The sequence below is a fragment of the Nicotiana tabacum genome, chromosome 6 (genome assembly GCF_000715075.1).
Source record: "Nicotiana tabacum cultivar K326 chromosome 6, ASM71507v2, whole genome shotgun sequence".
NCBI lineage: Eukaryota > Viridiplantae > Streptophyta > Magnoliopsida > Solanales > Solanaceae > Nicotiana > Nicotiana tabacum.
The window spans coordinates 77,898,109-77,951,279 of record NC_134085.1 but is presented as its reverse complement, the minus strand read 5'-3'; the positions used below and the strand labels follow the sequence as shown (position 1 = coordinate 77,951,279).

The following is a 53,171-nucleotide window of genomic DNA, read 5'->3' as shown; positions in this document are numbered from 1 at the left end:
CAAACGTTGTTGTTGTTGTACTCCAGCATATTATACTGAAGTTTCAACATAAGTATATTGGAACTCTAGCATATTATACTGGAGTTCCAGCATAAGTATACTGGAACACCAGCATATTATAATGGAGTTCCAGCATAAGTATACTAGAACTCCAGCATAATATACTAAAGTTCCAGTATAATACACCGGTCCAGTATAATATGCTGAAATTTTATACACAAGTGCTCCAATCTCCAGTATATTATGCTGGAACTTTCCGCGTGTTGGAGTTCCAACATAATATGCTGGAAGTTCATACACAGGTGCATCGATCTCTAGTATATTGTGTTGGGCAGGTCCCTGTTGCGGTAAAATAGTGGCTATTTTTTAATGACTTTGCAAACGCTAGTTATTTTTGAATGACCAATCTGAAAATTGGCTAGCCCGTGCTATTTTAACAAAAATTAAGGAATTTGGTACCAGGTGACAACTTCCCTAACAATTAGCAAAAAAGAGCCTCACTTAAAGATATTGGCACCCTTCAGCCAAACACACATTAAGAAATATAACTATTTGTAATCAAAATTACTTTTATCCAAAAATATAGCACAAATCAACGTACAAAACTATCCCCCCCCCCCCTCTCTTTATTCTAAATGTTTTCTCTCTTTCTTCTTAAACTTTTCTCCCCAAAACTCCCCCACTCTCTCTCACACACACACTCATTTTACTTCTCAAATACATAAACAGTCCCTTTAAGTTGTTCTCAACGATCAAATCAATTAAGTTTTTTTTTATTTTGACACTTCAAGTGGTTATTAAGTAGATCAAGTAAACACCCGATTACAGCAAAGCATATACGTGAGTTACACTTGCCAATGACATGTCAAATGAACCAATTAAAAAATGACATATGTAATTTTGCCATAAAAACTTGAAACATGTAACCAACCAAAAAAATACACTTAAAGAAGAAAAAATACGTTTTTCTTAAACCATCCCCCCCTCATCTTCTTCCGCTCGTCCCCGTTTCCCAAATCTACTCGACTGTCCCAAAATAATACATTCATCCAAAAGATGATAGACTAGACAATAACTAATAAATTGATAATTAACAATCAATTTTCACCAATAATTTGTCAAATTGGGATGATGCAAATATCTCAAAATCGATTTAAGAATCAACCAGCTAGTGGATTTCTTCCAAATTGAAAGAAAAAAAAAACTGAAGTTCTTGAGGATTTGAAGGAAGCTGGCCATAAGTTCTTTGAGTTACTAGCCGAAGAAAAAATCAAATATTTCTAAAGAGAATGATGGACCTGATGAATTATGCTCTTGTTTTGGAACGAGTTTTTTTGCCTAATAAGCTAAAGCTCACAATTTTTTTCCAATTAAAAGAAAAGGTCACCAACAATGGAGGAGGGAAAGGTGCGACTAGCAAAAATGATGAAGTAAAAATTAGGGTTTGGGTATTGGGCTTAAATTAGAGACTTCATTAAGGGTATATTCAGAATTACACATACGATTACCATTTATTACTATTTGGGATGGGTAGACAATGTGCGTCACCGAAAGTGTATTACACGCGAGGTGAGCTAACTGGATCGAGTGTTTACTTGATCTACTTAATAACCACTTGAAGTATCAAAATGAAAAAGGGCTTAGTTGAGGTGTTTATTTGATCGTTGAGGACAACTTAAAAGGGCGACTTATGTATTTCGCATAAATAATATGTTAGGTTTCAACTTCATCTTTTTCTTTTTGGCTAGTACTCTATATTAGGCCTATTTTCTTTTAGTTTACAAAGACTTTTTCTAACTATGTAGAAGATGAGAAAGAAATATGGGAAGAAGAAATTGGCATGTATATCATAAATTCACTTGTATCCCTTGCATATAACAGATATATATTGTAAAGGTTTGTCCTGATTTCTTACCATATTTGATTTTCATATCTCTTGAAGAAAATAACAACATGTTTACCATAATTAATTTTTCCTTTTACCAAAAGCAAAATATAATTCTTCAATATTTGGCTAGTCTTTTTTCTTGGAGGAAAAAGTGTTGTACTTCTATAAATTAAGGATCCTTCCTTCCCATTTAGTAGCATCCACAATGTAGCCATATGGGGTTTGATAGTCTTGTTTAGGGGGAGAATTTCGGGGCAAGTGTTAGCCTACCACTTATGTTTGCCTCTTTGTGAGGTTGTTCTCTCGATATTTTGTATTCTCTTTTATATAATGGATTGCTTATCTCCGCCTTTGGACGTAGGCCAATTTACTGAACCACGCTAAATGCTTGTGTCTCTTTTGGTATATTTCTCTTTTGTTGTCTGATTTATCGTCGTTCAAGTTTTGCTTTACTAGCTTCTGCATGAAACCTGATTATTTTTATCCTAACAAGTGGTACTAGAGTGAGGTTCAAGACAAGTTCATCTAGGTGGGTTTAGTTCTTACCGCAACCTATTTGATGATAATCATAACTTTTGTTTGAGAAATTTGACCGGAGTACTACGCAAGTTGAGGCGAACTTTGTAGTGGAGATTTGGAGATACGACCTATTGAAGGTTATTTGAAGAAGGTGGATCAAGTTTATTTTGTCAGAAAATTCAGGCCAAAAAGGAGAATTGTTAGGTGTTTGTCCTTATTTTCTTACCATATTTGATTTTCCTATTTCTTGAAGGAAAAGACAACATGTTTACCATAATTAATTTTTTCTTTTATCAAAAGAAAAATATAATTCTTCCATATTTGGCTACTCCTTTTTTTGGAGGAAAATATTTTGTACTTCTATAAATTGAGGATCCTTCCTTCTCATTTAGCAGCATCCACAATGTAGCCATATGTGGTTTGAGAGTCTTGTTTAGGAGGAGAATTTCGAGACAAATGTTAGTCTGCCACTTGTGTATGCCTCTTTATGAGGTTGTCCTCTCGATATTTTGTATTATCTTTTATATAATGGATTGCTCATCTCAGTATATGGACGTAGGTTAATTGACCGAACCACGTTAAATGTTTGTGTCTCTTTTGATATATTTCTCTTTTATTGTCTGATTTATCGTCGTTCAAGATTTGCTTTACTAGCTTCCGCATGGCGCCTGATAATTTTGATCCTAACATGTATAACTTCATGTATATCATGAACTTAACTAGATATCATGAACTTAATTGTATAACTGATATATATAACTCCATGTATATTATGAATTTAACTGTAGAACTAATATTTAAATCTTGTATCATCGCACATATAACACCATGTATATGATGAGCTTAAATGAATAATTGATCTCTATATCGTCATGTATATCAAAGACTAAACTGTATATAATGTATATACAACAAATTTTATGGATACACATATATACATGCTAGAGATACATCTATGGTGTATAACACCATTTAAATTGTCAACTCATCCAGAAAAGTTGGAAGCTGATATACTTCGAGGATAGGTCTCCAAAATTTCCATACGGGATAAAGACAGTGGGTTTTAAGGTTGACTTAGCAGTGACGACAACTTCATATTCATCTAATATCTAATTGCAAACATCAATACTTGCACCACCTAGCCCACCCAAAATTACGTCAAATGGTACCCTCCAAATCCGGGATATTTTAAGCTAAATACTAATGGAGCATGTAAAATCATCCAATCAAAAAATGGTCTTGGCGGAGTATTCAGAGACTCAATAGGTCACTGGATACTAGGGTATATAGGTGAGAGAAAAACGGGGAACCATACATATATGGAACTCAATGCACTCCTTGAAGGATTATAATTTGCCTTACGTCACCAACTAAAACCATTGGAAGTCAATGTTGACTCAAATGGGGTAATTTCTCTACTTCAATCTCCCAGTCTGCAATACTCATCAATACTATATGAATGCGAGTATCTGTAATCCAAATTGGTTAGGTCTCGAGTGATACACACATACAATGAGCAAAATCGGTAGCAGATAAACTGACAAAACATGGAGCAACTACGGATAATGGTTCTCCAACTACTATCATATGGTAGCCGCCACCTTTGGTTTTATAAGATTTGCTAGCAGATCAACCGGGAACGCCACACTTGCGTAGATCAGCTATACCAGCACAACTGGAGCCAACCTCTTTTTGTTTAGATATGCTGGCAAATGATTGTAATATTAACCATGGATCTTTTTGTAATACAGTACCAATGGGCTACAGTACTCATCACACTTTTTGTAACTCAATGCCAACGGGGGACATTTCTCCCTGTAATATTACGTAATTTATAATATAAGTTCCTTTGGTTGACCAAAAAAAAAAATTCGAAGTTTGTTGTTGGAAGCATCAATACAATCCGACTAAGGTCAATGTCAATATTGGAAGGTGTTGAGAAAGTGAAAGATACGGGAGAGAGAGGTGGGGAGGAATAACTATTATATTGGTCTTTGAGGGGGTTACAAAATTGTATGTTGTGGGATATGGTTATTTGACGCCAAACATTTTGGGCTTCTATTGCCGAACCTAATGTAAGGCCAACAAATTGACAATTTTCTTTATGCGTTGTCATACCTTTTCAATTTTACAAAAATTTAGGGGACTTTTTCGTATATATACAAAATTTAAAATTTATTTACTCAGTTTATCTAAGTTTTCCTACTTACAGAAAGTAATTTTTTTTTATATAAAATATATACAAATTCTGCCCAAATCTACAATTTGAATACAATGTTTTTGTATAGAATTCGATCAAAAAAATGACAATTTACATATAATTTATATGCAATGTGTATACAAGTATGTTAGTTGTATATATTTTGTATGGCATTTCTACATCCGACATACAAAATATATACAATTTGTTAATATCTTCTTCTTCGAGTTTCAATCTGAAATTGTAACCAAAACCACCTCGAATCTTCACCAAGTTCTATCAAAATTGAGATATAAACTTCAAAAGATATTCCCAATCCAAACAAATAATAATTTCACAAAATTTGATTTTTGAATTCTGTCACGACCCTAAACCCGGACGCGGTCGTGATGGCGCCTCTTGTGAAGACAAGGCCAGCCGACACTTCCCATATCCAATTATTAACAGTTAAACCATAAGAAATAAATCTAAAGCATGATAAGATAATCCAAAGTTAACAAATAATAGCATAATTCGCGAAAAATAACCCAACACAGCCCGATACCGGGGTGTCACTAGTCATGAGCATTTAAACAATCCGGAATACTCCAAACCAAACTATAGAGTTTAATACAGAAACTAAGAACATGAAGAAGTAAGATGGGAAGAGCTCCAGGCTACGAACGCTAACAGCTACCTAAAGACTCCTCGGATCCGCCTGAGCCGGAAATGATCAACACTCGGGAGCGGGACCAGATACACCTGAATCTATACACAGGGTGCAGGGAGTAAAGTGAGTACTCCAACTCAGCGAGTAATAATCATAAATAAAGGCTGAAAGCAGGAAATCACGTAAGGCACAAAAGCATACTATAATGAAGCAGTAAAATCATTAAAACAGTAAACCAGTGAAAGATAAGTAAAATCCTTTAACTCAAATTTAACTTCATGAAAAGCCTTTATCAATAATTAAGCATGGTAATTGACAGGAAATTAAGAAAAGATAACACATAAAGAACCGCCCCTCGGGCACAATACCAACAGAATCAGCCCCTCGGGCAATCACAGAGAACAATACTAGCCCCTCGGGCAATCACATAGAACAATACCAGCCCCTCGGGCTCAATCTCAGAATAGTACCAGCCCCTCGGGCTCAATCTCAAAATAGTACCAGCCCCTCGGGCTCAATCTCAGATCACAATGGGTACCCGCGCTCACTGGGGGTGTACAGACTCCTGGAGAGGCCCCTTACGGCCCAAGCGCAATATCAAGCCACCTCGTGGCATCATCACTAGGCCCTCGACCTCATATCAATCCAGCCACCTCGTGGCGTACATATCTTAGGCCCTCGGCCTCATAATCAATATCAAATGTTTCCCTCACAACATAGGCCCTCGGCCTTACTTAGTCAAAATCCTCACAAGCCACTCGGGCAATAGTAAAACATGATTCTTAGCCCAAAAATATCATTTAAAAGATCATGTAAGTGTTAAAATAGAGTAAACATGGCTGAGTATGAAAAACAATGAAATATAACATGACTGAGTTCAAGTATAAAGTCAAAACAGTGAGGAAATACCAGTAAAAATCCCCGAAGGGTTCAAATAGTTGGCACAAGGCCCAAATATGGCATTCAACCCAAATCATGATGATAACAAATAGATTTCAGTCGAATACGCGGCAAAATAGTCATTCGGGACGGACTAAGTCACAATCCCCAACAGTGCACAACCCCACGCTCGTCATCAAGCGTGTGCGTAACCTCAATACAGCACAACGATGTGCAAGTCCGGGGTTTCATACCCTCAGAACATCATTTACAGTCATTACTCACTTCGAACCGGTCAAATCTCTAGCTCGCGACGCCTTTACCCCTCGAATAGGCCTCCACTCACGTCGAATCTATCCAAAATCAGAACGAGGACGTCAAAATATGCTAAGGGAACGAAGCCCAAGCGACAATAATCAATTTACAACATAAATCTCGAAATTACCAAAACCCGACTCCTGGTCCCACGTCTCGAAATTCGATAATTTTTACATCAATAGATTCCTTATCTCGCTATGAGTTCACACATATCAAAAGTTCTGAAATCCGACCTCAAATGGTCCTTCAAATCCTCAATCAAAGGTCTAAATTTCCAAGCCCTAATTCTTAAATTTTTGGCTTAATTTCCATGATTATTTAGGTGGAATTCACATTAGAATCGAGTTTTAAGTCCAAGAATCTTACCTCCAAGTGATTCCCCTTAAATCCCTCTTCAATCCCCTTCAAAAAGCTCCAAAAATGACCAACAATGGAAGAAATAAACCCCAAAATCGCGGACAAGACGAGTATTTAAACATTCTGCCCAGGCCTTAATTCCTTCTTCGCGAACGCGGTCAACGCCTCGCGTTCGTGAAGCACAAAAATGACTTTGACCGAAAAATTCTCTACGCGAACGCGACATGCCCATCACGAACACAATAGCTCCTCAGATTGACCCTTCGCGAACGCTCTCCCTCACCCGCGAACGCGATGAACAAAACACCTCAACACCCAGCTGGCCAATTTCCTCTATGCGAACACGAAGCTTACCTCGCGAACGCGATGAATCGCTTCCCAGCCCTTCGCAAACGCGGAGACTCCCTCGCAAATGCGAAGGCCAAAGTCTTAGCCTTCTCCAGCTAACCCTTCGTGATTGCGGCTCCTCTCTCGCGAACGCATAGGTCAATTGTCTGCAACACTGAACAGCAGATTTTTGCAATTCCAAACTTCATAAAATGGTCCGATTGACCACCTGAAACTCACCCGAGGCCCCCGGGACCTCAACCAAACATACCAACATATCCCATAACCTCATTCAAACTTTTTCCAACCTTCGGAATGCTCAAAACAACATCGAAACACCAAATTCACATCGGATTCAAGCCTAAGAATTCCAAAATCTTCTAAATTACGCTTTTGATAAAAAACCCAATCAAACCACGTCCGAATGACCTGAAATTTTGCACACACATCCCAAATGACACAACAGAACTACTAAAATATATCGGACTCTCACATTTATACTAAAATATAGCTAAGATAATTTTTGTATATTTTTACAAATTTATTTAGTATTTTTAAGGCTAAATTGCATATAATTGCAATACTAGCCTCTCTTAGATTTAATTATGTTTATGTCTATAAAAAATTAACTCCAGTATTTTAATTTGATACTTATGTATTATTAATTATTTTAGTACCTTTAATTTATTTTCAAAAATTATTTTACTATTTTTATAAAATGAACAAGGGAAAAATGGCTATTTAAATGCTAACCCCGTTTATTTCAATTTAGCCTTATTTGAACCTCCAATTTGAACCCAATCTAAGACCCAATTACCCTGACCCAAACCCCGTTCAAACCGACCTAGACCCGTTTCCCACCTACGCTCTCTAATCTCAACCGTTGATCTCCCAGATCAACGGTCCATATTTCCCTTACCATTTTTAAACCCCGAACTGCCCCAAACCCTAATCATTTTTCATCTGTAGCCGCCTTTGAATTCCCCCATCCTCCCAATTATCTCTCAAGCTCCTCTCAAACCCTAGCCTCCTCCCTCAGCTTCCACCCTAAAACTACCTAAATCAATGGCTTCCAAGGCCATTGAAGGCCTGTATCTACCTCCTTTGGCTTCCACATGCCCGATTATCATGTTTTCAAGGCTAGTTCCTGGAAAGATTTGGTCCAGACCTTGGTCGATCCCAGTTCTTATGGCTGTCTCCGGTCATCTTTAACCTTGCTCCGGCCAGCCATGGCTATTCGAGCCTGACTCTCGACTTCTCCGGCTTAGATCGATGGTTTCCAAGCCTTTCTCACCATCTGAGTTTCTTCTGAAACCCTAACCTTCGAGGTTCCTCCGATTTCTTTTAGATCCATTTTTTATCTATGTTTACTCTAAACTCTTAAACGTTTTCTCAAAGTTTCTTTCCAAAACTTTACCTTCGAAACCCCTTTTATCTTTTCCGATTAGGGTTTTGTTAAGTCATTTCAAAATTTTCTCTGATTTTAAACATGTTCTACTGTGTTTCTTTATGTTGCTCTTCTACTGGAGGGTGCATGTTAAAAGTCTTAGTTTCTTTTGAGGTTTTTGAATCTATTTCGTTAAGTATTTGATCGATTTATTTGCTTTTCATCTCTAGACTCGATTGTGTTGAAAACCCTAAAACTTTGGGGTTCATTCGAGTTCGGAGACTATTTGCTATGTGATTTAGTTGTTAGTCATGCTCTAAACTCGACTGGTTTCAAAACCCTAATTTCTTTGGACCTATTCGAGTTTCTGAAGTTGCTTCATCTGTTGCTTAACTGAATTTCGAAATCTTTTGTTTCAGCCTTTGTTTCTTTATGTGATTTTGACTTCTTGCTACCATTGAATCTCTACTATAAGTTCTTTTCATTTGACCCCTTTACATGCTATTTGATACTCTCTCTTTTCTCTATTACTGAGTTACTAAGATTGACCTATGTGACTACCATGTTTCGATAGTCCACTACTTATTGACTTTGTGATTGCATGACGCTTCTTGTCCTAAATTCAGCCTTGCATGCCTAATACTTATGCAGTCTTTTATATGCTGAATTTCCCTCTGAAATGACCTTCAATTTTGGACTGATTTCAAACTTTCTTGTGTAATTTTGATTACATTCATGTGTTAAGTGATTGACTCTTTCCTTGTTTCGCTTTACTGATTTCCCTGTTTCTTGGGTTAATTTGAAAACTTTCCTTAGACTTTCAATTCTCCTATTTCTGACTTGGTTTATTCGTTTATTCATGGGAACCCCTGTTATTCTCCCCAAATCAGTAATTTCAAATCCCTGACTCCTTGATTTACTATGTGATGATTGTCTCCATATTTTGCAACTTTACTTTGTTTTCTTACCTTATTTGGTTAACCGAGTATTTCAAAGATTCTTTCCTTAATTAAACCCCTATGTATTTACCCCTAATTGTCTACTCTGCATAAGATGCCTACTTGATTTCCTTCCTTAAATGTTTTCTGTCCATTATCGTTTAAGTTTACCTCCTTAATTAAAGGAAATCCTTGATACTGATTTGATTTTTAATTGACACATAGTTCCATAATTACTGCTAAACTATGATTCTTGCCTTATTTTCTACCTATTTTCAAACTATAAATACCTTGTTCTTTCATTAACATGGAGACACACGGACACTTTTAGCTTCTGAACTCACACTCATACTCAAAATATTCTCTCTTGCTACTTGTACTATGACCTGTTCTCAAGTCCTGCTACCTGCTTTTACTATATTCTGCTTCTCCGAACTGGTATGTTCTGATTAAGATTCCAGCATCACAACACTTAATACTTTTACCTTCTTGTCTGTCTATTGCTGATGTTCAGTTTTGTACTTATTTTAGTATACTATAATTTCCTTCTACCTGTTCTGAATTTATTATGAATCCTAAACCCCCACCCCAATATGTTCGATGCTATGGTTTGTTTGAGGCATGACAGTACTGAATATTATTGCCCATGACTCAAGCTTGATCCCTGGTATCCTAACCTCTATGTTTCTCTGCTATTGTGTGTTCTGGTAGGCTTATAGGCATGCTAACATCTTCTATTGCTGTGCATTCCCAAAGCTCACCCTTGCCTAAGCATAGACTCTTTGCAACTTCCCAACCCCCCTAAACCCCTTTTGTATGAATTATCAACTTGTTTGTGGCTGTTTCCCTCTCCTTTATTCCCTCAGAACTCTGTTTCTTCACTTGCACTCTCTCTTATACTTAAGTTCTGCCTCCCTCTTGTGAGCCTTGCCTTGGGACCCATTGAGCTTCCTCTGAACTTGGACACTTGAGGGCTGGCCCTTCCACACTATACTCGTCCCCATTTTGATGATACAATTTGGGTGTGAGCACTGCCCGGAGTCCCATTAAGGCTCTTAGGGAACTCTGACACACTCAAATTGGAGAAAGGCTATGGATCAATGGTCTTTGAGTTGGTCTATCTCATAACTCAGAGAGGAAGTCAAGAATCAGGCCTTTTCTGGTTGTACTTTTCTTTGTACTTTTTTTGATGTAATTTTATTCATTCTGATTTATAATAAGTTATAATAAACACTTGGGGCTGAATAGTGAAAAGAGTGAGATATTTATGCATGTCAAGGGTAGAAATCATGCCTATAGGACTGTTCTAATTCTGTATATTCAACTACATGTAGAAATCATGCCTATAGGGCTGTTCTAAATTCTGCATATTCGACTACATATAGAAATTATGCTATAAGGTTTAAAACAAAGTTTCTGCATTTAGATACCATGTCTCTAAAACTTCCGCATATAGATACCCTATCTACAAGGTTTTCTGCATTTCGACACCACGTCTATAAGAGTTTAAAATCAGCAATGCATAGAAAGCATGCCTATAGGAGCTTCTAAATAAATCTGATTCGCTTCACTCAATGTTAGCTGTAAAATCAGTAATATTAGGTGCTATCACCTACAGAACCTATGACCCATTTATTTAACTTTGTACGCTCTACATTTTTTAATAATTTGAGTCCCTCGCTGAATAAGTATGCATATAGAATAATTCATTTCGAGTTTTACTGTCTTATCACCTTCTGAATTCAGTAGATACCATGCCTATAGGATCCTCGTCTAAACACTTAGGCAAGCCTTAGAGTAATAATTGAGAGTTGAATCAACTTCTATTAATTATTACAACCAACAGGCAGGCCTGATTCGGACTTCTTATCTGAGTTATGAAATAAACTAAAACTGTCCCAACAATCTCCTCCCCCTCGTCTTTAATACTTTAAAATCACACCTAAACAGTATGTGCAAGTCATGCTAATTATATGCTTTCTTTGTTTAAGGAGGTATATCTGAGCCTTTGTTTGTTTAATGCTTTTCCCCAAAATGTGCAATATGTGTTTTTGTATGTCGCCTTAGAGTTTTACCTTTGAAACTCCAAATAAGCCCAACATCCATTTCTTTAGGATTAGTAGTCCTAAATGCCTCTGAGACTGATAGGAACGGGACAGGTAATAACATGCAATAAGTAATCGAGACCAATTCGCGCTTTAAACACCTTAACGGGGTGGGAAGGGTAGATATGTATATGATGACCACGCGATAATATCACGTGTAGCCCCTCATTGAGGAGTGATTACCGGACATTGTGTGGGGTGATCCATTTTTTTTATAAACCTAGGACCCCCTCCTTTTATTCTATATTTCTTTTCTTTTAGCATTTCAACTCCTTCTTTTAAAATCAGCTTTTCTAATCGTTTTTTCAAACTTTGTTTACTTTCAAACCATTATGTGAAATCCCCTCTTATTTGAGCCTTATTTGCCTATATGTTAGTTGCACCTCAATTCACAATAATTGTCTGGCCGGGAACCACACTAGTGGATTCTGAGGGGTGCTTAACACCTTCCCCATGGAATAATTTCAAGCCCTTACCCTATCTCTGGTTGTTCAAATCAAACCCTTTGGTGTCCTAATCACCCTAATCATTAGGTGGCGACTCTTCAAATTCAAACCTAATTCCCAAAAGAAATGAGTTGTCCTTCCAAATGCCATAAACCCGGACTCCGCGAGGAAAAGGGGGCGCGACTCTCGGTCTCCCAGGTAGCCTCTTCCACGGGCCGACCTCTCTACTGCACTTTCACTGAAGCTATATCCTTTGACCTCAACTTTCGAACCTGACGACCCAAAATAGCTACTGGCTCCACATCATAAGTCAAATCATCATCCAACTGAACCGTGCTGAAATCCAAAACATGAGACAGATCCCCAATATACTTTCGGAGCATAGAAACATGAAATACCGGAGGCACACTCGACAAGCTGGGTGGCAAAGCAAGCTCATAAGCCACCTCCCCAATCCTCCGAAGCATCTCAAAAGGCCCAATGAACCGAGGACTCAATTTACCTTTCTTCCCAAATCTTATAACACCCTTCATGGGTGAAACCTTCAACAAAACCTTCTCACCAACCATATAGGACACATCTCGAACCTTTCTGTCAGCATAACTCTTCTGTCTCGACTACGCTGTACGGAGCCTCTCCTGAATCATCTTCACCTTTTCCAAAGCATCCTGCACCAAGTCTGTCCCCAATAGCCTAGCCTCACCGTGCTCGAACCAACCAATTGGAGGTCTACACCGCCTCCCATATAAAGCCTCATATGGAGTCATCTGAATACTCGACTGGTAGCTGTTGTTATAAGCAAACTCTGCAAGCGGTAGAAATTGATCCCATAACTCTCCGAAATCAATGACACAAGCACACAACATGTCCTCTAATACCTGAATAGTGCGCTCGGACTGCCCGTTGTAGACATGTGATTTTTGACCCTCCCCAAGATTTTTTATATTTTAGCATGTAAATATTTAATTTAGGCCTAATATAGCTATTTTAATTAATTTGACTCTTTTACTTTATTTTATTACAAGAAAATAAAAATTTCAAAAAAATAGTTTCATTAATATTTTTGTAGTCATTTTTAATCTTGAAAAAATACAAAAAATAGTTTTTGCTTTAACGGTCAGTATTTTTTCTTTAATAATTATTTTTACTTAAGTAAGGCTAATTAATATTTTTGATAGTATTTTTAGTTAATTAAGCTAATTTGAAGCATAGCTAGTCATAAATGCCCAAGTTTCTAGCCCATTCCTTAAGCCCAATACCCAATATCCATTAAGCTAATCCAAGGGACCCTTCTAGACTCTTCTTGGGAACAAAAGATAAATAAAAAAACCTAGGGACCTAATACACAAAAGACCTAGGGACTAATTGACAAAATACACAAAAAAATAACATAAATCTAGACTCTACATATAGAGTAATGCCTAAGAGTTGAAAGGGAGAGGAATCAGAAACGAAGAGGGGAGTAAAAACTCCTAAGAAAATTAGTCGTACTCCTCTTCTTCCTCATCAAGTCACCATCATCTTCACAACACCAAAAATAGATAAAATTTATCTTCTTCCCTACTCATTCTCACCATAAAAATGTAGCAGATCCATCACCAAAATTTCAGCCCGAAATCCCCCCAAAACACCCCAAATTCCAGCTCAAAAACTACCTCAACAAAGCCCCATAGCTGCTGCAAAATCAGCCATGAAACAACCTTGAAACCAACTACTTTTCCTCCACGAAATCTAACCTATTCTAACCAAAATGGAATAGATCGAGTGAAGCTTTCTGTTGAGCCCGGTTTTTGATTTTCGAGAGCTTCGTTTGAGTTTGTCGGCGAGGATGTCCGGTCTGGTGTTGAAGAAAGATCCATGGCCATTATTTTCGCTGTATTACACATCCATCAATAAAGGTCCGATTTCTCCGTATTTATCCCTTTGTTACGAGTTCCTTTAAGTTGTTCTACTTTTGATCTTGAACAAATAATACTTTTACTTTGAGTGTTTATTTCGATTTGTATTTGCACCGTCTTTGATTGATGAGTCATTTATTTGTGAATTTTTAGTTATATAGATGAACTTTTTTGTCTTATATGAATACTTTCTGTCAATTTTAAAATTCATGTAGTATACAAAGTTTTTTCTTGGTTTTGAGTCTTAACTTCTTGAAGTAAATAATATTTTCCTTATTGTGGCAAGAATCTGAAACTGTTAACTTGGGCCACGGGATTTGCAATTAACTTGGTCTAGTCTGCTTTTCAGCAAGCTGCCTTCTACAATAATAACTTGTCACTCTTCATTTGTGTTTAATGAACAAATTATATATGGTTTGATCTTGTTGGTGATAAATTTATATGATATTCGGATGCTTGAAGTAGCCTCTGGTTACCATTTTGGATTCCAGGAATAATTGGATCTATTATGTGGATCGGTATGGATGTTCTTTGCCATTTCTTGCCATGAAATGTTTTAGTATCTCTCGTTATATGGTTGCTATTTGAAAGATTGAGTCTAATTCAAGATAAACCCTCCAGTGGTAACTATAAGTACATATATATTAAATAATTTGTCTTCTCTGTAAAAAGTACACATAATTTGGGTTGTTAGATAAGAATTAATATGCCATCAGAACTAATGTTGTTGTAAGCCTTCCCATATTCCTTCCATAAATAATCTTTAGATAATTCTAATGCGCTAGTTGCTTTAGGTGCGTTAATTAAATAAATTATCATGGCTACGAGTACGATTCCCGTGACGTAGTTGTGATTTGTAATTGCTAACATTTGGGTGTGCATTTATGTGACCCAAAATCCAAATCTCAACAACGTTAGATAAAATGTGTCGTGGACCGCGGGTGCATTTATGTGACGTGGTTCAAGACGTGTTTTAGATGATGTTGAATCTTTCTTCTAAAAAATAATTAATTAAAGCGGTTATAAAGTTAAAATTGTACCATAGGTTAGAACATGTATTAAAATCAGATAATAGGCCTCATACCCCTTCTCAGGGTGTAGTGAAAAAGGAGGTGTGACAGCTCTGGCGACTCTGCTGGGGATCAGAACCCAGAATCCCTAGTTCAGGGTTCAAGAATTCGAGCTTAGAATAATTGTTATATTTAGCTATATTTATTATATGATTTTATTACATGTTTGGGCCTAATGTGCTAAATATTACTTTTTACCGCTTTGATATTATTTGAACTGTATATAAACTGCTACAAAACCCCTCTCTTCCCTCTTCTGAGGGGTGCACGCTGGCGTGACTTCTTTATGTTAGTGTCATATCCCAAATAGAACGAGGTTCGGACAAGTTGCAAAGCCGGATGATCTTTTAGTTACCGGTACGCAGCCCCCCCCCCCCCCCCCCCGGCTCGAGTTGTCCGCTCGGGTAAGCCAGGTCTAGAACAATACACCCAGGTTTTAAACCTAGAATAACTCAGCCTCATACTGGATCCCTAGTAGGAACGTTTGTTTGCATCACGTGCATTTGACTTTGGAGACTCAACACAAGGGTTGAGTCTGTCTAGGACAGGTGTACCCAAAAATCAAAAGACCATCTTGATGCATCTTACGTGCTACTTGCGTATCTGTCTATTTTGGCTTGCATGTTGACTGGCTTCTGAATAGGGAAAGAAAATGAAAAAAAAGAAAAAAAAATCAAAAAAGAGGAGAAAGAAGAAAAAAGAAACAAAAAAGTGAGATGTAGATATTTAGAAAATTCTGAAAATCTGCCAAAATTCTGGGAAAAAAAGTCATTTCAAAATGAGCCAAAATTTTCAAGTGTCATGTTTTCCTGTTCTGTCAAAACTGGGCAAACTACGCGGGTCTGATTCTCACCGGATGTGAGATACGTAGGCAAACCTCATCGGTTCCGGCCTATAATTTTTAAAAAATCCAAAAATATTTTCCTTTACTTCCTCTCTAGAAAAGTCTTTTTTGAGACCCCAATTTTCAAAAAATCCAAAAATATTTTCCATTGCTTGCTTCTTTACAAAACCTTTCTTTTAGACCCTAATTGTTTTTTTTTAAAAAAATATATACAAAAATATTTTCTTTTAATTCCTTCCAAAAATCCAAAAATATTTTCATTCTTCTTTCAAAATTGAAAAGAAAATTCAAAATTCAAAAATATTTTCTTTTTTTTTAGAAGCATTTCTTTCATAAATTCAAAATAAAATTCTAAAAATATTTTCTTTCTTCTTTAGAAGTTTTTCTTCCAAAATTCCAGAAAAAAAATTCAAAAAAAAAAATCTTTCTTCTTTAGAAGTCTTTCTTTGCAAAAATGCTGAAGAAAAATCAAAATACAAAAATATTCCCTTTCTTCTTTATAAGTCTTTCTTTCGAAAAAATAAAATAAAAAATTCAAAAAAAAAATTAGTTTATTTACTTTATTCATGATCTTCCCGAACTACGTAAGATTCGATTCTTGTTCCCACATGATTCGTAGGCAACCCACATCAGGTTCGATCACCATTAAAAAGAAATGAAAAAAAAATGAAGAAATGAGAAATATTGATAATAATAAGGACCGACTGAGTCCATTCTAACATGTTTTGTTTTGAATTGTGAAAAAGGTTGACGTAGTCGGTTTGTGGTAAGCTGGAAACACAAGATACAAAGAAAAATGATAACTGACATCGAAGCTGTTACAAGTGCTCAAGAGACTCAGGGTCAGAGGGTTCAACAAGAGTCTACTGTGTTTGAGAAAAATAGAATACTGAAACAGCAAATGACCGAAATGTGTCAAGCATGGGCCAGTGGTCAAGGACAGCATCGTCATGAGTCACAATTTGCTACACAACAAGAGAAATACCACTCTTCTGAGTTTCACTCGTACTCGTTTGATCTTCCTGCAAACATTGAGAAGCCTGCCCGAAAGATGGTACAGGAAGAAATTACCCAAAGAGTGAAAAACTTAGAACAACGGTTGAAAAACATGCAAGGGTTGGCAGGTCAAAAGAGTGTTGCCTTCAAAGATCTATGTATGTTCCCCGATGTCCACTTGCCGCCTGGTTTCAAGACTCCCAAATTTGAAAAGTATGATGGACATGGAGATCCCATAGCCCACCTAAAAAGGTATTGCAATCAACTGAGAGGTGCAGGAAGAAATGAAGAATTGTTGATGGCTTATATTGGGTAAAGCCTTACGGGAGTAGCCTCTGAATGGTTTATGGATCAAGACACGTCTTGCTGGTATGTTTGGGATGACATGGCACAGGCCTTTGTCAAATAGTTCCAATACAATATTGACATTGCCCCAGACCGCAATTCCCTTCCAAACTTGAAGAAGAAACCAACTGAAAGTTTCAGGAATATGCCATTAAATGGATAGAGCAAGCGGCCAGAGTTAAGCCACCCATGGATGAGCACAAGTTAATCACTGTCATCCTTCAGGCTCAAGAGCCAGATTATTTTCAAAACATGATGTCCGCAGTGGGTAAATCCTTCTCGGAAGCAATCAAAATGGGGGAAATGATTGAGAATGGTCTTAAGACAGGCAAAATTATAAGTCAAGCAATTCTCAAAGCCGCAACTCAGGTTGTCCCGATTGAATCCGATAATTTTAGTGACACGAATGAGAAGCACGAAGAAATCATGATGACATCAGGGTCGAGAAGAGCTCCTAGGAGAGCATCTCGAAGGTATGAGCAACCTCATCAGGTTTCTCATGATTCCCCTGAATACTATTATCCACTTCAGAACCCTTAATACTCTATTGCTTCACCTCAATGTGTTGCCCGGCCACCAAGACACCCCAGAAGGCGAGCACCAACACCGCAAAATCTCCACCAGCCTCCACAAAATTTTCAAATGCCCTATAACCCACATCCAAGCCAGGGGTATAGAAGGGAACAAAGGTTGCAAGATAATTTTACACAAATAGAAGAGTCCTATGCAAGCTTGTTTGAGAAATTAAAGCAGTATGACATGATTGCACCTATTTCTCCAAATCATGTGGACCCCCGTGCAAGAAGCTTTGACCCTTCTAAAAGGTGTGAATACCATTCCAATGCCTAGGGGCACAATGTTGAAAGCTGTCGGGATTTGAAAAGAGAAATAGAAAGGATGATCCAGGAGAACCTGATTGTGATCCAAGACAGTGACACCCAGAATATTGTGCAGAATCCTTTACCTGCACATCATGATGCACACTTTGTGGGGATGATGCCGGGTGACATGGAGTATGAGAATCCTCTCAGGAACTTGCTAACTGAAGTTAATGATGTTGAAATTGGAGAAGGCTCTGCTGATTCTGATGAACAAATTTGTGGCTAAATGTCAAGCCTAGCAATTGAAAAGTCATTCCCTCCCTACTAGGAAGGAATCTTGGTAGCTTGTTTTGATGTTTTTTCTATTATCTGGGTTATTTCAGGGTTGTGATCTAGATTTTATTTGTTTTATTGAGTTAAACCCTTCTATCCCTCCATTCTGTTTGCGTGAGTTTTGTCTTTCTGTTCTGTTGCTATTTTCATTATTCGGGTTATTTTAAGGTTGTAACTTGTATTTTGTGTTGCTTGTTTAGTTGTAAAACCCGTTCATCCTTTACTCAATTAAATACAGTCGGTCCTTTTGAGTCATTCTGTTCCTAGTTCTTTTATCGCTAGTTCTAATGACATGACATGCATGCAGAAATTTTGGCCAGATCTTAGGAACTGATTTAATCTGGAATTGGATAACTAAAAATAATACATTTGAGGATGAAGAAAGAGTTGGAATACTTTGGAACTAAGGTCGAGTAAAATTCACTTTCAAATCATTGTGAAGATCGGGCTTGAGGATGTTTAATCAATTGAAGTTTGTTGGAAAGTTTGTCACTAAGGGATGAAAAAATGTATTGTGACCACGGCACACCAAGAAGACAGACATGTTTGTCAATGTTGTAATCGCGAAAAGATACCATGTTTGACGTTCTCGAGGTTGGGAGGCCCTTTTTGTGCTACCCAAACACTTTATATCATTCACTACCCCTTTTGAGCCTGTGTTATTTTCTTTGACTACCCTCTTTTGGAATTAAGTTTAGAGTCAAAAAAAGAAAAAGAAAAAAAATCCATGTCCCAAGAGTAAAAACTAGGGCAATTCTTAGAAAGTTCAAAAAAAAAAAAAAGAAGAAAAGATTTGTCAACGGTCCATGCCCTAAAAAATAGGAATTGGGGCAACTTGTTTTGAAAACAAAAGGAAAATAAAGAAAAAAAAACAACAGAAAGAAAAATAAAAAAAATTAGTTAGGTCAGATATTTGAACTACGTTCGACCTGATTCCTTAAAAAAAAGGATACGTAGGCAGCCTCATGGTTCGGTCCAACCAAATAAGAATTCAAAAGAAAAAAAAAATCCCCAATAGCTGAAACTGGGGAAAAAGTTTTATTTCACTTTTGAAAGAGTCAATTCCAAGAGTTGTAAGTCCATAACCCCTCATTTTTGAGTCTACTTTGAGCCTTCATGTCGACCTTTCTTTCCAACCCTATCCAAAATCCTTCCCAATAAGACCTCCCAATAAGCCTTCAAGAATGCCAAGAGAAGCATGCAAAGAGCAACGGTTATCACACCACATAGAACACTGTCAAGTTACTCACACAAGAAGCAAAAAGAAAAAGAAAATAAAAGAAAAAATGAGAAAGTCTTACTAGTGAAAACCCTCACGGGCACTGTAAGTCGACGGTAAGCAGAGATGAATAAATGAGAGAGACTTGTTGGTGAAAACCTCTCGGGCACTACTTGTCGAAAGTGAGTCGTGAAGCTGATGCGAAAAATTGGCATAAACAAGCTCGACTTCAAAGGTCATAAGAATAGTAACAGGGAAGATTGGATTAGTTTGGTAGATCGACCGTTAAGTCCAAAATGCATGTCATGATCATTACGGCTAGTTATTGAAAAAAAAGAAACAAAAAGAAAAAAAAAAGAATTCTTCCTTCTGTCCTTCCGACAGGGGCATTTCTTGTTAATACTTATTTTTTTGCATCATTGTGTCCTTCATTCCGAGTCAGTCCTGTCGAAACAAGCAAGAAAATATTTCAAAATCTGCTACCAGCTTTTCAGTTGCACAAAGTAAATTTGGCCAACACGCTCAGTTGTTATACTATTAACATGCCTTGAGGATTCATGCAAAGGCTTCCCCAAAAGACTTTTGTCAGCCTACTTGGCGCAAGCAAAGATAACTGGTGATTCTCTCTAATACACAAATTGCTCAAAAAGCAGGAAGTCATTCAAAATATTGGAAAAGGTCACCTAAGCAAAGATCTCCAGTTGGGATAAGGCTGATTGAGCCGCAAATACAAATGATACTGGGTATAAAACAATCAGAGTTGGTGCAGAACAGAAGTCTCTTAAGACCGACTCAAGCTGATCGAACAAAAGCCAAGTTGCTCAAGACTTAAGGTCACAAACTGACCACCATTTTTAAAACTGAAAATTTTTTCTTTGTGTGAAACAGGAACAAAGGAGTGCAAGGAAAATGATTCAAAAAAAAAGAAAAGAAGAGAAGAGCCGACAAAGGGAAGTTTCTCAAAATTTTTGCCTTTATTTATCTTGCTATTGTGCATAAAATCTTGCCGTTGATCTTCATAATTTTTCTCCTAGGATAAAAGGTCCTAGTCTGATGGATCTTCCTCCCGATCAAAATCTTAGTCTGATGAATCTTTCTCCTGAGATAGAAGATCTAGTCTGATGAACTTTCTCCTAGGATCAAAATCTTAGTCTGATGAATCTTTCTCCTAAGATAGAAAACCTAGTCTGACGAATTTTCTCCTAGGATAGAAATCTTAGTCTGATGAATCTTTCTCCTAAGATACCGAAAAAGAGACCTAGTCTGATGAACTTTTCTCTTAGGATCGAAATCTTAGTCTGATGAATCTTTCTCTTAAGATAGAAAACCTAGTCTGATGAATTTTCTCCTAGGATAAACATCTTAGTCTGATGAATCTTTCTCCTAAGATAGGAAATCTTAGTCTGATGAATTTTCTCCTAGGATAGAAATCTTAGTCTGATGAACTTTCTCCTAAGATAAGCAAACCTAGGCTGATGAATCTTTCTCCCAGGATAAATGTCTTAGTCTGATGAATCTTTCTCCTAAGATAGAAAACCTAGTCTGATGAACTTTCTCCTAGGATAAAAATCTTAGTCTGATGAATCTTTCTCCTAAGATAACAAAAAAAAAGACCTAGTCTGATGAATTTTCTCCTAGGATCAAAATCTTAGTCTGATGAATCTTTCTCCTAAGATAGAAGACCTAGTATGATGAACTTTCTCCTAGGATAGAAATCTTAGTCCGATGAACCTTTCTCCTAAGATACCAAAAAAGAAGTAGAAAAGAGACCTAGTTTGATGATGACTGAGTAAGGCCGAGGGCCTATGTTGTGAGGAAACATTTGATACTGATTATGAGGTCGAGGGCCTGAGATATGTATGCCACGAGGTGGCTTGATTGATATGAGGCCGAGGGCCTAGTGATGATGCCACGAGGTGGCTTGATATTGCGCTTGGGCCGTAAGGGGCCCCTCCAGGAGTCTGTACACCCCTAGTGAGCGCGGGTACCCATTGTGATATGAGATTGAGCTCGAGGGTCTGGTACTGTTTTGAGATTGAGCCCGAGGGGCTTGTACCGTTCTGAGATTGAGCCCAAGGGGCTGGTATTATTCTATGTAATTGCCCGAGGAAGGGATATAGGTACACGTTCAAGAATCTATCAGCAGTGTCTGTAATGCTCTCACCCAGGGAAAGCGCCTGCAGCACTATCTCTTAGCTCCATCCATAATATCTCCTCACCATCTCCAGATGTTCCTCTCTTATCAAAGACACAATCTTCAGAGGGAACTCCCGCAGATCCTGAATGCTAGGCATGGAACTCTCTCTGCCCTACCAGGCCGGCCCCGAAGTAGTTGCCATCGCTATGGTAGAGTCGACAAACTAAGGAAAATACATGCTCCAATGCTTTTCGCGCCTGAAGAAATGAAGAAACCTATGCCAAGACGGAAGAGTAGCTATATAAAATAGTGAGGCCTTTTGAAGAAGCCAAAGTCGCCCCACATATATGCAGGAAACAACGACGATTCACCTATCCGGAGTGAGCCCTGGGAGGCCAACGACCTCGATATATATCGATAGGGTAATACCTGATCCTAGAGGCATCCTTCGACGAAGAAGACAGGCCTCAAGGAGTCGATCCTATTGTCTCCAGTTTCGAGGCAGCATCCCACCTCGAGGATCCCCGACAAAAAATAAGTCGAATTTCGGGAAGCTTTCAATGCCATCACTAGACCTAAGGCGATGCCCGATCTCATGGTTTCCTTTTCTAAAAAAGGAAATATAAGCACGCGAAACTTTGATCACGATGGTTCGAAGCAGCGCGTGAGTACAGGCAATACCTCAATAGGAGTCCATCCGCTACGCTTTAAAAGGCTATCTGCGTCAAGTTCAAAAGAGACCCCCAGGTACCCAAAGCTATCCTTCACTCAGAATATCATCCTCGAAAGCTCCAAAACACAGCGTACTATCTCCATGCAACTCGGACAGCCCGACAGCCCGAACCTATTAGATCAATTCAGGCTTGGTCCGAGGTACGATGATAGGCTAGAAAAAGATCCATGTCAATCAACAAAGGATCGGAGAGAATGCTCATATCCGAGTTAGATTATCAGTGTTCAACAATAAAGGAAAACATTCAAAGGCCTCAAAGGGCATGAGTGCATGCAATTATAAGGCAAGAATCGAAAGCAAAAGTCAATGAAGTATATTCATATTCATAAAAATCCATGTATAACAGCCGTCAAGGGGCCCTTACATACAGTTGCAAAAGCCTACAGAGGTTCTCTACACCAAAAAATGGAGGAACGGAAGGATGTACATGTGATCAAACCCAAAAGCCCGATCCATCCTCGAAAATCCATCTCCAGCATCAGCATGCTCGAGCACGCATCCTCGAGGGCGATTCCTTTGACCGCCTCCTCCTCTAGGTTCCCAGCTCAATCCCTCGGGGGGATTCCTGTCGGAGAAGATGAAGAAGAGGAAAAGGAGAGGATGCAGAGGAGGCAGAGAAAGGAGACATGGCCCGCCAAAGCCAAAGGTTGAAGAGTGAGCAGTGGTGCATAGTCCGAATGACTGTCTACATAAGGGTAAAACCCACTCCCCACCCGTCATCATCTCGGGCCAACAACAAGAGCAATGGCAGACATATCAACGACCACCGCAACGACAAGATAGCATGATCATGCTCGACAAAGGGAAGCCCCGACAAAAGTACACAACACAATCTATGGGAGCTCCACCAAACGGCCTTGAGGCCACGAGTCCCAAACATGATGTTCAGAGATAAAAGAAGATTATAAGAAATGGGCAAATGAACCAACGAAGGTACCAGGATAGAAAAATCAGTGCCAAGGCACCCCCATTTTTAAGGGGTAACGACACTATCATCAAGGCTTCGAGAGATTGACCAGTGGATGCAATTACTGCGCTCTTGAAAAATTGAAACGACAGTGGTACACTCACCTCAGAGAACTGGAATAGGCAGCATGTTAAATGATGTCAAAATGCACAAGTCCATAGGGCACCCCGGTTGTCACAAAAACTCACGCCACAGGTTGCATCATTGGTGCGACGTCACCATAATAATTTCGAGGAGTCAAGTGTCAGAATCAGTTCCCATCACTTCATTTCGGGAAACGCGGAGACTATTTGTATGCGGCAAAATCAGAAAACTTAATTTCTCGCTATCGAGCCACTTAGGAAGAATGCCTCGATACCACGAGGAAGTGAAGCCACGACGGAGTTCCCTCCCTCGGGGCTCTTTGGGGCCAGACTCAAAGAAGATAAAGGATGAGGCTAGAACAAAAGGGGAAGTTCCCTAGGCACACGGCTAAGTCTGACAGGGCCATCCTAACCAGAGCCTACGCTGAAGCGTCACGTCTAACCATCACATCTACATACTTTATAATTAATGCCCATGTACTATAGCCGGGTTCCCCTCCTATATAAAGGGAACCTACGCCACCTTGTAAAGGGTTGATGTTACTCCAATTTTCTCTCCACAAGATCAATAATATCTCTCTCTCTCCCTCTTCTTTCTAACTTGCTCATTCTCACTGGCCCGTGGCCACTTTAATATTTATCGCTTACTTACTTGTTCTTCATTCTACCGCTTGGTATTGGCCATAAAGAGCCTTGTATGATCATATCTTAATTGTTATCCCATCCCCGACTACCCCTGACACCTTGAACTCGAGCCAGATATCAGACCCCAATAACTCGAGATCAGGTCGGACATCTACCCTAAGGCCCCTCATCGACTAATCCTACACTCAGGCAGCAGGTTTCTCGGTTCGTTCAACTCCCCGTTTTAGCCTGTATCACCTTCGTAAACAAGCCCGAATAGTAAGCCCTTAGGTTTGGTTATCACTCCATTTCTAGCTCATATTTTGCCATAAACTTTTTATTCATAGCATTAGCTGCTCTAAACAACTAGCTTGAGAATAGATCACGTATTTTTAGAATCTCATTTACAAATTTAATTGTTGTTACCATTTTTACGGTAAACAAGCCACTATCGCCAGCCCACACAAAAGGTCGTACCGACCCAACGCGTAAGAGCCTAAGGGCCACCTAGAAATTCAAAAACACGAGGGTCGAATGAGCTCGAGCCGATACCCAACTCATAGACTAAACCCAAAACAATTGACCAAACATGCCTAAGAGCACAAGCATAAGAGCTCGGACGCCAGCTTATACTAAAAGGTCATATCGACCAAGCGTATAAGCGCCTACGGGCCAACCTAATGAGCACCAAGGCCATACCACGAATCTAAGGATTCCTTTTAACTCAAAGACCAGTTCATCTGGCTAAAATAAAGGCAAAAAGAAATGCAAGAGAAATGAAACTGCGAGGTTTTCCTTTTATACATAAATGCAAGAAAATACAAGCTCCATTTATAACGTACTTTGAAAGTACTACGTATGTAAACAGAAAAGGAAATCTATGTCCCCCTTGGGGATTATGGCCCATCGACCTCAGCCTCGCTATCCTCGGCGTCAGACTTAAGTGACTTAGTGCCGCGTTCGTCTGCCTTCGCCCTTTTCACCTCTTCTGAAAGGTCAAAACCCTTAGCATAGACCTCCTAGAGGGTTTCACTTTGAGATCTACACTGAGTATACTCCTTGCTTTTTCCCTCGCAGTCAAAAGTCCTTTTCAGCTCAGCTGGAGCATCGGTAGCGTCCTTTAGACAGATCGCCATTTTATTGTTACACTTAGTTTATCTTATTACGGCTTTAACCCGGGCATCCACAACCTCCGCCTTTATCTTCAAAAGCTCAGACTCAAGCTTTGTAATCATATCTCTTCGAGCCAAGCTATTAACACGAGCTAAGCGAAGTGGAACCTCAAAGGCGGAAGCTTTAGCCAAAGCACCCTTCTCCGCTGAAGCCTGAACGTCCGCCCAAGCTTTCAACTCATCATACTCACGCTTGGATCGACCAACTTCGCTCTGAAGGCATTCCTGGTCCTCCATCTTTTCTGCAACTGAAACATACATACCAAATATTAGCCTCAGGAGCTAGAAAAAGTAACACACACTCCCTCGGAACAAAACTACCTGCTCCTTCAGGTAGCTCTCATCATTCGAGCTTTGACTCGCCTCATACCGTAAATGTGCCAACTCATCTTCCCTTTCATCGTAAAAAGCCTAAGGGATTTCTCCCCATCAACATATTTTCGCAATCCGGCCTCACGGCGAAGCAGTGCAGATTTGACCTTATTAAAGGCCTGTGGAAGAGAAACATGGTAAGAAAGTGAAAATTATGAAACTATAAAACCAGTATGAACGGCCTGGAACTACCTCCGAGTAAAGCCGCTAATCTTCCTCAAGCGTTGATCGTAAATCTATTGGTCTGGCTTCATCTACCCCGGTAGAACCACCCCGATTTGGGACACGGTCACCCGATATACATGCCCTTTGGCATTGAACATCCCTCAAAGTGCCTTCGATAGGAGAAGAAGCCAACGGCAAAGATCCCTCGCTCCTAGAAGCACCTTCGACGATAAAGAAAGATGGCAGTAGAGGAAGGACCGTTTCACTAGAGCCAGAGACCTCAGGTGCCATAGGTTCGGCTTATATGCCCTCTCTAACCCTTTGGGCTGGACTCGTCTTGCTACAATCACTGTCGTCCTGCAAAGGCCTCTCCTGCTTATTGTTATTATTATCATCCCTTAGTCCTGAAGCCGACGGTCTTTCTCCCTCTCCTAAGGGCACGACCACGCTTTAAGGGACTCCCAATGCCTACGATGAAAGAGTTAGTACGTAGAAAGAAAAAGCGCCCTTCTGAGAGAAAGGGGGGAGCAAATCACATAGCAAGTACCGTGATGTTTTACCCCCCACCTATCCTTAGATAATGCTAGCCACTTACGCTCATCGTAAGTCAAGTGGGTTGCCAACTTCTGAATCCCATCCGGCAGATCGAGATCCTCGCCCAGCATCCACAAAATTGTTGCAGAAAGGGAAAGGAAGGTGCATTTACGGAGCCTGCTGTCACGATACAAACTGGAGGGCCATGACTAGCACCCAACCATACTTGCCGAGCACCAACCTACATTTTATCTAACGTTCTTTATTATATTTTAGGGATGACGAGATCAGTATAAATGGTAGACATGGATCATGGACAACCAACAATAAAAGATGATGGCATGAACATACATAACATGGGATGACCAGACAATCAAGAAACTACATATAAGGTACGAGCTACCACGCTGCCATGAAAGACTATACAACAAAAACTCAACCGACAAGGCATACCAAACTATACATGAGTCGACACCTGTCTATGAGCCTATAAAGGAACATAAGTGCTGCAACATAACCGGAACAAGACCCCGACATACCAATCATGTCTATAGCAAAAATGCATACCAAGACCATGGCAAGTCCGGAGAAGGGATCTCTCCAATAACAGCTGAACTAGGCAGCCTACTGTGGTGGGGGAGCTGCGTCTACCCGTCTATCAGACCTGTAGCACAACATACAGTGTCCATAAATTAAAAGGATGTCAGTACGGTTAAAGTACTGAGTATGCAAGGCAGAAAAGCATAAGTATGAATAGTATTGTGAATAAGGATAGAGAATATACAACCTGTATCATCTTTGTACCTTTGTGGGCTACTGACATGAAATGCTTGATACAAACATATATATACCTAAACTTTTAAAACACACGCCACTGTGTGCATCATCATCATATCGTACCCAGCCTCAGAGAGGACTTGGTAAAATAGTACTCGGCCATCATAAGGCTCGATAGAATCGACCCAGCCACGTGGAGCTCAGTAAAACCTAACTTATCAGTGGTTGCACAATAGGTGTCGTACCTGGCCATCTATAGCACGGCTCGGTAGAGTAAAATATATACATATATACAATGCATGCTGGACTCATTGGAATAATATTTGAACCTTTCGGAGTGATTAAAGTCGGTATCCTTTGTACACGTTATTATGACCAACTCTTCATCATGAATCTTATAAGAATCAGGAAGTACCAACAACAATGATAACATAAGAATAATAGAAGCAACATCAACATCAATCGCTCCATAAGAAGGGAAACAATGTAAGTACTACTAGCTTCTAAGAGCAGAGTATCTTAGTTCATTGCATTATGTACTATCGGACTTGTGCAAAAGAAGGAAAGTCATAGCCTCACATACCTTGTATATTCTTCGCAACCTCAAGTTATGCAATTTTCATGGCTCCTTAGTCTAGAATAAGAGAAATGAAACTATCGTTATCGTTTAGGTGTCGTAACTATTATGTATTGAATGCAACCTATTTTACGAGGAAACGAACATCAACTCACCTATATATATGACTTCACACAAGTCAAAACAATCACCAAACAACCCAAACAACATCAATAATAATCATATTGAGCCTCCCAAAATAGTCCGCACAACCTAATCACTTCATACATAAGACGACCACCATAGTAGTGTTAAACGACCCGGAAATATTATAACGAACGACCAGCAAACCACCTTTCCATTATGTGGTGTTTCTTCACACCCTTTATCTTCTCAACTCCATAAAAATAGTAGCAAAAGATACAATCCAATAGCAACACGAACAGCCCACAAAACAGCCCCACAAGTTCAGCAACTCAAAATTCATTTTTCAGTTTATTTAAACATGTTTCGACTTGTCTTTTCTTTCAAATTGAGAAACACAACCAAAAGTATATAATTAAGCCTCTTATCCAGTAAACCAGCCATGAGTTTAACTTACAAATAAGTTCACAACATCCAACCATGACGCAAGGCCAAACAACATACCACTCTTTCGAAACTCGCTAGGTCTAGTTTTTATGATAGAGTTACAACTCGCAAACGCATAGATAATGGAAGGAAGATCATAACCTTAACTTGTACTGAATGTAACCCATAAAACCTGGTCCTTATTAATCAAAAACTAGTTCCTCAACTCACTTACAAGAAGGAGGAAAAGAAACTAGCAAGTTGTCCGGACTTTTCAGCACAAGAATCACGTCGTAACACTAGAAATACCCTAGGGTTTGTGTTGGATTTTTGGGGAGGAGTTGTAGGGATTCAATTTGGTTTTGAAGGTCTAAAATATGGGTGAAATAAATGATTTGATAATCTCTTAAATGTTCCCTCTTGGCCTACTTTGGGGCTTTTAATTTTGTCCTCTCATTTTGGCAAGTAGGTGATACACCTACTTGTCACCTTACCAATATGCGCAGGCTTGCAAAAATACAAATAATCTATACTTTGAGATCGTATTGATGAACTGTTTAATACGTTGGAAACAAACTCATAGATATTTATTTTGGTGGGTAGATCACCCCGTAATTCTTAGTAAATTGGGAGAAAAGTTTAGTAATATTCGACCTGACAGTTTAAGTAAAACTATGAACCTAAGTTGCAACAACTTTTGTCGACTTTTGTTTCATAACTCGTTTGACTTCAAGACTTATGATACGGATATTATATGATCCATGTACCTTAAAACACAACCTCTTGGGTATATTAAGCACCGCTAGGTTTACCCGAAAATACGAGTTACAACATCCTTGATTCGTTTAACTTCTAATACTTGTTAATCACCCTTATACACCCTTGTATCACTTAAGACCAATAGGATTAACTTCTTATCATCTCACATATAATTAGTTCTTGGATTTACATTGACTAACTTATGGAATGAACTAACGCGTGTGGATATGGGTTGTAACACCCTTCCCTCCCCCCCCAGGAACATTCGTCCTCGAATGTAAGGGTTCATGGGGAGTTTAAATCATCGTGGATTCTGGCCGAGTTTCTCCCATAAATAGATGACAAAATTGCAAGCAGTTAACTCAATGTATGGCCTTACAAGAGTATGCAAGGCATTATGGACATCTACATTATATGCATATCACCATTTTGTATTAAGGAAGAGTATTCTCAAGCTATTGCTTGCTTGATAGAGCCATTCCACCTTCTAATGCATCCTGCGTTCCCCTAGCAACCTCGTTATTTTCATTATGTAACAGGTAAGGGTATTTAGACATCATCTCCTCTTCTGCTTCCTATGTCATTTCTTCCATATTCTTGTTCCTCCACAATATTTTGACAGAAGCTACATATTTTGTTCTCAGCTTGCGGACTTGTCGATATAATATAGCCACTGGCACATCTTCATAGGGTAAATCCTCTATAACTTGTACGTCTTTGATAGAGACGACTCGAGAAGGGTCTCCAATACATTTCCTCGACATAGATACATGGAATACCGGATGGACAAATTCCAATTCGGATGGAAATTCTAACTCATAAGCAACCTGTCTAATTCGTCGAAGAATTTTATATCGACCGATATACCGCGGACTTAGCTTACCCTTCTTCCCAAAACACATAACACCCTTTATCGGCGAGATCCTCATGAAAACCCAACACCGACCTCAAACTCCAGATCATGACATCAGACATCGCAATAAGACTTTTGCCTGCTTTGCGCTGTCTTCAGTCGCTCTTGTAGCACTTTCACTTTATTAATGGCTTGGTGAATCAAATCTGGCCTATATAATTTCTGTTTCACCGACTTCGAGCGATCCAACTGGTGATCTACATCTCCTTCCGTATAGTGCCTCATATGGGGCCATTTTAATACTGGAATGGTAGCTATTATTGTAGGCGAATTCTATGAGTGGAAGATGGTCATCCCAATTCCCCTTGAAATCTAGAACACATGCTCGTAACATATCTTCAAGTGTCTGAATGGTACGTTCAGCCTGTCCGTCAGTCTGCGGATGAAATGCAGTGCTGAGATTCACTTGTGTGCCTAAACCCTTCTGAAATGACCTGAAAAAGTTAGCCGTAAATTGAGCTCCTTGGTCTGATATAATAGATATTGGTACTTCATAAAGCCTAACAATCTTCTTGATATACAACTTCGCATAATCTTCAACTGTGTAAGTTGTCTTAACTGGTAGAAAATGGGAACATTTTATATGTCGATCAACTATCACCAACATGGAGTCAAACTTATGATAACAGCGAGGTAATCCAATAATGAAGTCCATATTAATCACTTCCCATTTCCAGGTCGGAATCTTTACATTCTGAAGCAATTGACTAGGTTTTTGATGTTCGATCTTTACTTGTTGACAATTAGGACACTGGTCTACATATTGTGCAATAGACTTCTTCATGTTATCCCACCAATACTGCCTTAACGTCATGATACATCTTTGTCAAGCCGGGATAGATGGAATATCGGGATTGATGAATCTCAATCATAATCTTCTCTCGCAACCCTGCCACATTAGGCACACATAGTCGACCCTGGTATCTTAGTGCCCAATCTCCTATGATCTAAAAAGCTATAATTTACACTGCTAAACGCTCTCTTTCAATCGTACTGAGATAGGATCTTCATATTGTCGTGCTTTTACCTCGGCTACCAAATATGATTCTAATGTATTCTGTACAGTAACACCTCCGTCATCAGAGTCTAACAATCTGAATCTCATATTGGCTAGCTGATGAAGATCTTTAGTCAACCCCTGTCTACCTGCCTCAATGCATACTAAGCTTCCCATTGACTTACTACCGAGAGCGTCTGCCACAACATTGGCTCTACCGGGATGGTACAATATCTCGACATCGTAATCTTTCAATAATCCAAGCCACCTACGCTGCCTCAAATTCAACTCCCTCTGCTTGAAGATGTATTGTAAACTCTTGTGATATGTGTAGATGTCAACATGTACACCGTATAAGTAGTGCGCCCTATCATCAAAGCATATATTACTGTAGCCAATTCCAAATCATGGGTTGGGTAATTCTTTTCATACTTCTTAAATTGTCTTGATGCACAAGCAATCACCTTCCCACGTTGCATTAATACACACCCCAAACCTATACCTGAGGCATAACAATATACCACATAACCTTCTATTCCTTCTAGGAAAATAAGCATTGGCATGGATGTCAATCGATTCTTTAGCTCCTGAAAACTTCGTTCACAAGCATCAGACCATTGGAACTTGGTAGCTTTCTATGTTAACTTAGTCAATGGTGCTAATATAGAGGAAAACCCTTCTACAAGCCGCCTATGATATCCGGCTAGCCCCAGGAAGCTACAGACTTCTGATGGTGTTGTAGGTCTCGGCCAATTATTTACGGCATCGATCTTCTGAGTGTTGACCCTAATACCCTCGTCAGATATCACATGGCCAAGGAGTGCTACTGAGTTCAGCCAGAATTTACATTTAGAGAGCTTAGCATATAACTTATGATCCTGAAGTGTCTGTAATACTATCCGTAAGTGGCCCGCATGTTCCATCTCTGAACGAGAATATACCAGAATGTCATCAATGAATACGATCCCAAACACATCAACAAAGGGCCTGAATACAGTATTCATTAGATCCGTAAAAGCGACTGGGGCATTTGTTATCCTGAACGACATCACCATGAACTCAAAGTGCCCATATCTTGTCCGGAAGGCTGTCTTTGGAATATCTTTCTCCTTAACCCTCACCGGATGATATCCCGAACGTAAGTCAATCTTGGAGAAATACTTGGCAACCCTGGAGTTGGTCAAAAAGGTCATCAATCCTTGGAAGTGGATACTTGTTCTTTATAGTAAACTTATTCAACTGTCGATAATCGATACACATCCTTAACGACCCATCTTTCTTTTGCACGAACAAAACTGGCACACCCCAAGGTGAAGTGTTAGGCCTAATGAAGCCCATATCCAGCAAGTCTTTCAATTGCACCTTCAACACTTGCAACTCTGCCGGGGCCATCTTGAATGGAGGAATAGATATGGGCTGAGTGTCAGGCAACACATCAATGCTAAACTCAATCTCCCTTTCAGGAGGAAGGCCTGTGAGTTCATCTGGGAAAACATCTGGAAATTCAATGACCACGGGGATTGATTATATAGTAGGCGGCTTCGCCTCCGCATCCCTAACGCGAACGAGATGATAAATGTAACCTTTTGGGATCATCTTCCTTTCCTTAAGATAAGAAATAAACCTACCTTTCGGCGTAGCAGTGTTCCCTTTCCATTCAATGACCGGTTGTCCAGGAAACTGAAACCTAACCATCTTCGTACGACTGTCAACATTTGCATAGCATGAGGCCAACCAATCCATTCCCATTATCATATCGAAATCAACCATTTCTAACTAAAATAAATTTGCCGAGGTTTGACGACTACAAATCACCATAGTGCAACCTTTATATACCCTTCTAGCAATAACAGAATCTCCTATAGGAGTAGATACCGCAAGGGGTTTACTTATCAATTTAGGTTCAACGCCAAACTTATTAGCCACAAAGGGTGTAACATATGATAATGTAGATCCCGGATCAATCAACGCATATACGTCATAAGAAAACACAGACAATATACCTGTAACAACATCTTGAGATGACTCAAGACTCTATCGACCTACTAGAGCATAGGTTAGATTTTGAGCGCCACTCGAACCCGGCATTATATGTCTACCTCTACCAAGACCTGTCGACTGCTGAAAGCCCTATGTTGGAGGTCGAACTGATGAGGAAGAACCAGACATATATCCAGTTAGCTGAGTCATACCACCACCTCCTCTGTTAGGACAATCACGCATCATGTGACCAGGCTGTCCACAAGAATAGCATGCATTAGAACCTCGACGGCATAGTCCAAAGTGGGCCTTGCCGCACTGATCACAATGTAGTGTTAGGGGTATTGTCTGACTAGTATCCCTATGATATTGCGAGCCTGATGCCCGCAAACTCTAATATGGACCAGAATTGGTAAATCGATCATATCGAGGCCTCTAAAACTGTGGAGGAGCACTAGCTATAGATGGCGCCGAACTCCTCGAAGACTGGGGCCTGACACTGCCTCTAAAGTCATCAGAATACCCTATAAATCTCGCCCTCTTATGATGTCCCCTATCCTGCTCCCAATCTGCCCTTTGCTAGTGCTTTCGATCTTTGAGGGTCTGGGCACAAGCCTGAATACGGGAAATATCCATGCCATCCACCAAGAGGCTGTCGTGCACTCATTTATCAAATGTGATCCCAACCCGTTCGCAAACAAATGCACCCTATCGCTCATCTCTGCTACCATATGGGGAGCATACCTTGCTAAAGAATCAAACTGCATACTGTATTCTTGCACACTCATATTACCTTGCCTAAGGTTCAAGAACTTATCAGCTCTAGCTCATCGTATCTTAACTGGCAAGTAGTGACGAAGACAGGCCTCAGAAAATTCCTTCCACACAGCTGGAGGAGCGTTCGAACCCCTAGATCTCTCCCAACTATCATACTAGAAAATAGCTAAATCCTGTAGCCGATAAGAAGCCAACTCTACTACCTCTGTATCAATAGCATGCATAACCCGCAGTGTACGATGAACCTAATCAATAAAAGTCTGCAGTTCCTCCTTGGGTTGTGCTCCGGTAAACACTGGAGGGTCTAGATTAATAAAATCATGAACACTCATACTAATTGGTTTATCAATAACACCGGTATTCTACCTCTAAGCCTGAGCAGCTATCAAGCTAGTCAACAACTGCACCGCATTTCGTATATCCTGGTCTGTAGTGCCAGACGGGGGAACGGGTGGTGCTGGGTGCCTCCTAATTTCCTCTGGATGAGACGGAGTATGAGGTATGAGACGACATCTCACTCTAAGGCTCACTTTGGCCTGCTCTGGCTTGGGGCACCTGACTGGTACCCTCTCCCGCAGCTGTATCAAGCCGTCTACTAATTGTTTGCTTCTCAGTCGAAGGCATCGCTGAAAGAAAACAAAGTGAATATTCGATATGAACACTTACGACTCAACTCTACGCACGATCTAGATTCAGGAAGAAGGTAACAACCCAAGATGTCTTGTAGCCTCCTGATTATAAATGTGGCGCGCTACACATCCATATCAAGACTCTACTAGACACGGCTCATAGACAACCGCTACGACAGACTTGCACTGATATCAAATTTGTCACGACCCAAACTAAAGGGACATGACTAGCACCCGGCCATACTTGCCGAGTACCAATGTACATTTTATCTAACCTTCTTTATTATCTTTTAGAGCTGATGAGATTAGTATAAATGGTAGACATGGATCATGGACAACTAACAATAAAAGATAATGGCATGAACATGCATAACATGGGATGACCAGACAATCAAGAAACTATATATAAGGTACGAGCTACCACGCAACCATGAAAGACTATACAGCAAAATTTCAGCCGACAATGCATACCAAACTATACATGAGTGGACACCTGTCCATGATCCTCTAATTGAACATAAGTACTGCAATATTATCGGAACAGGACCCCGACATACCAATAATGTTTATAACAAAAATGCATACCAAGACCACGACAAGTCCGGAGAATGGATCTCTCCAATAACAGCTGAACTGGGCAGCCTACTGTGGTGGGGGAGCTACGTCTACCCATCAATCATGACCTACAGCACGACATGCAGCATCCACTAATAAAAAGGACGTCAGTATGAATAAAGTACTGAGTATGCAAGGCAGAAAAGCATAAGTATGAATAGTAATGTGAATAATGATAGAAAATATACAACCTGTAACATCTGGGTACCTCTATGGGCTACTGACATTAAATGCATGATACAAACATATATATACTTAAACTTTTAAAAGACACGCCTTTGTGGGCATCATCATCATATCGTACCCGGCCTCAAAGAGGACTCAGTAAAATCGTACCCGGCCATCATATGGCTTGGTAGAATCGTACCTGGCCATGTGGAGCTCGATAAAACCCAACTGATCAGTGGTTGCACAATAAGTGTTGTGTCCAGCCATCTATAGCGCGGCTCGGTAGAGTGAAATATATACATATATACAATGCATACTGGACACATTGGTATAATATTTTGAACCTTCTAGAGTGATTAAGGCCGATATCCTCAGTACACGTTATTAGGACTAACTCTTCATCATGAATCTTTTAAGACTCAGAAAGTACCAACAACATTGATAACACAATAATAAGAGAAGCAACATCAACATCAATCGCTCCATAAGATGGAAAACAATTTAGGTACTGCTAGCTTCTAAGAGTAGAGTATCTTTGGAAGCTCGTTCATTATATTATGTACAATCGGAGTCGTGCAAAAGAAGGAAAGGGATAGCCTCATATACCTTGTATATTCTTCCCAACCTCAAGCTATGCAATTTCACGGAACCTTAGTCTATAATAAGAGAAATGATACTGTCATTATTGTTTAGGCGTCGTAACTATTATGTATCGAACACAACCTATTTTATGAGGAAACGGACAGCAACTCCCCTATATATATGACATTACACAAGTCAAAACAATCACCAAACAGCCCAAACAACATCAATAATAATCATATTGAGCCTCCAAAAATAGTCCGCACAACCTAATCACTTCATACATAAGATTACCACCATAGTATTATAAAACGACCCGGAAAGGTTACAATGAATGACCAGCAAACCACCCTTCCATTATGTGGTATTTATCCACACCCTTTCTCTTCTCAACTTCATAAAAACAGTAGCAAAATATACAATCAATAGCAACACGAAATAGCCCACAAACCGAGGGAGGCTTGTTATCCGGGCCTCAGATTTACCGATAAAGGGCCTTGAGGTCGATGCCTAGGTTTGAGTTCGAGCTATTGGGGATAACCGGGAAGGGACTAACAGTTAAGATATAAATAAAGGAGGCTCTTTATGGCCAATATCAAGCAATAAAAGAAGAACAAGTATGAAAGCAATAAATGAAAAGGTAGTATCAAGCGTGTATGTTAGAGAGAAAAGAGAGAGAGAGATATTATTGATCTTGTGTAGAGTGGTTGAAGCAACAACATCCCTTTACAAAGAGGTGAGGATCCCCGTTATATAGGAGGGGAAATACAGCATAGTACAGAATGCAATAATTGTAAAGATACGGAGATGGGACGGCTAGACATGATATTAGACTCTACTAGTGCTATTTGATCGCCTCGGGAATTCCCCACCCTTGTGATAATTGTTGGGTCGAACATGAATAAACCGCGAGGGAGAGAACTTGACCGCAACCCCGTAGCCTCAATATATTGATATGACTCCCCGAACATACCTTAATGGCGAGAAATCAGACACTCCGATTTCACCGTATGCATATAGTCTCCACGTTTCCTAGAATTAAGTAATAGGAAACGATTTTGAACTATCATCTTGAGGTCATCATTGCCGTGACATCAACCGATAAGAGCATTAAATGCTATGTTCTAGAAAACCGTGCAAAGATCGTTGTCAAATGCGATAATTGAGGAACCCACGAACTGCCATTGGCTTGTCCTTTTCCGCTGCCCAAGCGGTTCCTATAAATGCATCGAGTATTTGATACTTCTTACTTTCACCCTATCTCCAAATTAATGAGTCAGAACCCTTTGTCTTTTATACTCTTTCATCTTTTTCTAGAGAAATTGTTACCATTGATATGGCTAGTACTTCCAGAACAGTTCCTTGACGGAATGAAGTTGCGCCATCATCTCGACTGTCCAAAGAGAAAACCATAGCGATTCCTTCCTTGAAATAGTGTACCCCACCTGATCTCGACATGTCAAAATATTTTTACATCGATGCCACTTCATCCACACCGGGCCGATGTGAGCATGTATCTCGATATATTAGCATCTTGACCAACATACAAATGGTGAGGAATGACTACCGATGGAATGAGGCAGTGGAGTTGGAGATTCTCGGTCTTAATGAGAATATAGTGGACCATAAGGCCGGTTTTATTTAAGTGTATACCTACCCGTTCACCTTAGGTCCTGACAAATCTTGTAAATCCTCTCCCCCAGAGATAGACCCAGTCATCCTTAACTTCTGTGACAAGTACCAAGTGACACTTGGTTAGGTCTATCCTTCTTTCTAGAGGATAGTATTGATGCTCCTCCATTTCACCGAAGGGGTTGGGGTGAGGCCTTCACCCTCAACCATTTGATCAGGATGTATAGCCCTCGATTTTATCGAGGTTTGATCAGGCTCCATCATCGATCCAAAAAATCATTCTTCTCGAGAATCAACGAGGGGAAGGACCGAGGGTAGATGAGTAGATTTGTCTGGGTGAAGACCTCAGATATTATCCCGGTTTGGAGGATGCCTTTTTTGGAGAGATGGAATGCGCAACGTAAGCAACTTTCCCTTAACCCCCCTTTTTTACTACTTTTCTTTTTAAATAAAGACCTCTCTGAACTTCTTGCAGCCGCTGCTTGGTACCCCGAGGAAGTTCCAGATTTGTCAGGATGGATAAAGTGGTTGGACAAGGCATTCCCATGTCTTGCTCGGTCTTGGACCGACCTAGCGAAGGAGCGATGGGTGGCCAAGAATCATGGTAGAGTTGTTTTACCGCCCACGCCTTGTATTTGTGTTTCTTCCTGCGCCCTTAGTGATAGAATCTTGCGGTAACTTTGCTGGTTCAGGTCTTGGCGAGAATATGCAGATGAGGCCACCCCCTAGCGGTGAAGTGGAGGCTTCGAGCCTGGCAAGGGCAAAAGGAGAAAAGGCAAGGCAACTGTCGCCCTTCCTATGACAAAGAAACCTAGGTCGCTCGTACATTGAGCCACTGCTGGGACTTCTACTTCAACTTTAGGGGAAACTTTTGGCATCGAGGAAGAGTATGACGATGAATGTCAACTAGCACGGAGAACGAGGATGGATGTGAGGGCCTTGCAGGTTCCTCAATCTAAGCTTGCTGAGTCTAGAACAGCTGACTCTGGTCAGTCTCAAAAACCGGAGACCCTCAAAGAGGGTGTTAATGCGGCTTCAAATCACACAACTAGGTTCGATGCAGTTTCTATTTCGAGGAACGCTGCCATAGATCATGAAGGCTCGGGGCCCTAAGCTTTTCGGGAGTAGGGATTGCCTTCTAGAGAGGACGGTGACTTGAACAACTTCTTATCATGCTTCCAGGTCTCGTCGGGGGAACTGCGGGACGCTCAAGAAGTGGTCAGCATCAAAGTGGTGATTCCTCTCCAAGGGGGAGGCTCTATTTCCAACATATTTGACGGTGTTAGTGATTGCCGTTCTTGAAGTTTCCGGCGCCGTCAAAGTAACGGAGAAACTTATGCAGTAGGTGATAGCCATTCTTCGTGCATTTATTTTATCCTCGGACGTCATTCTCCGTCTTTCTATCTTTTTTGGTATGCCATAGTGCAAGGACATGTACGATCATACCTTCCTTCGGCTCTGCGATGAACTTTCTTACCATGAAAAGGAGTGTAAGAAAGTTACCTTGATGCTGCGGGATTCTCAAGCTCGCTCTGCCCGAGGAGGGAAAGAACAAGGAGAGCTTCAAGCTGCTTTGGAAATGGCGCTCCGGGAAAAAGCCGACCTTGCTGTGCAGGTATTTTGCCTTGCTGGTACCCAACTTCTTGTCACAACCCAAACCGATGGGCCGCGATGGGCACCCGGTATCTTACTCGACCGAGTACCAACATAACGTATCTTTCTTATTACATCATCATATACACGTGACATACGAGCCTAATAGGCCAACATAATCATTTATAAACTCAAAACATAGGCCGACAAGGCCGTACAATCTTTTACGTATACGACATATGTCTACAAGCCTCTAAGAGTACATAAATGTCATAAAGTCTACATCGCCACTCTGATCGATGTGGCTACCTTTACTCTGAACGGAGTATGTGCCTTGAGTGGTAGAACAGCAACTTCAAACGGCGTGGGCGCATTTGTCGAAGACACGAATTCAACCTCAATTGGCACTAGAGTCTTTGCAGATGTCGTTGCTTCAAACTCAATAGGCACATACATATTTACCTCAGCGTCCCTGGATGGTTAAATCTGGACTATGATCGGATTAAGAGTAATTATTGGCTTTTTTGGTTTATCACCTTCTTTGGTTTATCCCTCGGGATCCCAGTCGTCCTCTATTTCAATCATATGGATACCTCCACCCTTATGGTCTGGTAGAGGGTTGTTGCGGGTATTTGAGGCAGGTTCCTTTGCCACAATGACATTGTTATCAATTAAAGACTCGATCTTGCCTTTTAAAGAACGACATTCATCAATGGTGTGCCCTTTCATGCCACAGTGGTATGCATAGGATTTGTTTGGGTTAACCCACTGAGAAGGGATTTCAAGAGTTGCAGCAGGGATGGGGGTGACATAACCAGCAAACTTGAGTCTTTCATACAACTGGTTAATGGGTTCAATGATGGCTGTGTATTATTTTGGAGGTCTGCGGTCAAAATTTGGTTGAGGCCTAGGGAAGTTTTGGAGCGTAGGAGGTGATTGATAGTTGGAGGGCTGAGCATTGTAGGTTTGGTAGGTGTGAGCGGGTTGGGAGTATCTAGGTGAAGTAGGTTGATATGTGGGAGGTGGAGGTAATTGATAAGTTGGTGGCGGAGCTAGGTATGAGGGTGAGGATGCTTGGTAGTTCGGGGTTGGTTGATATGTGGATGGAGGTGTTGGATATGTTTGGTATTTGATAAGAGATTTGGTCCTTTGTGGAACCATCACAGCTCCTATGTCCCTTTTCTTGGACACACCACCGAATTGTAAAGCCTTATTTGTAGCTTGTAAGGCCTCGAAGTTTGTAACCATACCGCTTTTGATACCCTCTTTAATTATTTCACCCAGTTTGATGATGTCAGAAAATTTGTGGCTTTTAATTATCACTAGTCATTCATAGTATTGCGGGTCCTGGTCTCGGACAAAGAATTTGTTCATCTGTTCCTCCTCTAAGGCAGGTCTGACATTAGCAGCTTCGGACTTCCAGTGAGTGGCATACTCGCGAAATATTTCTATAGGCTTCTTCTTTAGATTTTGAATATAGAACACATCTGGGGCATTCTCTGTGTTTAACCTTAACCGGTCCATAAAGTCGGACGCCATGCTTACCCAGCTCGACCACTTTTTTGGATCTTGACTGATGTACCAAGACTGCGCATCTCCTTTCAGACTCCTCATGAACAACTTCATGCAAATTCTCTCATCTTTCCCTACTCCAACCAGCATGTCACAGTATGTTCTCAAATAGACCCTTGCATCCCCTGTACCATCAAACATTTCGAGCTTTGGAGGTTTGTACCCTTCGGGTAGTTCGACATCAGGTTGTATGCAATTATCTTTATAGTTTAGCACCTCAATTCCCTTGCTTCCTTCAATGCCTTGAACCCGGCTAGTCAACTTCTTAAGTTCCTCAGCTAGGTTCCTGATGAGCAGGTCATTTTCATCAGACTCGGGTGTGCTTGAAATAGGTTGGGTGATGTGTGGCATGGTCTCCACGTAGATGGAGGTGTTATGGTGGGTGTGAAAGTGGTCACTTGTGGAGTTTTGGGGTTCTGGGATGAGTAGTGGAGTATTGTTTGGGATGTGGAAAGTGTTGCATTGAGTCTTTGGTGGAACAGTGTGATGGTAAGGAGCGGGATGATTCTGTTGCTTTGGGATGTTTTGAGGCGGTGTAGGGTTCTGAGCGTTTAGGAAATTGATATCTGAAGGGGTGAGGGAAAATGACAGATTTGCCAAGTTCCGAACCTGATCAAGCTCTTCTTGGAATTTCAGCAGTTTTTATTCAAGTCGGGATGCATTTTCCTTAGGAACCTGAGTACCATGACCATGAGTGGCCTCTACCTGTTCAGTTGAATTATCCTTTCTGACATTGTTGAAATCTTCCATCTTCCCTTTATTCTTGTTTTTGACAGGACTAAGAGGGGGAGTGGGTGGAGGGCCCCTGGATCTCGTGGAATAGGATGATGTTGCCAGAGTGCACGAACTAACCTTTTGGGAGGGGAATAATAAAAACAAAAGGTAACCAAGGTAGTCAGGATCATAAAAAGTATTGCAGTATTTAAACACATAGTGCAGGAATTTAGATTGTGTCCTAATTTAGGGACCTCATTATGCCTGACGTGGGCCTAGCGAGAAATTGATTTGGAGAACTTAGGATGCTAAATGCCTCATTTTATTGATAAAGATAGACGAATCCCAAATTGACACTAAATACACAGGAAATGAAAATCACTAATGGCCATTGGCCTTATTACATTTTATAGAGCAAAAAGGAAAAACTCCTATCTATTTGGTCCCAGAAGGACCTTCCTCAGGTTGAATGCTCTTGTTGATCAGATACTCTAGTTCGTGTAGGTTCACCAGTAAAAATGCCTTTGCCATGTGTTCTCTTTCGTTTCCCTCAGCATTCTGGCAGTCGGTGACTCTCTTCCTCACTTTTCCTTCCAATTCCAACAGATTGTATTCCAGATATTCCAACTTTTTGCTAGCTTTGGCGGCCCTGTCTTTCCACTCATTGATTTGGTCACTTGATGGAAGACTCCTCCACCAGTATTGCAAGAGTGGGGGCCTACTAATCATACCAAAACAAAAGGGTTAGATCCTACCCCCACCAGACTCGACTATTTAATACCAACAATTAGCATGAAGCATTTAGTTCTCCAAATAAATGCACAGGACGTGGTGATGTCCGTTTGGGTTCAGGGAAACCCGGTGGACTTTGGACAAGTCTATCTTAAATGATCATTATGTGGACAACATAACTGACCGGCTAGGTTTGACCATGATGCATGCACAATTTGAACAGAGTAATGTTTCTATGGGGTTTTAGACTGGTACCCTTGAGCGGCCAACTCAAGGGGGAAGGCACGGAACCGTCGACTACACCGCTGATCGACTGGTTTTACCGCAAATATGCCTTTCCGAATTTAGGGGGTGATAATATAAGAAGAGCGCAACCACTCATTATACGCGTTGTTATGGTATTTGTTTGGCACGAGTGGAGTATGATGTTGAGCATGATTATGCAATAATTAAAGCATGTAGGCACGTATTTGCACGTTAACGAAGTAATAAATACAACAGTTTCATAATTTAAAGCGGCAATAAAGGTATGAAACGAAGAAGATAAGTCAATTTTGCTTTTGAAAAGAAATTAAACGCTTAAAGGAATTTAAACAAGTAATTGCACATAAGGGAGGGTACAAATTCACAATAACAGTTTGAAATGGTAAAAGCCTAAATATCCCTACCAGAGTCGTCATGCTGTTGCGCCCCCTTTTTTCCATCTTTGCATCGGGAGATCGGGTTTATGATATTTTTGGCTATAGGACAACTCATTCCTTTTGTAACTGGATTTTTGCATTTGAAGAGTCGCCACATAATGATTTAAGGTGCATTAGGACACCTATAGGGTTCACTTCTAAGTTTGTTTGATAACTAGAGATTGGGTAAGGGCTTGAAAATATCCTAAGGGGAAGGTGTTAGGTACCCCTCAGGATCCACTAGTGTGGTTCCTGGCAAGACAGTTTTTGTGAATTTCTGCAATTAAGCAAACAAACAGATATAGGCTCAAATAGTATGGGATTTAAACACATAAGAGTTTGAAAAACAATTAGAAGGCGAATTTCGAAAAGAAAGAGCTACAGTTCTACAAATAATTTAAAATATAAAAGAGGAAAAAGGGGTCCTAGGTTTATTTATAATATGGATCACGTCAATGCGATACCCGATATGACACTCCTTAGAAGTGGGATACACGAGGTTAGCGCACCGGTCATCATATCCATATCTACTCTCCCCACCCCGTTAAAGTATTAAAACGCGAATTGGTCTCGACCACTATTGCATGTTATTACCCGTCCCATTCCTATCAGCCCCAGAGGAACCTAGGACTACTATTCCTAAAGGGGAGGGATATTAGGATGATTTTAGGTTTCAAAAAATGAAAAATCTAAGGCGAAATAAAAAACACATAGTACTGCACATTAGGGGAAGCATGTAAACAAATAAAAGGCTCATGTGCACCTCCTCAAGCAAAACACATAAATATCATGACTTAAACATACATTTAGGGTCTGAATTTAAAAATACTAAAGGCAAGGGGAGTTTTAATTATTAAAGTAGAACAGTTTATTACATAACTCAGATAAGAAGTCCGAGTAAGGCCTGCCTTTTGGTTGTAGTAATTACCAATTAACAAAGGCGGATTCAATCTTATTGTTGTTATCACCTAAGGCTTACCTAAGTGTTTGGGTGAGATCCTATAAACATGGTATTTATTACTGATTCAAAATATGGCAAAGCAGTAACCATTTTTAAAACAAATGATTTCGGATTCTGTAGGCATGATATCTTAACTGTATTAACAGAGCGTGAGAGAGTTGTTTAAAAACTAGTTGAGAACAGTATGAATTAGGCTGATTTTAAACTAGACTAGTTTCAGATCCTATAGGCGTGATATCTATTATTGCTGATTTAATTCCTATAGACATGATATCTAGTTGAACGTGTAATGAAGCAGGCAAAATTTACTCGCAATTCCTATAGGCATGATTTCTATAAAATGTACTGATTTTAAAACTACTGGACATAATGCTAGACGATAACCAGTTAGATCCTAAGAACATGGTGTCTAGGTATGGTAATGCAAAATCAAAGACAAGTCCTCTAGACAGGTTCTCTAAATGCAGAGTTAAGAATGCAGAATTTAAGCGAGTCCTATAGATAGGTTCTCTAAATGGAGAGTTAAGCATGCAGAATTTAAACGAGTCCTATAGACAGGTTCTCTAAATGCACAGTTAAGCATGCAAAATTTAAACGAGTCCTATAGACATAATATCTACCCTTAAGCATGCACAATTACCCAGCCCTTTCCACTAGCCAAACCCCAAGTTATGGAATAAACCACTGCAAATGCAATTTGTTTCAAAGCCTTTCTCAAACCTGGGTGTGTCAAAGTTCCCTAAGGGTCTCAAGGGACCCCGGGTAGTGCTTATACCCAAGTTTGCATAACCAGACAGGAATGAGTGTAGTGTGGAAGGGCCGACCCTTATGTGTCCAAGTTTAGAGGGAGCTCATGGGTCCTAAGGCAAGGCTCACATAAGAAGGGCAGAACCTAAGTCTAAGAGTATAGTGGATATACAGGAGCAGAGAGTTGTTTACAACTGGGTTGAGAATAGTAAGGGGGTAAGGATAATTTGAAAATAGTAGTAATAAATTTAACACTCCAGAATCAGTATTTTGATACAAAGGGGTCAGGGGTTTGGGAGTTCATTACAGGGAGCATATGACCCTAGGAGGGGGGTCAGGTTTTGGAAATACACAACAATAGATGATGCTTGCATACCCATAAACCATCCAGAGAATACAACACATAGAGGTTATATGAACGATATGACCCCAGGGAGGGTCAGGTTTGGGTCATGCACCACAATGTCTAATGCTAACATGCCCTCAAACCAACCAAAGAATACAAACACATAGGGGATATGGGGGTTTGGCATTCATAAATCATAATAAGTGACTGACAGAATTCATACATAAGGAAAAACATTAATTCAGAAGGGAAAGGGGCAGATTACAACATGCTTAATAATGGAACTTGATTAAACACAAGCAAGAACAAGCAAGAGTGCAAGAAATAGCAAAGAAACATGTTGTCGTTGATGCTGAAGATTAATTAGAACATACCAGTAAAGAAGCAAATGCAAAAAGAAAGTAACCAAATTTCCCACAGCCTAGCCTTGGCTTTAAGCTTGTTAGGTAAGGCAGCAACACAAGTAGTAACAGAGAAAAGAGAGTTTTGAGTGAAGTGTGTGTTCTAAACTCAATTGTTCGTGTTTTTGAAAGAAAAGGGGTGCAGGGTATTTATAATTTTGAAAATATGAGAGAAATAAGGTAATAAGAAAAGTTTCAATACAAATATGGAAACAACAATAGTCAGATCAATTAACCAAGTGATTCCCCTTTAATCAAGAGATCACTTGTTTAACGGGGGTAACAAATTCAAAAAATAAGGAAAGACGAATCAGTTTGTAGGCAGACTGATTATTGCCATAAAAGTGGTAGTAAAAACATTAAGTAATCAATCAAATCAAAGTACAAAAATATGATTATTTTGAGAAAGGATTCAATAAGGCAAAATATCATAATAAAGAAAAAGAATCAATTAACTTTAAATAGGCGAGTGAAATTAGAGTTCATAAAAGAAAAGTTTTGAAATTAGTCACAAGATCGAGATCAATCAAGGAAGTAACATGCTTTTGCACTTTAGTATTTAAACAGAGTGAGCAGAGACACCAGACATGTGAGGACAAACCCATTGGCAAAAGAAACAGCATACAGAAATAGGCACAAGGTTCAGTACTAAAGCAAAAAATTGAAGTATAGTAATCAAGTAGGTCAAGTCACATTGAGTCAGCAATGGAGAAAACAAAGTATCAGAACCATGCAAAAGTCTCACGGTAGCAAATGAGAAAACATTTTGAAAAGTTAGGGTTTCAAGCATAGTCAAGTTTTAAAGATAATAAAACCCAGAATCAGAGGAATCACATAAAGAAAAAGAGATTATGAAACAAGGAACTTCAAATCGAGTCAGGTATTCAAACGAAAAGTTTCAGACCCAAGACATAGGTTTTTTTTTCAACAATAGTCGAGCTTAAAAGATAATAAACAAAAAAATCGAACAAAAACTTAACCAAGCAAGCACTCATCTAACAAACAGCCAAAAGAAATTAGGATTTTTTAAAACATGCTAACTCAGATAGAAAAAAAACATGAGCAAAACATTTCAAGATCAGAAACACGTAAAAATCTGAGAATAGATTTTGAAATAACTTAACAGGAGAACCCTAATCGGAAAAGATAAAGAGTCGTTTTTAGAGAAAAGTTAAAGAAACTACGAGAAAATACTTAAAAGTTCAAGGTAAGCAAAGATATGAGGTAGATCTGAAAGAAATTGAAAAGATCTTAGAGATTAGGGTTTCAGAAAACCCAGAAAAGGTGAGAAAGGTCCTGAAATTTACCGATCTAACCAGGAGAGTCAAGGATCTGACTCGAGCGGCCATGGCTGGCCAGAGAAAGGTTAAGGATGACCACAGAAGAGCCATGAACTGAAATCGAACAAGGATTGGACCAGACTCCTTCAAGCTCTGGCCTTGAAACCATAAGAACAAATACATAGAAGCCATGGAAGGCTGGTATATGCCTCAAATAACCACGGAAGGCCATGGATTAGGTAGGTATTAGGGTGGGGTGAGAGGGCGACAGCTAGGATTCAGGAGAGTTTCAGAGAGAGTTGAGAAAGGAGGGGGTTTCAAGGGCGGCGGTAGGTGGGAAGTGAATTAGGTTAAGGGGTTGGTTTGGGTTAAAAATGGTAAGGGCAGCCGTGGCCGTTGATCTAAATGATCAACGGTTGGGATTTAAAGGGTTAGGTGGGGATCCAGGTCTAGGTCGATTTAATTTGAAATTGGGTCGGGTAAATTGGGTTAAAATTGGGGTTCAAATTAGGCTGAAATTGAAATGAAATCTGGCTAGATTTTAAATAGCCATTTTCCCCATTTATTTTATAAAAAAATAACAAATTAAATTCTAGAAATAAATTGAAAGTACTAGAATGATTTATAACATATAATTATCAATTTAAAATAGTGGACTTAATTTTTATAACCATAAACACAATTAAATCTTAAAGGAGGTCAATATTGTAATTATATGCAATTTTGCTTTAAAAATACTAAATAAATTTGTAAAAAAACATGAAAAAATTAGCTTAGCTATATTTTAGCATAAATATTAGAATCCAATAAATGAATCATCAAAATGATAATTTTTGGGAATTATTATTGGTTTTTTATGAATAAAATAGGGAAATAAATTGGTTTAAAAATCTTTAAAAATTAAGAAAAATAATAAAATATTTGGACATACTTATATATGAATACAGATGATATTTTGAAGGTATTTTGCATATTAAAAAATATATAGGAAAAAATTGGGTATCAATAATGCTCGCAATGAGGTTGCTACTTTTGCCTCGGCTAAGTCCGAGGTTGAACGAAATGTTTCCACTTATTGGGAGGATGCAACCACGATGCATAAAATAGCTCGTGACATATCAATAGAAGCTGAGAAGAAGCTAACCCGAGCTATTATGCATGATAAGGTAGAGGCGAGGATAGAGACCTTGGAGGAAATTGAAGCCAGAGGTATCGACCTATCAACTGGTCTCGAGGAAGCCCGCAAATTGGAGAGAGAACTGGCGCTGTTAATTTCCCTCGGCGAGGGAGAAGATAATGGCGATGAGGAGTAGTCTCCAAGTCATTTTGTATACCCTCCTTTTCCTTTTCTATGCAGCCCCGGGGGGATGGGTTGTGTAAAGATGTTTTCTGTGAATATGTTTTTGGTAATGTAAAAAAGGGATTTTCCTCCAGTCAGCTTTTTCAGTCTCTTCTTTCTTTGCCCCTTTGCTTTTGTGATTTAGCTTTTGACTCTCGACGTTGGCCTTTCGGAACCTGTTCTCGGAGCAACCGAGATCCTCAAACTGGCCATGCCCCGAGGTTAAATCGATAGCTTCTATCGAACCGATAGTCGTGATATCGGGGACCTCCCCGAGGCCTCGCAGTTTTTTGAGTTCCGTGGGATAACAACTTTGTATGATCCGATAAAAGGGGGCTCGGGGTGATTTCACTAGAACGTTTCGCTAGGAGAGGGTGACGTTAACACAGCCAATATTAATTGGCCCTTTTGGGTAGGCGGGCAGTTGCTGCTTTGCCCCTATATATTAATTCATCCCCCTTTCCAATGGTAAATTTGCTGCTTTGAAAGGCTATCTCTTCTGCAGAGCCTGGCGCTTTGTGCTAGTCCTTCCGCTCCCCTAATTCAAAAAAATAATTCTTGCTTAGACCCTCATATTTCCCCTCCTATTTTACCGTAACCATGACTGCTATGTCGATGTCCGATCATCGAGTGGAGGGGAGTTCCTACTGTGTTCCACATTCGGTTGGAGCTAGTGGCTTACCTCCGATGCTAGGTAAGCGAGGCTCGGGGTGCCCTGCCTCGAGGAGAGTTGTCACGCCAGGAAAACCTCCCATTGTTCTGGGTCACCGGGAGCATGTGTCAAGGATCATTTCATCAGTGGGAGAGGAAAACCTCAAAAAGATCAGAAAATATTGCAGATGGGGAGAAGGTGTGATATTACAAGTACCTTCCCTCGAGGAGAGCGTCATGACATATGTTGAGGGATTTTTGAGCATAAACACACATGTTTGCGCACCGGGTTCCCCCGACCGAGTCGTGCTTGATTTCTGTCAGAGATATCAGGTCACACTAGTGCAGGCTTATCCTTCCGTTTGGAAAATAGTGCAGGCAATGAGATATTTTGCCAATAAGGCCGGGATAGAGTTTACCCTTAGCCATCTCGTGAGGTTATATCGGCCACTGCGTTACCGGGGCTTGATTGATCTTCAATGTCGATCTACCTGAGCTCTTGTCATTGGCAGCGAGAAGGTCAAGGACCGATAATGGATGAATCAGTTCGTTTGTATTTAAACGATTGATGTCATTCCTAGTGAATTTTTGCCATTTCCTTAGAAATGGAACTTCACACGTAAGTGTCTCATATGAAATATAATCATTTTGACCGGAGGCAGGCTCCGTAACGATATCTTTCTGTTCAATATTTGTAGCAACTCATTGGTCACCAAGCAAGGTCCCTTATTTGGCCGAGTGGTCTCGTACGCTAGCAGCTTGCTCGATTTATAATAGGCGCCGGTGGCGAGATCTGTCCAAAGGTAGATGGGAGGCGAAGCATCGTAGTAGGTGCCCAATGCTTTGCTTCCTAGAAAATGGCACTTTTCTTGCCGATTTATTTAACACAACTGTCGCAGGTGTCGGGGGTTCTTTCGAAATGAGGTCGCATCCTCCGGGGGAGGAGGAGAAATTGCTGGCCTCGGGATCAAGGAGCGATGACAAAAGAAAAGGTGCTCTGGGGCATGAAAAGGTTTGCAGTGAGGTGACTCCTTCTCAACGGTTAAGGAGAAGCAATTCAGTCGATCGACCACCTTCCAGAAGTTGTACGCCATCGGATGTTGCTTTGGCCTTTAGCGAGGCTCGGCGGTTTGGTCTCATGGTGAGTTCTGACTGCTGTAAGATTATTCTGGCCCCTTGCCTTTCTTTCTCCCTTTCTTTTTCTTTATTTAGCTTTCTTTCATAGGCCTTTGACAGGCTTAAATCCGAGCTGCTTCGTAGTGAGTCCCCGTTGCGGGAAGCTTTGGATAGGGAGAAATCCCTGAAGCTTCTTTGTGAGGCAAAGGAAAGCAAGCTGGTTTCCTTACGATGCGAGGTGGACCAGAGCCGGAGCTGTGAGATCCGCCTGGACAAACAGCTACCCAGTATTTCATGCTGGCTTGCGCTCCTTTTCTACCTCGGCGTCTTGATGTTTTGATATTTTAATTGGAGGACGAGGCGTAGGAGCTGGGATAGCTCTGGGGCGAAGTTGGCCAAGCCAAACCCGAATTCAACGAGCTGCAGGCGCATGTAAGTGCCAATTTTGTTGTAAAGCCCCAAAAAAATTTGCTTCGTAATTTAAGATTTCGTGGTGCCAAGGTAGGCCAAATATTTTATCTTGCGTGCAAATGAGGATTAAGGAGATTATGGATATCAATTGGATATGTTAATAAGTATATAAGTCATAGTAGAAGAGAATTGGGGTCTAAGGAGAGGCCTAAGTCTAAGCCAAGTTGGAAAATTTTATAAGAGACGAAAGTTGCAAATGAGTGCGCACAAGACCTCACTTTGGACAATCATATCTCCAGTTATATATAGATTTGTGTGATGCACAACCTATTAAATAAAATTTCTTTAAGTCTAGTTTCCAACGCTTCAAACCATTCGTCATTCGGACACTCCTACCAAAAGTTATGACAAAATTACCAAAAGCAGTATAAAATTTTACACTACCGCGCCACCCCATGCGGCGCGGCTGTGTAAATTATTAGAGCACCTCCATTTTCGTTTGGAAAGACATTTTTCATTACCATGCTGCCCCATGCGGCGCGGCTGTGCAAAAATCGGGCTTTTGTTATAAAACGACCTTATTTCGTCAAATAGATTCAAGGGACCATTTCTTGAGCAAAAATCAGATATTTTTACAATGAGAGAGTGCCCTAGAGTGAGAAAGTACCCCTCGTCAATTCTTCTACAACTCTTGCTCAAATCTTAAAGGATTAACAAGGAAAACCACACTAGGCCTTCATCCTTGAGGTAAGATTCTATACCCTAACCTTTAATTTCGAATTTAGCTAAAGATGGGTAAATTATAAAGAATGTTTGTGGGTATTGGAGTTGTTATCTTGCTTGCATGTGTTGTCAAAGGTTGTAGAAACATTGTTGAGCTAAAGGTGGTAAAGTATGGGTTGTGGGTTGATGAAATCCTCTATAAAAGGACCATAAAGAATTAACGCACATATGGTGTTTGATAAAATGCTCAAATGAGATAGAATTATGAATATCTTCCTAATTCATGTTCAATTTTGTTATGTCTCGAAGTAGATTGGCATTACTAGAATTTCTTGAACGTTGTAGTAACTTAAGGAAAAGCTCTTTGAGGTATGTATGGCTAACTTTAACCTTTGTAAAGTCACCTTGTTTGGTGTACAAGTAATTGGTATGTGTTATTTATGTGGGCCATTTGTGAATTCTTGTGTTTAATATGCCTTGTACGAGTAATTGGTATGTGTTATTTATGTGGACCATTTGTGAATTCTTGTGTTTAATATGCCTTGAACGAGTAATTGGTATGTGTTATTTATGTGGACCATTTGTGAATTCTTGTGTTTAATATGCCTTGAACGTTGTTGGTTAAGTTTCTTGATATAATGGTGTAAGTAAATGGCAACAAGCCAAGTGTGTGTGTGTGAAGGTGCTTATGTGGTAAGAGTTGTGTAACAAATGATGGAAAGACATCGTAATTGATGCAATTGAAACAACTGTGGTAATATCATACGTGACTTGTCGTGGCAATTATCGTTGTGACTTAAATTGTATACGGACTGTTGCATATGATGGAAATGGTATTGATGTCTATGAAAATTCTTTGTGAGTTGTTGTGTTGTCGTTTGAAATGTAATTGTCCGGTGGGATCGGGTTGTGCGCCGCAACACGAAGTTATAAGGTGTGGGTTGTGGTGATAAGAGTTGCCGAGGTAATAAGGGTGGCCGAGGTAATAAGAGTGGAAAAGTGATCAAAATCACTATTGAAATGAAAATATGTGAAAGTTGTGAAACCATTGATGTGATGAAATAATGTTGAAAGGGGAAAAGGAGAGATTGTGGAACTTGTTTGGCTTTGGTTGTTCCTTTCATGTGCATTGGATTGTTGATTCTATTACTGTTTGTTACCTGTGTATTTCTTGATTTTACTTGGGTTAAAGTTTGTTCATACATACCAGTACAATTCAAATGTACTGACATCCCCTTTGCCGGGGGCGCTACATTCGTGTTATGATTGTAGGTGGTTCTATAGCAGGTACTCCAGTCCACCGACAATAGCAATTCTTCACTTTCCGTCAGCTGTATTGGTGAGCCCCTTTTCCTCTCGGGGCCCTACGTGGCTCATGCCGCTTTTCCTCCCGGAAATCTTATTTTGGTATTTGCGTAAGGTATAGCCGGAGCCTTTTACCGGCAAGTATCGTAACACTCTTTTGTATACCTAGAGGCTCCATAGACAGGAAATATGGGTTATGCACTTATGTATTTTGTATTTGGGAAGTGTAACATGTAAACCACGCTAAGTAACTATGTATGTTATGTAAATCTCGTAAGAATATGCTCAAATTTATAAATGGCTATTTCACTTGGTTAACGGATAAAGGAAAACGCGGGGTAACACGTGGGATAGGAAAGGAACCTAGGTCCGCTTGACTGGGGCTGCCAGGTCGAGCGCCGGTCGCGCCTCTCGGTTTTGGGGCGTGACATTTGTGGCCAAAAAGAGGGCTCAAGCCATGAATTCTGCTCTTGAGGCACAAATCCAGACCGTTCATGTGAACGATTTTGCTCGGGCGAATATGATCGCAAGGCTTTCGTCCGAACATTTGAAGGTGAAGACCTAAGTGGTGAATGTCCGGGCCGAGGTTGTGATGAGCAATACCAGGGCAGGATAGAAAGTTGCGGCCTATTCGAAGAGTGTTGTCGTTGCTAAAGCTGAGCTGAAGAGAGCCCTTGATCGTGTAAGCAATAGCAAGGAGTATGCGAGATGCATATCCCGGAGGGAAGTCCTCGAGGAGATTCATGCCAGGGGCTTCGATCTCTCGCGGGAGATCGAGCAAGCCAAAGGGGAGGAATATGATGCCAAGTTCCTTCTGTCTGATGCTGAAGACGGCGAGGAGGGGGCCGCAGGGCCATACTTGCTAAAAGGTGGAACATTTATTACCTACTTCCTTCTTGTGTACATAGCTTTGATAATATATTGTAGAGAGAGCTTGCGTTTCACCGCCCGTATGTAAAAAAAGGGGGGGGGACCCTGCAATTTGTATCTTCTATACTTTTGTTCGCCAAGATCTCAATCGAGTCGATTCGACCTTTGGATTAGTAGGAATCTCCAAACCTGTAATATGGACCTGATGTTCATCAGGCCGGTTTTTATGTATGTGGCCCTGGGGCTCGTGAAGCTAACAACGATGGCTCTTACGCTATGGCCTTAGGTGTATATAGTTAACTATTTTGGATCCGATCTCCAAATCGGGTTACGACTCGAGCTCATTTTGATCCTCAAGCTTTCAAATTTTTAGGCTGGCGATAGTGGCTCTTACGCTTGTGCTCGTTGCGACCTTTTAATGTGTGGCCCTGAGGCTCGTTTGGGTAGCG

General features: G+C 40.1%; 1 long non-coding RNA gene across 1 annotated transcript; it reads left to right on the top strand.

The window, feature by feature from the left end:
* The first annotated feature begins 13,395 nt into the window (after positions 1–13,395).
* Positions 13,396–52,156, top strand: LOC142181632 (uncharacterized). Its single transcript, XR_012710426.1, has 2 exons — positions 13,396–13,911; positions 51,820–52,156. It is a non-coding gene; the product is annotated as an uncharacterized LOC142181632 (long non-coding RNA).
* The last annotated feature ends 1,015 nt before the right edge of the window (positions 52,157–53,171 follow it).